Source organism: Paroedura picta, chromosome 16 (genome assembly GCF_049243985.1).
Source record: "Paroedura picta isolate Pp20150507F chromosome 16, Ppicta_v3.0, whole genome shotgun sequence".
Lineage (NCBI taxonomy): Eukaryota > Metazoa > Chordata > Lepidosauria > Squamata > Gekkonidae > Paroedura > Paroedura picta.
Genome location: NC_135384.1, coordinates 21,052,515 through 21,124,381, shown reverse-complemented (window position 1 = coordinate 21,124,381; position 71,867 = coordinate 21,052,515). Strand labels below are relative to the sequence as shown.

General features: G+C 46.7%; 1 protein-coding gene across 1 annotated transcript; it reads left to right on the top strand.

Moving 5' to 3' along the window:
• The first annotated feature begins 30,698 nt into the window (after positions 1-30,698).
• On the top strand, positions 30,699-60,193 carry DLX4 (distal-less homeobox 4). Its single transcript, XM_077314065.1, has 3 exons — positions 30,699-31,310; positions 47,510-47,703; positions 57,404-60,193. Exons 1-3 carry the CDS (start codon positions 30,935-30,937, stop codon positions 57,653-57,655), a joined length of 822 nt encoding a protein of 273 aa, XP_077170180.1. The 5' UTR covers positions 30,699-30,934; the 3' UTR covers positions 57,656-60,193.
• Positions 60,194-71,867: the final 11,674 nt, after the last annotated feature.

Below are 71,867 nucleotides of genomic sequence, written 5' to 3'. Positions count from 1 at the left end.
CTTTAGGGAGAAATGGCTGCCAATCTGCTTGGACTGCAGTGTTTGTGTGATTGTGGTTCCTCACAACTCACTTTCTAAGTTTTTGAGCTCTTGTGATTTTGTTTCCTTTTAGTATTTCATAATTATTTTAAACATTCCTTTCCCCCAATCCCTTCATGAGGGTCTTCTACACGAGAACGGTGAGGCAATGGGACTGGAATAATAAAACAGAAGTCCCATGGCACTATAAAGGATTTTTGAGAATTTTAATTTTGTTCCAGCATGAGTTGATGTGACTACCAGAGCTCGCCTCTTCAGAGGTAAACGGCAAGGAAGCCTTGTTGGAAAGTGGTAGCACACACAAAGAATAGCATAGCCATGACCGAGGAAGATGGAAGAATCCCTTTCCCCACGAGGCTCGAAATCTTGTTTCAGAATTCCAAGACTTCATCAGCGATTGCAGGTCTATCCCAGAGCTCTTCTCAGCAGCCATAAGGGCTAGAATCTGGAGTCTCAGAACAGGAGAAATGAAACTGGGCGCCTGCCCATTTGAGCTTCTGAACAGAAGGCAGAACCCTCCATCCACCAACCAGCACCTGCCCTGCCCACCAACCATCTGACTGGGCTTTGCAATATGCCATATTTTTGAGAAAAGGCACTGAGGGCATGAGGCAAGCCAGCTCTGGGTTGGAGAAAACCTAGAGACGGCAGGGTTTGGGAGGGTCTTCGATGGGGGTATAATGCCACGCAGCGCCTCCAAAGTGAACATTTTCTCAAGGGGAACTGAATTCAGAACGTATTCTCTCTTGTGGTTTAAGGCCAGCCGTAAAAAGCATTGCATTGCATACAAAATATAAAATGCAGCATAAAGTGTTACATAAATCAATAAAACAGTAAAATATATCACCTAGGTATGGGGAGTATAGCACTATTTTAACCATTGTTTTTGAGGCTTCATTGCCTGGTAACTAAACAGCCACTTTAAAGGTAGCCTCTGGGTTCTTATCCTCTAACATTCAAGCTAAATAAAACATTCTTTATTTCCTGGGTATTTCTAGGTGGATTGGATCTATGAAGGATTCACATATTTGTTTATATAGGTGACATTCAAAAATTATGTGTTACACAGACTCAACAGTTCCATATTGCATGCGTATAAGCTTCCCTCCCGGGGCATCCTTCCCATATTTACCCTCTAGTACAGGTGAGGGTAAGGCATCATGTCTTTGAATCATAGAATCATAGAATTGGAAGGGGCCATACAGGCCATCTAGTCCAACCCCCTGCTCTTATGATGGTGAAAACTTGTCAATAGTCTGGATTTTCTAGATTCTTTAAATAGGGCATTAGAACAACCCTGTTTAGGCTGATCCTACCACTTCCTACCCTGGGAGGTGCGCCTGGACTCAACCAGGTCCTGGGACTTTTTGGCCCTGACCCCCACCTGGTGGAATGAGCTCCCAGACGAGCTGGGGACCCTGGCGGAAGTTCTTCAGTTCTGCAGGGCCTGCAAGATGGAGCTCTTCCACCTGTTGCTTGGTTAAAGCTGGGCTGGAGACCGGGATATAAGATCAAGTCCCAGCCCCCTTCGTTCTTTCTATTTGTAATCTGTACCCTGCCCCCCCCAGGCCAACATCTATTGGGACATCTATTCAGACATTACAACTGTGAACAGAAGAGCTGCGGTGTTGCGGGGCTGAGTAGGGTATAAATTGTTGCCGCCATTAATTGGATTAGTTGTGTTAATGCATGCAGATATTGGGGTTTTAATGTTTTTTATGCTTTTTATGTAGACCGCCACGAGCCGGCTGGGCTGAGAGAGGCAGACTATAAGTTTAATAATGAATAAAATAGATAAATGCCTTCTGGCTCCATTCAGGTCATGTTGCCTTTCTACATCTAGGATTCTTTGACAAGGACCTTGCCTTGCTGATAATCCATAGGTGATAAAAATGGCTCAGACAAACCAAAGAAACCCAGTTTATTTCTCACCTGCCTCAGCCAAGGAGACACATATCTTTCAGAACTAATCTAACTAAACCCTTGGATGTGGTGGTCAGTTTAAGCCAGTCAATTATGGCTGCAATCCAAAGCCTTGCCTCCACGGTGACCATACCTGTCTCCAATTGGGTGACCATGTTAGAGATGCACACCAGCACTTACAAGACAGCTCTTAAAAATCTGGAAGGTGCCTTCCCCAAGAGCATTTTGCTTGACTTTTCTGCTGTAATGCCAATCCCTGTTGTGCCAGGGATTTTGCCATGTATATTCTTAGTGCTGCAGCCACATTACGACCCCCACTGGCCCAATAAAATTTTTCTATTGCTCCTGCACCATTATTAGCATTCCAGGGAAACCGATCTCTTTTGCCTGGAGATGAGCTGTATGTCGTGGACCATGGTAAATCTCCCCAAATTAGGCAAACTCAGAGCTTTGGTAAAAAAAACAAAATCAAAACAAAATCAGTAGTTTATTTCAGAACAAACAGCACCACAGGACTCCTGTGATGCTAAAGATAAAAGCAATAAGGATCAAAAGGCAATTAGAGAGGCAAATCCCGCCGCCACCACTACCTGTACATAATTCAGGTTCACACAGGACAGTTCCCTTGTCTTCAGAGGATAGTACTGTTTACAGCCAGCACCTCCAGGAGGGTGGGAAATAACCAAAACAGCAGGCATAATAGAAGGCCATATGATCCAGAATAGAAAACCCATGTGGTGGGGGAATTAATACACTTCTCCCGGAGAGTTCTGGGACTCTGGTCAAGCAATTCATGGCAGGAGTTGGTGGCTACTTTACATTGTCATTCTGTGGGATCCCCAGGTTCCACCTGGAGGCTGGCATCCCTACTTAGGAGGCTGAATTCTGCCTCAGCCACTGGTCTTCATCTGCAGCCAGATGGATGAGACATATTTAAAGGTAAAGGTATCCCCTGTGCAAGCACCGAGTCATGTCTGACCCTTGGGGTGACGCCCTCTAGCGTTTTCATGGCAGACTCAATACGGGGTGGTTTGCCAGTGCCTTCCCCAGTCATTACCGTTTACCCCCCAGCAAGCTGGGTACTCATTTTACCGACCTCGGAAGGATGGAAGGCTGAGTCAACCTTGAGCCGGCTGCTGGGATTGAACTCCCAACCTCATGGGCAAAGCTTTCAGGCGGCTGCCTTACCACTCTGCGCCACAAGAGGCTCTTGAGACATATTTACACCACCCAGATTTAATACTGGTTCTTTGATGGACTGCCAGGGATGCCAGCCGCCCAGTGGGACCTGGATTATAGAGATCAGTTCCCCTGGAGAAAATGGATGCTTGGGAGGGGGGACTCTATGGCACAGAACCCCTCCCCTCCAGGTCCCTTTGTCCCCAGGCTCCATTCCCAAATCTCTAGGAGATTCCCAAGCCGGATCTGGCACAACCACTGCTTGCTGGGGGAAACCACCCAATCCTTAGTGGCTCAGCTAACTAGGCAGGAATGGGGAAGGATTTAAGAAGATTTTCTGTTTGCAGAAGAGAGGGGCGAATGCGATGTCTCCACTTCCCCCCCCCCAGCCCCCCTACCCAGGGACTCGGCTCTGTCTGTTAAGAAAGCACTCTGCTATTTCTCTTGTCAATCACTCCCCCTCCGGCAGAACTGGAGCAACAAAGTAATTTTCTGTCATTAGCAAAGAAAAGCCATCACACGTGGAGACGGAGAACGCTGTCAGATGTCGGTTCACCTTTTCCTGTCAACTCTTTCAAAGCTCTTATTCCTCTTCTGCAAAAAAGAAAAAAAGGGTCTCCTTTGACATTCCCAGTGGGGGCCAGCAAGAGGTAATTTCCGCAAAAAGAGGCTCCTAGGAAGCTTTGCCCTTTAACCCGGAAGTCCTCAGTAAAATCAGAGTCCAGTAGCACCTTTAAGACCAACACAGATTTATTCAAGGCGTGAGCTTTCGAGTGCAAGCACCCTTCGTCAGACTAAGAACTGACCATCACGACAGTGGGAATATATAAGCAAAAGTTAATCCTGTTACATTAGTAAACTGTGTCACAGCATCCACACACAGACACATGATAACTCCGTGCCAAACCAGCCAATCAGACCCCTCAAACCCATTTGTAGTTCACAAAGACGTATCAGAAATAAAACTGTCAAAGCCAGTGACCCACGCTCACACATTTCTTTTAACTTTTGCTTTTATATTCCTACTGTTATGATGGTCAGTTCTTAGTGATGAAGTGCTTGCACTCGAAAGCTCACACCTTGAATAAATCTTTGTTGGTCTACTCTAAAAGGTGCTACTGGACTCTGATTTTGTTGTGCTACTTCAGACCAAGACGGCTACTCATTTGAATCTATTCATTCCTCAGTGTGCAAGAATGTGGCTGTGGTAACTCACCTTGAAAGAAGAGCCTCTCTTCACATTCACAGAAAGAGTCTGGGATTCTGTCCCATATAGCAGTGGTGGTCAACCTGTGGTCCTCCAGATGTCCATGGACTAAAATTCCCATGAGCAAATGCAGGCAGGGGCTTATGGGGATTGTAGTCCATGAACATCTGGAGGACCACAGGTTGACTACCCCTGCCATGTAGCATGGGCATTCAAGGCGTCTCCTGAAGCTCTACTCCAGCAAAGCTGAACTCCTGGAGGCCAGCCTAGGGGAAAATGCCAGAATATATGGAAGAGTCCAGATCGAGTTACAGTGGGTCCAAAGAAGATGCAGCAATTAAGGAAAGAACCGATATGTGGCCTTGTACACCCACAACACAGTTCTTTCCTTCCTTGCTGCAAACTCCAGACTGGCTCTTAGCAATTCGGTGAAAGTTGACCCAGTTGGAGCATGCAGAAAATCTAAAAGAACACCTGCCATGTTGATCTAGACATCAAAACGTTAAACTACAAGTTGATCTAGAGTCAGTGTGATATAGACTTACCTATCGCACAAGGTTGTTGTGAGAATAAGAAATGGGATAGGAAAGAATGATATCCTAAGTAACTTTAGTTTTCCCATGGTGGATAATGTGGGGTATGAATACTTAATTTTTCTATTTAATGTATCTAATTGTATTTATTTTATTCTATTTTATTTATATATTGCCCTCCCTTTATTGAAGTTTGTGACACAATACAAGGAAGACATCACAATTGTGAACATATATTATTATTATTATTATTATTATTATTATTATTATTATTATTATTATTATTATTATTATTATTATTATTATTAACTTTATTGCCCACCACTCCCAGAACAGCTCGTGGTGGGTTACAATTATGTCCAATAAAAACCCTACTAACGGTATAACTTGTAACTGTAGAATATTTAACATTCAAGCAATGTGACTTTATACTCAACAGTGTTATTTTTTACTATGGTTCAGCTCTCCATCGGCAGCGTGATGACCAAAAAAGACAATGAGAGCTTCCACAAATGAGAACCCAAATTTGCATATGCAAATCTAGGCTACGTGTGGCTCTGGCTCTTTATCAGGGACCCTTCTCTGTCTCTCCATTTATATTACTCCTCCTCTTCAGTGCACCCTGACCTACATGGCTTTCTTGAGCACTTCCAGCCACTGGTCACTTGAGGCACCCTCTGGCTTCTCAGGAATCCAACTTCCTCAGCTGGTTTTTCTGCACATAAGCAAAACCTGGACAGTTCCAGGGCCAGACCTCAGGCTCTCCTCTGCAGAAGACACCTGTTCACCCCTGAGCCACTTAACAGGATTCAGTCTTCATTTTGGCTGGGATTTACTATGCAGGGATGCCAGGCCACTGCCTGGCACCCCTGGGAACTTTGGGGTGGGGCTAGGAGCACATGTAGGGTTGCCAGCTCTGGGTTGGGAAATACCTGGAGATTTTGGAGGTGGTACCTGAGGAGGGTGGGGTTTAGGGAGGGGAGGCATTTCTCCAAGGGAACTACAGATCTCCAGTTAACACCCAGAGGTTAGCAAAAAACCCAACAAGGGGATTGCACAGTGTAGAATTAAGACAATAGAGCAGAGATCACAGTTCTGAAAATGGTTAACCTGAAATCAAAATCAGAATATTTTTTTGCACAGTTTATATTCAATTTCTCAGAAAGAGTAGATATAAAGTTTACAGAATTGCTATTCGTTTCTTATTTCAGATGTCACACTGCTGTCCACACAAAGATCCGATAAACCTGTTTCATCATATTCTTGCTTCTTTAGTAGACTTACAGAACCACATAGGACAATGTCTAATTATGTGTTCAAAAAACGGGATCCCACAATTTACCAATGTCCTAGAAGAATTCCCCACCGTTTAAAAAACTTCTCTTATCCTAGCAACTCAGGAATGGCCCAGAATATCCCATCTGGGTGAAAAGGCCGTTTCCAGAGTGTCGGATAAGACAGTGGTCCCCAACCTTTTTATCACTGGGGACCGGTCAACGCTTGACAATTTTACTGAGGCCCAGGGGGGGGTAGTCTGGCACCCCTGACTTCCCGTCGCCCGCTGGGGGGCACTGCCAGCAGCAGCTGCGCAGTGCCACGCCGAGGGGGAGCCCCAGCCATCATTGTACTTGTAGTTTAAACCCATTACTGTGTGTCCTCTCCTCTGCAGCCAACAGAAACAGCATCCTGCCCTCCTCCAAGTGACAACCTTTCAAATACTTAAAGATGGCTATCATGTCCCCTCTCAACCTCCTTTTCTCCAGGCTGAACATTCCCAAGTCCCTCAACCTATCTTCATAGGGCTTGGTCCCTTGGCCCCAGATCATCTTCGTCGCTCTCCTCTGTACCCTTTCAATTTTATCTACATCCTTCTTGAAGTGAGGCCTCCAGAACTGCACACAGTACTCCAGGTGTGGTCTGACCAGTGCCGTATACAATGGGACTATGACTATGACATTTTTATTTCTCCAATGTTTTTGTGAACTACAGAAGGACTGATTAGCTATGGAGTCCACCCTCCAAAACAGCCATGTTTTCCAGGGGAACTGGTCTCTGTGGTCTGTAGATGCTGCTTTGGTGCGCATTCATCTGAAGAAGTGTGCATGCACACAAATTACTCAGAATTAAAGTGTGTTTGTGTTAAAGGTGTCAGTGGGCTCAGACTTGTTCTGCTGCTTCAGACCCACCTGAATCTATGTAAAACTAAATTATTCAAGAGAGCTTTTCTGTGCGAACAACAGTGTTGTACTGTACCTAAATGATCCACAAAGTAAACTATTAGGGACTGCAGTCTATACTACTGTGGTATCTTTTCTGTAAACTGAATTCTTCTACTATGTAATTTTGCAAACAATTTCCTTTGCCTCGTTCTGCCTTGAAAATTTCTGGTTGGTTCTACAACCCTCATCCTATTTCATTGTTTCTTGACTGTCTCATCCTGTTGATTGTATTGACTGACTTTATGTAATCTGCCGAGAGTCCCAGTGAGAAAAACAGACTATAAATTACACAAATCTGTGAATAACCCTTTGTAGTAAATGCATGTCCAGTCCATGTCCAGTTAATTTTTCTTTATACGTTTATTGAGCAATATTCAGGTTACAGTGAAAAATATCCTTATTTAGAATTTCAATTTTTAGAACTGAAGAATATTAAACTCAAGAAATTCGAGAGAGATATGAAAGATTATGAAGATAATCACATAAAGCAGGTGGTATCAAAAGCTCTGCATCATTTCATACTACACTGGACTTTAGTTCGGGCTTGGAGGCAACCACCAAGTCTGAGGAAACACCTTCCACTTCTACAGGGAGACCAGTGCCAACAAATGATGTTTATACTTAAAGGCACAGGCCAATGAGGATTTTTTAAGTACAGGACAGAAATCCGAGAACAGGCAAATGTCCAAACAAGCAATTTGAAAGAGTCCCTCAGAACGACCAGATAATCTATCAAAGCTAACATTCATGCCAACAGAATTAGTAGGGCTGAGAAAAGGTTTTTCATTTGTTCCACCCCACCTATGGATGATTTTCAGTTGATGGCAAAGATCCAAAATATATTTAGAAAAAAACTGGCCGACCACTTTAAGGAGTATGACAATAATACATGGAACAATGAAAACTCCTTAAAACCAAAATCCACATTTAATCCTCCTCAACGTATTCCAAGGACTGGTCCTGGAAGACATAAATAGATTAAATCAGAATACAATAGCCGTGTGGCAAAATCTAAGTAATTTAGAAAGACAAACTCTTAGATCTCTTCAACAACGTACAGATGTGATTTTTAAACCAGCAGACAAGGGTGGTGCTTTAGTAATTTGGAGTAAAGAAGATTATATCAAAGAAACTGAGATACAATTGAGTAACAAATAACATTATACTAAAATGCAAGATAACTCTACAAAAACTATTTCCAAAGAAATATTGGAACTCTTACAAGAAGACTTATTTGAAAATTATACTGAAAAAAATCCCTATGAATATTTGTTAGAAACAGATGAAAGAACTCCACAATTCTGCTTGCTCCCCCAAATTCATTAAGGTACAATACCAGTACCTGGTAGGCCTATTGTGTCAAGGTGTGGATCAATCCCTAGCTCTCTCCATTAAACCATTTGCTCCCACCATAAGATCATATTTGAGGGACACAATGGACTTCCTTAACTATATTAATAATGTAAAACTACAGAGTGAGGATCTGCTGTTTGTCACAATCCCGCAAAATGAGACACTGGAGGTAATATGTGAAACTTTAGAAAGAAGAAAGAAATTGAACCCACCTACAACATTTCTGTGTCACATTGCAGTGCTATGTAAAAAAAAAAACTTTTTAAAATTTGGCAATGAATATTATTGGAAAACTTATGGGACAGCAATGGGATGCAAATTTTCTCCCAAACTCGCCAATTTATTTATGGAGAAATTAGAGACTAGCAAAAGTCTTGATAATGGTAATCCATATGAGAAACATATTACAATTTATAAGGGTTTTTTAGATGACATCTTTATCCCCTCTACAGGCTCAGTAAAAAACACTCAAAGAATCTGAGGAATATATCAATTCCATCCATAAAACTATTAAATATTGAGTGCAATTTGACAAATCCAAAATTAATTTTCTGGATGTTTTAGTAAGCAAGAATGAGAGCAGTAAAAAGATTTAAATGGGATTATACAGAAAACCCACAGATGCTAATCCCCATTTGTCAGCAGACGGCTTCCACCAAATCCACTTCAAGAAGTAGTTGCCTTTATCTTTATTATTGAGAATCAGGAGAAACTGCAGCCTTTAATCAGATTTTAGAAGAGAGGCCAATATAACATTACAACAGCTGGCAGAAAGAGGTTATTCCACAAAAATCTTAACAGGCCTTTAATACAGTAAAAAAAATACATCTAGTTCATTTCTTTTGACACCCAGAGAGAAAAAACACAACTCTGATAGAATGGTTGTAACATTTATTTATAATAGAATGTACAGGTACATCAAGGAAACCATTCACAAACGCTAGCATTATCCAACATTCCCAGATGCAGGGTCCCCCCTCTCTTTGCATATAAAAGATCCAGACCATTTCCACACAAGGAATTTGCTCCTACACAGCCTCTCATCACTCATGGCTTTTAGTGCTGCTTCCACGTGACATCGGCAGCAACACACAGCTGTTCAGGAGTTGGAGCGAGTTTTCATCCCATTTGGTCAATGATGAGGGAAATTGCAAAAAAACTGATTTTGCTTACTTGTCGTGCTGCAAATTGGAGTGCAAACAGGGGCAAGCATGTCTGATGGGAGAAATGCGCAACAGTCTTGGTGGCATTTTGCTCACCCTCCCCTCTCCATTTCTGGATCAAATTTTTTAAAAATGGCATGGTCCACATTACTGCAGGACCGCAAAGCTACATGCCCTCAGTACAAATAAAATGTTCTCTTGATTGTGCATGGTAATATTGGAATTGGGCAGCTAAAATACATTGGCCTTTGAATAGTAACCTACTGATGTGTCAATTGCCTTGCCTTCCTGCTTTTGTGTTGTAAATCTTGTTGGGATTCATTAATGCCTTGGACTGTAAGGGCTTTGAAATCTCCAGTTCTCACCTGGAGATTCCCAAGTCTGGACACTGTCACAAACCATTTGGAATGTTTGTTCTGTTTCATCAGAATGCCTATGCTGTTCAGTTCACTCTAGAAAACATATTGCTCTTTCCATTCCTCCTCCGTTCTCACCTCCCTCCCTCCCCATCCTTCTCTGTACTTGGGCTCCCCTGTTATCTCCCAGCTGCATGTTGTTTTCCCTTTGAAGATTTCTGGGTTGGGTTCTCACCGATGGGGATGGGAGTAGAAAGGGTTTTTAATTCCCTGAACCCCAGTTCCAACAAAGTATATGCCGAGTTCAATTTCTTGCTTTAGACTTTTCTTGCTTTTCTTGCTATCTTATGTGTCAAGGCAAAGACTGTATTTTCTGGGCAACTGAAGCAACCTGACACTGAAACACCTCTCCTCCCCAAATCCTACTCTCTCCTCCACAAATCCTACTCCCAAATCTCCAAGAATTTTTTCAACCCAGAGCTGGTAACCTTAGACACCCCCCCTCCATTTGTTGTTGTTGTCAGCCATTCATTTGTGTCTAGCTTGGTGATCCCATGGCACAGCTGTCCCCACGATCCCTGATCCCGCACCACCTCCCTCAGCCATGCAATATTCTGGCTGGCGTCCATCTTGATCATGTTTAACAAACAGCCCTTCTCTTGGAGGCAATGGCAGCTTCCAAGGGAGGTCTAAACAGCATCTCATACCCACTTCTTCTCCCTCTGCTTCCCAAACTCCACCCTTGAAAAGCACTTCTGCAAAATCCACAGGCATTGCCCAAGCTAGAGTTGGCAACCAGACCAAACAGTGCCATGGCTGAGAAGGCTGAACGTCCCCTGAGCCCAGGAAAAGCCACATTCTTTTTGATTCCTTCTCTCCCAACCTCTGCAATTATTGGTGACCATGGCAAAATAATCACTAAAGGAACCCTTGTGAGCCACTGTTGTGTCCTAACAAGCACCAAGGCTGGAGTTCATTACTGGAATAATTGATGAAATCTGTCACATTGCTTGTTGACACATTCACACCTCCTCAAAAGGGTTCCAGATGCAGACCATAATTACCCTCCCCCCAAAAAAAAAATCAGCTTAATACATCAGGCTAAGAGGGGGAGGCTCACTGGGGCTCACTGGGGGAGAGGCCCGAAACTCCATCTGGCAGAAAATTACTTTCCCCAATTACTGCCAGAGGAACTTTGGAAAGAAGAGCAAGGAAAGAAGGCTGGAAAAGACCTCTGAATGTGGGAAGCCTGTTCCTTCTTAGAGAGATGAGCCAAAGGACAGGCCCCTCATGAGGGAGGTGGGGCTGAGAGAGCTCTGAGAGTACCGTGACTGGCCCGAGGTCACCCAGCGGGCTCCATGAGAAGGAGAGGTAGGGAATCAAACCTGGTCCTCCAGGGATTACAACCAGTCTCCAAACAACAGAGATCAGTTCACCTGGAGAAAATGGCTGCTTGAGCCATTATTTACATAGGCCCTTCCTTTAGTGTCCATGGCATCGTACCCCATTAAAGTCACTCTCCTCTGCTCAGGCTCTGCCACCCCAATTTCAGGTTTTCCTGGCCCAGAGCTGGCAACCGTACAGCAGTGGGTGACCTTGGGCCAATCCAGTTCTCTTCCAGCCCAGCTTCCCTACAGGGTTACTGTGGAGGCACAAAGAAGGAAGGGATCTACACCAGCCTGAGCTCCTTAGAGAAAGGATGGCATAAAACTGCCCTAGTTAGACAGGCAGAGGTACCTGTAGCTGGGCTCAGACATACTGATACACAATTTAGTCCTCATGAGGGCTGGCTGACAGGACCTTCTTTCTGCATCCATTTCTGACCGCCCCCCCTCCCATATTGCTGCTTCTCCCACCCCAGGTTCTTGGGTTGGCTCTCACCAATTAGTTTAAGCTTAGCCCAGCTAGCCAAGTGGTTCCCCGTGCACACCTGTTGCCAAACAACTGATGTGATGTCGCACTTGAAGTGTTGGACTAAGACAAAGAAGACCCAGACTGAAATCCCCACCTTACCATGACAGTGACCCCAGCCCTGTTGCTCTCTCTTTGGCCCACCCTACTGCACAGGGTTGTTGTTAGGAATAAAACAGATGTGAGGAGGAGATCTGGGTAAGCTGCCCTGTCCACCTTGGAGGAAGGGTGAAATAAAAAATGCCCAAATAAACAAGGAAGGCAGCAGGAAAAGAGGAAGACCCAACATGAGAGGGAAGCCACGGCCCTCAGCTTGCAAGACCTGGGTGAGGCTATTAACAATAAGAAGAGTTGGTTCTTATATGCTGCTTTTCTCAACCAGAAGAAGTCTTAAAGCAGCTGACAATCTCCTTCCCTTTCCCTATGAGTTTTTTTGCACATGCAAATAAACTTCTGTAACTCACTCCATGAAGGCCGTCCCTTATCCCTGATCCAGATACTGCAATGGGTGCAAAATGCATCAGGCCGGGCTTCTTACTAGGACCCCTTGGAGGGGTCACATCCAACCTGTCCTCCAGCAGCTATTCCGGGTGAACTTTAAGGTGTCGTTTTTAACCTTTAAGGCTACGTGATTTTAATTTTACTGTTGAGAATGATGTTCATCACCCTGAGTCTGCTGCGGCGGAGAGGGCAGCCTGTAAAAAATATATATATATTTTAAATTAAATGAAATAAACAGGACAAAGTTTAAGTCTAGTGACACCGGAAACTCTGATCGTCTTCGCGATGCCACAGACTCAAACTTTGTTCTGCAGCTGCTGCAGACCAACATGGCGACCGACTGAAATCTGCACCGATAAGCAGGTAGGCCCCGGGTGAGGGCAACGGGCAGGGATGTGGGACAAGGCGGTGAGGGCAGGCCCATTTTGCAAGCGCCCGCTTCCTTTGTCTTTGACAAAAGGTTAAATCCACAGGCACACGGAAGAATCCCCTATTTGCAAACATATAAACACGCACACAGAGGTTTGCCTCCTTGCTGTATTTATTATTCATGGGCTGCTGCCGTTTGGTGAATGGGGCTGCACTGCAAGCGGTGTGTGGGAGGCCAGACGCCGGGCTGTCTGTAAAGCATCCTCTTGTCTTGTTATTAACTTCTCCTTGGGCTTCCATTAAAGCGGAGCTTCTGTACTTGGCTTCAGGCCTTTGCAGTTGTTATTGTGGCTTTCTGTTCTTTCTGTGCTTTTCTTCTTCTTCTTCTTCTTTTCTGGTTCCACCGCTAATGCATAATTACAGCTGTCTGGACTTTCATTACCGTCTCAAGGTCTGCACAGGTTTATTACCTGGAACCTGCTCTTCCTTCGTTGGTGCAGAACACAGGGGATTTTTCTGCAAGAGATTAAAGCTTGAGAAATGTAGAAAGAATCTGATTTAACTTCCCGGATTCCTTAATTCTTGGGTATAGTGTGGATTGCTTTAAAGAAAGAAGGTGAAGGGTTTTTTTTTAATGATCTATTTCAGGGGCCCCCACCTTTGGAATTTTGACGTTGTGTGTGTGTGGGGGGGGGGGGTACAGGCTCAGAATGTCTGCCACAAAAGGGCAGACACAGTTGATGAAGCCAGCTGCAAAATGCCTGGCACAATGAAGATCCATCAGCTGTGGTGGTGGCTGCTGCCAAAGCAATGCTTTTAAAATCTGCACTGCCAATCAAATCTTCATTGGCCAATCAGAACCCTTGCTGGACAAAAGCCCCACCTGGCCCCTCCCACTTAAAAAAATACTTGGTGGGCAGCAGAAAAGATGTTGCCGAATGCCATGGTGCTCATTTTGGGGACCCCTTTATCTATCTATCTATCTATCTATCTATCTATCTATCTATCTATCTATCTATCTATCTATCTATCTATCTATCTATCTATCTATCTACCTACCTACCTACCTACCTACCTACCTACATACATACATACATACCTACATACATACATACATACATACATACATACATATTATTGTTGTTGTTACTATTATTAATAATAATAATAATAATTAATAAGACAAGTAGAAGAAGAAGAAGAAGAAGAGTTGGTTCTTATATGCCGCTTTTCCCTACCCGACGGAGGCTCAATGCGGCTTACAGTTGCCTTCCCTTTCCTCTCCCCACAACAGACACCCTGTGGGGTGGGTGAGGCTGAGAGAGCGCTGATATCACTGCCCGGTCAGAACAGTTTTATCAGTGCCGTGGCGAGCCCAAGGTCACCCAGCTGGCTGCATGTGGGGGAGCGCAGAATCAAATCTGGCATGCCAGATTAGAAGTCCACACTCCTAACCACTACACCAAACTGTAAGACAAAGGTGTATCTTATCACCCTTTCTTTTTAACCTATATGCAGAGGTAATTATGCGGAAGCTTAATCTGGAAGAATCTACATTTGGAGTCAAAATTGGAGGTTGTAACATCAATAATCTCTGCTATGCAGATGATACAACACTCCTTGCTGAATCGGAGCATGATCTGAAGACCTTGATAAAGAGTCTAAAAGAAGAAAGTGAAAAGATGGGACTATACCTAAATATCAAAAAGACCAAGATCATGACAACTACTGGCAGTAGCACCAAAGTCATGATTGACAATGAGAACATTGAATGTATTGATGATTTCATCTTTCTTGGCTCTATGATCACTCAAAGTGGTGGATGCAGCCATGAAATCATCACTGGGCCGGAACGCAATGTTAGGCATGAACCGAATATGGAAAGATAAGGATATCAGCCTTAATACAAAGTGCCAGCTAGTCAACGCCGTTGTCTTCCCCATAACAACCTATGGATGCAAAAGCTGGACCCTGAAGAAGAAAGACAGGAGGAGAATAGATGCTTTCAAGTTATGGTGTTGGAGACAAATGCTGCAAATACCATGAACAGCCAAAGTTACCAACAAGACAGTTTTAGAGAGGAACAAACAAACTATGTCATTAGAAGGGAAGATATTACGGCTAAAGCTCACTTACTTTGGACACATCGTGTGATCAAACTCATTAGAAAAATCATTAATGCTCAGCATGGTCAGCAGCAAAAGGATCTGCTGGCTCGACATGATCGAAGCTGATACACGGACCATGAACCAACTAAAAGAAGCAGTCATTGACAGAAACTTATGGCAAAAACTTTCCTATAGAATTGCCAAGGGTTGGACACAACTGAACAGATAATATCATCATCATATTTATATATCACCCTCCCCTTGCAGCTCAGAGCAGCTTACATATATCTTCTGCTTAAATCTCCCATGTGTTTGTTCATCCATCCCTCTGTCCTTTCTACTACTTCCTCTGTCCTGTACTTTTGTCTTCTAGATGTCCCTTTAAGCTGGAGTCTAGTGGACCCTTAAAAACACATGAAATTTAGTTCTCCATAAACTTCCATGAGTCAGAGCTTGCTTCATCAAAGGCAATGGAGTGTACAACCACCAGGCTGATCCATAAACACAACAGAAATGAAGATGGAATATTACAAATACAGACCAATTCAGAACAAGATTCAATCAGAAGAGTTTTCAGTTCACCACTGGAATCAGGTGCCACATATATATTCTTCTCCCTTTCATCTATAATTTTCTCCCCTTCAAATTCAAACCAGGGCTGACCCTACTTAGTTCTGACATCTGAGGAATTCAGGCTTGCCTGGGCTATCCAGGCCAGGGCATAGATTTAATAAGTAGGACCTAACCGGGAAACCCTCTTGCAAGTGGAATTGTTAAGACAGACAGTGGGATGGGAAGGATGAAGCATAGCTGAAGCCTTTGGAAAGAAACAGATGAAGGCTAGCCCCGTCAAAGTGCACCAGGACCAGTTTGATGTCAACGCCAATGTGATGTAGTTTTGAAAAGGCTGAACGAAGACCAGGGAGACCCAGGTTCAAATTCCCTCTCTGCCACAAAACTCTCTGGGTGACCTTGAAGCAGGGCACTCTTTCCCTCTCAGTCTGACTTACTTTTAGGGTTTCCAAATCCCCACTAGCCATTGGTGGGCGATGGGGGGTAGGGTTGCCAGGTCCTGGTTGGGAAACTCCTGGAGCTTTGAAGGTGGAGCCTGGGAAGGCCAAGGACCTGAGTAAGGTACAGTGCCACAGAGTGGCAGGGGCTCATGGTAACTGTAGTCCACGGATATCTGGAAAGCCTCAATTTGGCCACCACTGCTCCAGAGCATGCATTCTGTCCAGGGGAACTGAGTTCTGTAATCTGGAGATGAGCTGGAATTCTAGGGGATTGCCTGGCCTTACCTACCCTTCAGGGTTGTTGTGAGGATAAACTGGAGAAGGAGGGGCGGGGATGAGCTCCTTGGAGGAAAACAACTGAGAAGCAGGTTGTCTTGCAATGCAGATACAACTTTATTTCCTGGGCCGTTCCTGACAAATTTAATAAATGCAAACTGTTACTGGGCAAAATTAGTTTCTAAAAAGACCATGGTGTACAGGATATGAACTCTGCAGAGAAAATTTCCCCCTTGAGTTTGATGCTCTTACTATTTGCCTGGCAGCCTGAAGCCAGGCTTTGCCATCACAAGCCCTGAAATTCCAGCTTGGTCCTGAAGGCCAGCCTAAAGCCTCTCCTCTTACATGTCTTTCCAAGTGACCTCAGTCTCATGTCCAGCAGCCCACGAAGCCTGTCTGTTCTCTGCCTCCTGGGCTAGTGTGACTTGAGGAAACAGGACGGCAAGTGTCAGCCTCGCGGAGTGAAATATCAGGTTTGCACAGAGTTGTGCTGTTTCTTTTGGGAAGCACCACGAATGAGAGAAAAGGGGGAAATTCTGCAACCAGAAATGTTGATCTACACGCTCCGGGCAGGCTGGAAATCTTTATTGTCCAGCAGGGCTGACATCAGCATGCCCTCCGGTGGGGCAGCTGCCATGTATAGTCTACTAAGACTCCTAGATCTTTTTTGCACATGCTACTGCCAAGACAAGTCTCCCCCATCTTATAGTGGTATATTTGGTTTTTCCTACCTAAATGCAGAACTTTACATTTGTCCCTATCGAATTTCATTTATTCAGTTTAGCCCACTTCTCGAGCCTATCAAGATCATCCTGTATCCTGATTCTGTCTTCTCTTGTGTTTGCTACCCCTCCCAGTTTAGTATCGTCTGCAAATTTAATAAGTATCCCCTCTAATCCCTCATCCAAATCATTTATAAATATGTTGAACAACACAGGCCCCAGGACAGATCCCTGGGCCCTTCCATTTTTCACTCCTGAATTCTTGAATGTATTAATTTTCTTCAAGTTTAGGAATGTCAGATATGCCACATATATATATGGGGCTGGGGCTGGTGCTGCCAGCACCCCCTGCCCACTCCGTATATAGTGCTGCCCCACCCGTGTTGCCAGCTGTACTCCCTGCCCAGTGGCACTAGGGAAACAACAGCAGGCAGCTGTGCCCATGGGCAGTGGGAGAGCAAGGGGAGTGGAGGGCACCCAAGCAGCCAGAAGGCCTATTGCATGGGGAGACCAGATGTTCTCTTTTAGAGCAGGGGTAGTCAACCTGTGGCCCTCCAGATGTTCATGGACTACAGTTCCCATGAGCTCCTGCCAGCGGTCGCTGGCAGGGGCTCATGGGAATTGTAGTCCATGAACATCTGGAGGGCCACAGGTTGACTACCCCTGCTTTAGAAGACACAGTCATCGTCTTTTGGGCTCTTTATAAAAAATGATGAACATTTTCTCCTTTTTTGTTGGGAGGCTCAGTTGATTTTGTCCCTACAGTTCCCCAGTAGGAGGGATGCCAGCCTCCAGGTGGGCCTTGGGGATCCCCTGGATTTACAACTTATTTTCAAATCACAAAGATTAGTTCCCTCGGGGAAATGGCAGCTTTGGAGGGTGGGTTCAATGACATTCTACTCCACTGAGGTCCCTGTCCTCCCCGGGCTCCATCCCCCCCAAAAGATTTAGAGCTGTCTTAATACTCCAAAGCTCAGTGAATTCTTTCAGTCAGAATTCATAAACAGAAGACCAAGTTGTAGCCGCTGGGCAAGAACATGGTCAACAGTGTGCTCGCTCCATGCTCTGTGGCTGTGAGAATTCAGGACTTAAATGAAAAATTCTGCTTTAGCTGTTTCCACAGGTGGCAGGAACCATGGGTCACAAAAATTATTCCCCGTTTTCATCAGGTTCAGGGTGATAAATCAAAACTCACCCGGCTGAATAGTGTCCTGCATAATGCAGGGGGTTGGACTAGATGACCCATGAGGTCCCTTCCAACTCTATTATTCCATGATTCTATGATCCCAAATGGGGGGATGCAGAAATCACAGAGGACTGTGTTAGACAAGCATTAAAAGAGCATCACCTCCTTGCCATGAAGTCCGCTGTGTTCACCGGTGACAACGCAAACACTCATTTGGGAAGAATCAATTACTCTCAAAGCAAAAATGTCTTCCATGCCTTGAAGCATCAATTAAAGAGAGAAATAGTTAGTGTTAGCCATCTGGGATAGAATCATAGAATCATAGAGTTGGAAGGGACCTCCTGGGTCATCTAGTCCAACCCCCTGCACTCTGCAGGACACTCCCAACTCTATCACTCATCCACTGTAACCTGCCACCCCCTTGAACCTTCACAGAATCAGCCTCTTCGTCAAATGGCTATCCGGCTTCTGCTTAAGAATTCCCAAAGATGGAGAATCCACTACCTCCCTAGAAAGCCTTTCCAACTGTATACAGCATGGAGCAGACGGCATGGAACAGACTCTTCATAATGAAGAGTTACAATTGTTCCTCCATATCTTTAGCCATAATAACGTTGGGTTGGTACGCAGGTGATATATACCCTACCCAATTGGCCCTCAGTGGGAATATACTTGCAATAGGGAGCTTCCCTAGCTTCGTCTTCTTCCACCTCCTCCTCCTCCTCTTCCTCCTTATTGCTCCTTCCAGACATTTGTGAGGAGGAAGAGATGGCAGAAGGTAATCTGTGGAGAAATGGGGGCCGACCACCCTAGCACTGGCTGCCACTCTCCGCTCCAGCTGTCCTGCCCACCAGGTGAGCATGGGGAGAGCAGCTGGCTGCCCCCAACAGCACCACACCAGCCTTGGTGGCCCAGCTTCCCTGGCCGGGATACTACACTCCACCCCTAGGAGACTGGGGGGGCAGCTAGTTGTGCCCAGGGGCAAGTATGGGCCACTGAGGCAGGAGCCCTCCTGCCTGCCATTCCTTCCAAAGCCCGTTTTTAAAATGGGCTTTGATACCAGTATACAATAAGAACAGACAGTCACAAGAACGAATGTGAATTCATTGATATAAATTACATGCCACGGTTGTCACCCAGCAGAACAAGAGAGCTGTCACTGAATGGGCACTGCATTTGTGAAATCCGTTTTCCCCATCTCCCACCTGGAGGCCGGCATCCTTAATTCAGAGCGGTGGTTGGTGTTGACCTGAGGCAAAATGGCTTTGGAATTCCTTACCTTTGCTGTGCTGTGTTTTCTTTGCTTTTGATATCAGGGGGCTGCTGGTGGTTTGTGGGTGGCACCATTATTTCCAGATGGCGTTGAATGGCCACCCAGTTGGAAGATCTGGAGGCACTGCATCCTCCCAGACGTCTCCTTCTTCTCTTTCTCGTATGCAAACAGGAACTGAGGGGCTGCAATGGTTTGTGTGTTGAGTGGGAGCTGGGTGAGAAGGAAGGAAGGAAGGAAGGAAGGAAGGAAGGAAGGAAGGAAGGAAGGAAGGAAAAGGAAAGGAAAGGAAAGGAAAGGAAAGGAAAGGAAAGGAAAGGAAGGAAGGAAGGAAGGAAGGAAGGAAGGAAGGAAGGAAGGAAGGAAGGAAGGAAGGAAGGAAGGAAAGGAAAGGAAAGGGAAGGGAAGGGAAGGGAAGGGAAGGGAAGGGAAGGGAAGGGAAGGGAAGGGAAGGAAGGAAGGAAGGAAGGAAGGAAGGAAGGAAGGAAAGGAAAGGAAAGGAAAGGAAAGGAAAGGAAAGGAAGGAAGGAAGGAAGGAAGGAAGGAAGGAAGGAAGGAAGGAAGGAAGGAAGGAAGGAAGGAAGGAAGGAAGGAAGGAAGACATTTCCCTTCTTACAGCTGAGCTATATGAAATTCTGGCTGCTGGTAAACCTATCTTCTACCTTTGCCTGCAAGCTGAATTTGATTGGGTTGTATATGCCCCTCCATCATCTAGGAAAATGTTAGTAACTTTATACTGTGCACATAAATGAATGGAAAGTTGAGTTTAAGTAAATAATTGAAATTACAGCTAGTTTGGCCCTTGTACATTCTTGTGCATATATTGGAAGAAGCATGCATGCGCATGAAAGTTTATACCCAGAATTAAACTTTGTTGGTCTTAAAGGACTCAAACTTTGTTCTGTGGTTAATTATGGTATGTCAAACCAGGATCTGAAACACTTCAGTCTATTAACCACAGTTAGACTTAATGATGGTTTTTTTTGTCCCATATGAATGCTGGAATACCAGCTGATCTCTGTGGAATAAAGGATGGAAACTGATATTTCTGGAAACAAACCCAAATAGAAATTATTGTCCACAAACCAAATCCTGGTTTCACAAGCTGACCATAATTTAAACAAAACTGGGCTAGCAGTGCGTGTGAACGTGATCTTGGGGTACTTGTGGACTGTAAGCTAAATATAAACAGACAGTGTGATGCAGTGGTAAAGATGGCAAACACAATCTTGGACTGTATCAACAGAGGCATCACATCAAGATCACAAGATGTCCTAGTCCCTTTGTATACTGCATTGGCCAGACCCCTCCTGGAGTGCTGTGTGCAGTTCTGGAGGCCTCACTTCAAAAAGGATGTAGACAAAATTGAGAAGGTTCTAAAGAGAGTGACAAGTGACGTGTAGTGGTTAGGAGTGCAGACTTCTAATCTGGCGAGCCGGGTTTGATTCTGCACTCCCCCACATGCAGCCAGCTGGGTGACCTTGGGCTTGCCATGGCACTGAGAAAACTGTCCTGACCGAGCAGTGATATCAGGGCTCTCTCAGCCTCACCTCCCTCACAGGGTGTCTGTTGTGGGGAGAGGAAAGGGAAGGTGACTGTAAGCTGCTTTGAGACTCCTTTGGGTAGAGAAAAGTGGCATATAAGAACCAACTCTTCTGCTTCAGTAATCTCAGAGCTCTCTCAGCCTCATCTCCCTCATAGGGTGTCTGCTGTGGGGAGAGGAAGGGAAGATGGTTGTAAGCTGCTTTGAGACTCTTTCGGGTAGAGAAAAGCAGCATATAAGAACTAACTCTTCTTCAGTAATCTCCAGGCTCTCTCAGCCTCACCTGCCTCACAGGGTGTCTGCTGCGGGGAGAGGAAAGAGAAGGCGACTGTAAGACGCTTTGAGACTCCTTTGGGTTAGAAAAAAGTGGCTTATAAGAACCAACTCTTCTTCTTCTTCTTCTTCTTCTTCTTCTTCTTCTTCTTCTTCTTCTTCTTCTTCTTCTTCTTCTTCTTCTTCTTCTTCTTCTTCTTCAGAACCCTAAAACAATAATAAAATCATATAAAAATCCACCCTGCAGACAGCAAAAGATCCCCCACCCCATCCTGATATAACAGGCCCTATGATGGCCTTGGGAGTAATTCCATGGTGCTGATAACCTGGCTAGCCAGTGAGGGGCCCAGATCTAGCCCTCCCTGGCCTCAACCAAAGACCTGGCAGAATAACTCCGCCTTGCAGGCCGTCCGGAAATAGGAGAGCTGAATCTGGTGTCCCTGCGACATTCACTTGGAGACTGTCACATGCAGTCACTTTTCAGAGTCTCCCCCTCCCCAACAGCTGTATTTGTACATGCACTGGAAAGCCAGACAATAAGAGGCACAAATCCCCGCCCCGCTTTTCATGTTGCCCAGGTATGAACTGCTGCTAAGTCAGGCGGCAGAGAAGAGAAAGGTCTGGCCGCCCAAGTCTCCATGTCCACAGGTTCTTAGAAGGCAGGTGTTGCCTGGTTCTTCTCCCAGACAAGGAGGCCGGAGTTGGGATTCCCATTTCCAGACTGCTTTTCTGGGTAATTATCACATCAAATCTTGGAGCCGCCGCCCTGCCTTCTCTTGTTGAAAGCGCTGCCTGCAGTCCCCAAAGAAACTCAACACCCGTACAAGATTTAATTGCTCTGGCAACAGCAAGCTCAGCCAAACCTTGGCTCTTCTTCCCTTTTCATGGAAAGCAGAACTGATTTGCATAACTGCACACTTTGAACTCAGAGTTGCTTCTCAAAGGCTGGCTGGAGCTCCAGCTCCCCAGCTCACACCTACGTGCTGCTCCGGCATTGCTGAGGCACTCTGACCCAGCTGCGTGGGCACCTTGAACTGGAGAGCCTGCGGGAGCCAAAGGACCTGGATACCATCTATGGGAAACGAACCTTTCCATTTCCCCAGCAGCTCGAGCCGGTTGTCACAAAAGGCACAGGACACAATATGTGGATGGATAAAAACATGCCATTGGCCTCTTATTTGAAAGACTTTGGAGGACATATTAAAATGTCAGCCCTTTTCGGCTTTTGTGTCCTCGTGTACCAGGAGCTTGTCAATCATGCTTTTTGGGAGTGTGCTCTTGATATGCGCAATCGCCATGTTGTCTAAACAGCACACTTTTCTGCATGGATGTACAGCTTTAGGATATGGGAGAAGGAAGGTGGGGAAACCTAACTGATGTGAAGCTGTAACCCCCTGAAAATGCCTGTGTTCCCCTTGGTGTAGCAGTTAAGAGTGGTGACCTGGAGAACCAAATTCCATAGTTTTCTCTTTTTTCTTAAGGCCCACTTACAGGCATGGTTACTCTGAAGTAAAGTCCACCAAGTTCAATGGGAAACTTAGACTACATGGCACTGCAGCCTTAAATTTAAAAACATACCCAAGGAAAACATACCTATGCTACAACTATTGGTGGGCATTAAGACTACAAAACCAATGATGCAATGTAAGTATGAGAAAACTGTGGAGGAGAGTAGAAGCATTACATTACCCCTGTCCTAGATTAAACTGAGTGCGTAATCACTTATTGTTAACAGACAACAAGATCCCTGTTTACTTTGAATACTGAAATCTGTGGACTATGGGAGATTACACAGAATCTGATGAATTTGGAATAAACAGCCAATAGAATGTTTATGTTAGTTCAGGTTAGTTCAGCAGTGGAATAGGCTGCCTAAGGAGGTGGTGAGCTCCCCCACTCTGGCAGTCTTCAAGCAAAGGTTGGATGCACACTTCTCTTTGATGCTTTAGGATGCTTTGGGCTGATCCTGTGTTGAGCAGGGGGTTGGACTAGATGGCCTGTGTGGCCCCTTCCAACTCTATGATTCTATAACGTATGCATGCAATGCAATGATTTGACCTGGTCCCAGAAAATAGGGCTAGTATAATAATGCACATGAGAGATAGGGATTGTAAAAAAGTGTACATCAACAGATCTACAGTGCTTTAACATATTACCTGTACAGGTGGGAAAGTGCCAAGGATTGAGGTTACCCAACTTTTGATAGGGCCTGGAGGTCTCCCAGAAATACACCTCCAAACTACAGAGATCAGTTTCCCTAGAGAAAATGGCTGCTTTGGAGGGTGGACTCCATAGCATTATATCCACTGAGGTCCCTCCCTGCCCCAAATCTCACCCACTCCCGGCTCTAGCTCCTTAGTCTCCAGGTATAACCCATTCCAGAGCTGGCAGCCTTAATTTTCCTCTTCTGAGGTCCCCGTCCTCCCCAGGCTTCATCCCCATCATTTCCCGGTATAGAGGTGGCAAAGCTATCAAGGATGCAAATATGAGAAGGGAGAAACAGGCTTAGACCCAAGGTACCTAAAGTGTTATATCCGTGGGTTCATGGAAGAAATGCCAGGACTCCTGGGCAGACGAACAGCTCTTTATTGTGATCTCAGCATGAGTACAAGGTACAGCAGGCGACAAGAAGACTGAGAACCCCCAGAAAACCCCAACATATGTACACATAGCAGGCAATCGATTTTCCCACCAGTGTGATCTAGCCTTGCTAGATTGTATTTGAGTGATTTGAGCCGATTGGATTCCAGCAGATGGGATCCTTGCTGCACATTGGTCAATTCTGCATCTGCTTGGATCCTGCCTCCGACCTCAACTTTGGTCCTCAGCAGATCCATATATACCATACCTAAAGGAACACTTATTTCCAGATGCTCCTGTCCAGCAACTAAAATGATCTCCAAGGACCTGCTCCATCTTTCTCCCTTTTCTGCAATGAAATGACTGGTTGTGGGATGTGGGGCCTTTCCAGTTAAGGCACCCCAGTTTTGAAAGTTAGATCCACTGCTATTAGATGGATTCCAGATACTTAAACCCACCAGTAGGTATTTTAAAATATATATTTAATAAGATTATGAGATTGGGTTGCCTGCTGTTTGAAAATTGCACTGCATATCATTTAAAAGAGGCAGTGGTACGCCCGTTACTCAAGAAACCATCTCTGGCCACACAGGAGCCTGACAACTATCACCCTGTTTCGCACTTAGCGTTTCTGGGGAAGTTGGCTGAAAGGGCTGCTGTGGACCAAATATCAGCATTCCTGGAGGAAACTTCAGCACTTGACCCATTTCAGTTGGGCTTCCGGTCTGGACATGGGGTGGAGACAGCGCTAGTCGTCCTGATGGATGACCTCCAACGCCAGCTAGACCAGGGCGGGTCAGCGCTGCTCATACTATTAGACCTATCGGCAGCGTTTGACACAGTAGACCATGAGCTCCTAGCTCACTGCCTCGCTGACACCGGAATACGGGGAACGGCCCTCAAATGGCTGAATTCTTTCCTCCGGGGCCATGGGCAGAGGGTAGTGATAGGAGAGAGAGTATCTAACCAACACCAGCTCACATGTGGAGTCCCACAAGGAGCAGTCCTCTCTCCTATCTTATTTAACATCTTTATGTGCCCTCTGGCTCAGCTGGTGTGGAGGTTTGGGCTGGGTTGCCACCAATATGCGGATGACATCCAGCTCTTCCTCCTGATGGATGATCGCCCTGACTCCCCCCCCAGAATCCTTAGCCAGATGTCTGGAAGCAGTGACAAAATGGATCAAGCAGAGTCGCCTGAAACTCAACCCTACAAAAGGGTGGTTGGGTAGGAAGGGACCATGGGAGGAAGCGCGCCTGCCCACCCTGGATGGTGTGCAGCTTTCACCAACGGACTCCGCCAGGAACCTGGGCATGACCCTGGATGCTACCTTTCCAATGGAGGCACAAGTCACAAAGGTAGCGCGGCTGGCCTTCTACCACCTCCACCAAGCCAAGCTACTAGCGCCCTACCTGGACCCAGAGCACCTACAGTGATCCATGCAATAGTCACCTCTAGGTTGGAGTTCTGCAACTTGCTCTACGCAGGCCTACCCTCATCCTTGATCCGGAAACTACAATTGGTGCAGAATGTTGTGGCCAGGATTCTCACTAAAACATCATGAAGATCCCTCATCCGGCCGGCACTCCAACAAATTGGCTGGCTCCCAGTTGAATTCCAGATTAAGCTTAAGGTTTTGGTAATCACCTTTAAGGCCCTATGTGGTTTGGGCCCAGTGTATCTGAGAGACCGCCTCCCTGCCTATACCCCCAAAAGAGTCCTACGTTCCGCCACCTCCAACTGGCTGCGGATCCCTGGTCCCAGAGAAGCACGTCACTCCTCAACAAGGGCCAGAGCCTTCTCGGTCCTGGCCCCCACCTGGTGGGACGAGCTCCCTGAGGAGATCAGAGCCCTGCCCAAACTTCCACAGTTCCGCAGTGCCTGCAAGAGGGAGCTCCTCCACCAGGCATTCGCTCGAGGCCGACCAACTTAGAACACCTGCTGAGCCCCCGGACTGAGAGAACCAACCCCCCAATGTTACTGTTAATTGTTATTTATATATTATAAATGTGGTTTTGTAATCTTTTGATGCCTTATTTGAAAGCTGTCGATGTTACAGTCTATATATCGTTTCATGTAAGTTATATAATGTTCAATGTAAACCGCCCAGAGCTGCAAAGAAATGGGCGGTATAGAAATCTAAATAAATAAAATAAAATAAAAATAAATTTGACATCCCCCCCACATACTTTCTACCTCTCATCCAGCTGTAATTTTGAATGTTGCTAATCATGCTATTTAAATAGCTTTTATTCCTTTTTACATAAGGTTTTGGCAGCTTTTAGACATTTTTTCCTAATCCTGTTCTTTTAAAGTCTGGAATATATTTATTGCAGCATTGCTTTAATATGTTTTGATTCTTTTCCTGTAGGCATTTTGTCTGATATCACTCCATGGCCTGTTATTTTGAGCCGCCCCAAGACCCAAATTAGTTGAAGGGTGGGAATGTTTAAAATAAGTGGAAAGTTGGGACCAGGAAAGGAGCGTTCTACAGAAGGTATGTCCTAAGGAAGAGTTTGGAAGTGAGCAGGGATGGGTGAGATTATTCTGTCTGGGAGGCATTACAGGCTTCCATGGACTTAGATGGGCGATGAAGCAAATGACTTATGAACCAATTTTTGAAAATATAAAATATAAAATGCAGCCATAGTAGAACCAATTGGAAGGTAGAGGTCCTGCAAGGAAGAAATAAGTCCAAAATATGAGAGAGAGAAATATTATCAAAACTGATGCATTGGTGATTGACAGGGCTTGCCAACTGCCTGGAGAACAAAGCATGCCCTGCCTGGCCTTGTCTAGAAGCAACCCTAATTAGCAAAGAGAAAAAGAAGAAAAAGAGCCAGAGTCTCATGCCTTACAGTCACCTACCCCTCATCTCCCTATAGCAGATACTCTGTGAGGCAGGTGAGGCTGAGAGAGCTCTGAGAGAACTGTGACTGGCACAAGGTCACCCAGCTGGCTGCATATGGAAGAGTGGAGAATCAAACTCGGTTCTCCAGATTCCAGGCTGCTGCTCTGATCTACTCCACCAGGCTGGCTCTTAGAGCCAATCAGGTGAGTAGCAGAACAAAGCTCAAGTCTTTCAAGACCAACAAAGTTTTATTCAAATTGTACGTTTTCATGTGCAGTGCACACTTTGTCCAATACCATGAAATATAGGCACACGACAAATCGGTGCATAACACAGAGATGTTTAACTGATTCCTGGACCATACAGGAATGGTGAGCTACGTTTATAAGGCTATCGCTTGTTTGTGTTCCACTCTGAAGGGAAACACAGTGCAAAGGAAATAAATATGTCAAGGGCCCAGTGGACAGAAACACCCCCAAGAACTGAGACCCTGCCTCTATGCTCCATCCATCTCCCTCCCAGCATGGAGGCATCCTCACAGCATCCTCTTCCTCCCTGAAGTGTGCAGAGTTAAGCTTACACCATGAATGAAACTTCATTGGTAGCAAAGAGGCAGAGACCAAAAGCCAAGTGCAAAATTTTATGTCCATGTAAAACAAGCCCTGCAGGAAGGAATGGAAAGGGTCTGAGAACATGAAGAGCCATGGGGCAAAGCAGGGCAGGAACAGGGAAGTATGAGAGGTGGGACTGAGCCTTGTCTGGCCCAGGAATCTGGGACGTGTATTAATAACCAAATGGAAAGTGCCCTTTAGCAAGGGCAGAGCGCATCCCCCACAGCTGAGAACGACAACCAATTCATAAGTATCCGGGTTTCAGAGAAACAGCTTCTAGTCCACCCTGAACCCTCTTATATAACTTAACCATTTGGAGAGAGAGCATCATAAGGACTAGAAACCTAGCTAATGCAAAGACTTAAGGAGTAATGCAAAGACAAAGAGAAGGAATTGAAGTGTATTAAGGCTAAACAAATAGTGTTGATCACTTAAACAGCCACTTAAACAGCCAAAGTGGGGTTTTGTCTCTTCCTATCCTGTTGTTGATTTTGGCCTTTTGTCAGTGGCCTGAGTGATAACAGGCATGCTTTCTGAAGCTGTCTTCCTGTGATCTCCTGTCTTTTCAGTCCCTGGATACATTTGGCATTCTGTGTCCCAGACTGACAGCTTCTAACAATGTAGATCAGCTGCCTTTTTCAACCGGGAACATCTAAAGCCTCATTCGGGACTGGGGACTGAAAGCCAAGCTTGCAGAGCGGCAAGGAAACCAAACCTGCGTTACCAGCTGCTTCCTGCAGCCTGAGAAGGATGGGGGGGGGGGGGGTTGGCAGGGGCTCATGGGAATTGTAGTCCATGGACATCTGGAGCACCGTAGTTTGACTTCCCCTGTATGTATTTGATGTAGTGGAAAATGTTGGGCAGTCAAATAATCTGGATGTCCAGTTTCCAACTCTCCCAGGATGGTTATTCTTTGGATAAAATGGAAGAGGAGAGATTAACGTTGCAAGCTCATATGTAGGGCTGACAGTCTCCTGCACCTCCTGCTGCCAGAGGCTACTGTCTCCTTTTTATTTTTAATTCTTGCTTAAGGGCGAGCCAATCAGAACTCTCGAAAGCAGAGGTCCCTCCCCTACTTTTGTAAGCTTTCAGGAACCTGTGGCATTTTGACTCTGGATGAGTGTCAACCACAAGATGGCTGCCACAGAAGGTGGAGCCAACTACTAAATGTCAGGGTGTGCGGCTCCGTAGAACTCTTCGCTATTCCAGGCAGAGGCTGTGTTTATCAAGATGCCTTTTAATCTGCAAAGCCAGTCAGCAGTCCTGCTGAGCAAGACCTCCACTCTCTCTGAGCAAGACCCCCACTCTCTCATGAGCACCATGCTGGGGACCCCTTTTCAAAAGGGAACACAGTGTTCATCCATTCCACTGTTCCCTGTATTACGTACTTTCCAGTTTTATCATTCTACTTTTCTCTCTCTCTTTCCATTGCAGGATGGTTACCTGCCCTGAGCCTGCTGTTGTGGTTGGTGATGGTGATGGTGAAGATGAGTCACATCTGACAATTTTTATATGCTTCTGTTTTTTGTGATCTTTGTCCCGCTTCTATCACATTGTTGGATATTCTATTTGACTGCATTGTCTTATGCTGCATAATTTGTCTTGGATCTCATGGAGAAAAGTGGGCTTTAAAGGAAGAAAATGAATAGAAGGGGTACTTATTAAATTTGCAGATGATACTAAACTGGGGGGGGGGGTCGCAAGCACCACAGAAAACAGAAGCAGGATACAGGATGATAGGCTGCCATGAGGATGGAGCAGAGTTGTCCTCTCTTACCCTGGAGGGACAGATCAGATCCAATGGGATGAAGTTAATTCAAAAGAAATTCCATCTCAACATCCAGAAGAAGTGGTTTTTCAGTGGAACAGGCTTCCTCGGGAGGTGGTGGGTTCTCCATCTTTGGAGATTTTTAAACAGAGGCTGAATAGCCATCTGACGGAGAGGCTGATTCTATGAAGGTTCAGGAGGTGGCAGGTTACAGTGGATGAGCGATAGGGATGTGAGTGTCCTGCATAGTGCAGGGGGTTGGACTAGATGACCCATGACCCTATGATTCTATGAAATATTGTTGAATTTACTTTGCCTATGTGTTGCTGGTTTAATTTTCTTGGCCATTGCTAACCTCTCTAATGAACACTAAAATGATTTTAAAAAATGGATCACCTTGATTGAAAGGTTTTGATCTCTCATCTTTTGTGTCTGTGTGTGTCTGTGTGCAGGCTATTTCCTTGGTCCTTTCTCTGTTGCCACCACATTTCTGTCCCACTAAAGACAAAGATTACCATTATCATTCCTTTAATGTCCAGATCAGGGGTAGTCAAACTGCAGCCCTCCAGATGTCCATGGACTACAATTCCCATGAGCCCCTGACAGCCCCAGACACTGGAAGAAGTGTTCTGAGTCAACCACAATATTTCATAGACAGGTGGGAGTCTCTTGTATTGGGTGGATAAAAGCTTATGGTGTACAAGAACAAAAGGCAATGACCAGCAATGCAGATGTGGGGGGGGGGGGAAGAAATGTATTTAATTTATTTATTTCCCTCCTTTTCCCACCCAAAGCTGCTCACATCATTTCCCTCCCCTGTTTAATCCTTACTGAGAGAATGTGATGGGCACCATGTCCTCCAGCAAGTGTCCATGGCAGAGGGGAATTCAAACCAGGCCGGGGCTCTAACCACTGCACCACACTGTCTCTTGCCCAAGTAACTTTTCCGGCCAGCCGGAGACCCTGTGCGTCTGTGTCCAGTGGCATTTTAAAGAGGGACAAAATGTATCCCAGCATAAGTTTTCAGGAGTCAGTGTTCCCCTCATCAAAGTCTTAAGATTTTGTTAAAAGCTTTTTATTTTTAATCGCCAAGTGAAATGGCTTTTCACTCTGCCCTTCTGCGATCCTTTCCCCCCCCCCTGCCTCTTTTCTCTGTAAGTCTTCGAGGAAGGCTTTTCTAACCCCTCTTCTGTGTTGACAAACATGCCTCTCTGGCCTCCTTCCGCATCCCTCCTGAGGACCCGGTGGGGGTGGAGGGGGGAAGGAAGAGACTTGTTCCAACCTGTTGATGAGAAGCCATATTGGGGAGGGGGGGCTCCTCCCACCCCCATCGGTATTAATTAGCAACTGTATCGTTTTCCTCTGGATTTTAGGGACTCCCCGGCCAGCCCTCCCCCCAGCCCCCGCCCCGTCCCAAAGCCCGCCCATCCTTTCAACCTGGACTTCCTTTCGCCTCCAGCCCAGGTGAGAAAAATAGACAAGCCCGGACCTGCTGCTTCTCCCCCCGGGAGGGCGGCCAGACTCGGCCAGCTGCCTTTCCCCAAGTCGCGAGCCGAGAAGCGCCGCTTAACGAGGGATGTCCCCGGGGGCTCCGGGCACGTCACCGGGCGCGCGGGCCAATCGGGGAGCGGAGGGGGCGTGGCCGGGGAAGATGAAAGGAGGCGCGGGGGGAGGGTCGGGCCACGCCCCCTCGGGCCGGCTGGCCCTCCTGCGAGCGCCCGGGCGGCTGGGGGGAGGGAGAAAGGAGGGCGCGGGCCGGGTGGCGACCCAGGCGCGGAGCGGCTCGGCCAGTCTGGAGGCCCGCGGGCGGCGGCGGCGGAGGAGGAGCGGAAGCGCTTGGCTGGCGCTGCGGCGGCATGAGGCTGCTCCCCGGCCGCTGCCCCCGGCGCCCCTCGCCCGGCGCCCGCGGCTAGCGCGGCCGCCTCTCTGGATGCCGCTGCGCCCGGGCGCCGACTGCGCGCCTGTGCCGCCCGGCGGACGATGACGATGAACTCTCTGGCCGAGAGCCTGCTCGGGGGGCCGCCGGACCCCGCCAAGCCGCCTTTCCTGGACTTCGCGCTCGGGCCGCCGCCGTCGCCCCAACAGGCGCCGCCGCAGCCGCAGCCCCCGGCCAGCCTGGCGCCCTACCCGCTGCAAGCCCTGCAGCCGCCGCAGCCCGACGGCGGCGCCTTCCCGGCCCCCGCCTACGGCAGAGCCCTCGCCTACCCCGCCTACCCCGGGCCCGGCGGCAGCCCGCACGCCTTCTACCACCACCACCACCCGCAGCAGCAGCACCAGCACCACCACGGCGCCTCCTACTCGCCTTACCCGCAGCCCTCCAGCGCCCTGGGCCACGGCACGAGGCTGGAGGAGACCGGTAAGGCGAGGCGAGGCGGGCCGGGCGGGGGGTGCGGGGCAGCCCAAAGACCCCCACCCCATCCCCTTGCACTCCCGAGCCCCGCGGCGGCTTTCGGGAACGGCGCCTCGGTTCGCACGACCGTCACAGCCCGACACGCGTCCGACTGAGTCCCGCTCGGAATCCCTGCGAGGAAGGCGGGAGCCGGCCCGTGCTTCGGAGGCAGGGGGCTCAACCAGACGCAATTGAGAATGGGGCGGGGAGAGCTCTTTGAAAAGGGCGCTGTTGTTAACGTGGAGACGGTCGACGCGCGTTCAGTCTGCGGGGAAACCGGGGATTCCTTGGCGGTTGCCGAGGGAGAGAGATAGAGATGCACACAGAGTTTGGCCCGGGCAGTGCTATGATGGAGACGCAGAGAGAAACATGTAGACCAAATTGTATCTTCTGGACTTTCTGAAAGTCTTGAGGCCTCCCCGAAAGTTCCCCTCTGAAGCGCCCCTAGAGGAGTAGCCGGCCAGAGGTTTGGTCACTACACACACACACACACACACACACACACAATTTGAGCCCCAGCAAACCAATATTGTATAGCCAGTGGGGGAGGGGGGCTCTCCTTGCCCCCTCTTGCACATTTTCAGCCCAGAATCCCTCACTCAACATTCACACATGCTGCAGGCCAAGCTAGCAAGCAGGCACAGATGCTTGAGTGGGGGGAGTGGCAGAAAAGCAGGTGCTCTGAAAGGTGTAGAAATCTGTATGAGGGGGAAACTCGGGATGCATTCCTCGGATTCACCCCCCCCCCATTGCAGTCTGGCTCCCCAACCTCCATCTCCCAGGTGGTCACCAGACCATTCCTTGGACCCCTTCCCTTTCTGATTTGGCCATATTTGTGGCAGGGCAGGGATGTCCCAGCTTGTGTGGGCCAGTGGATCTCCAGAGCTGAGATGCCATTGGGGTTCGAATAGTTGGGGGGTGGGGGAGCCCCGGCCTGCCTGCCTCCATTTCCCTGTCTGTGCAAGTGGTCACCAAAGAGAAGTTGGCAAAGCAGCCGTGGCAAAGGCCCGATAGCGTCTTAGTCTTCCTCTCCCAGCCAAATGAAACCCTTGAGATTGCGCCTGCTCTCGCCCACAGCCTCCTCCGCCCGCCCTGTTCTGCCATTGCCCCCAGACAAGGCCTTATCTGTTTCCCCCCCTTGTACAACTCTGTAATTGATGGCAGGACGATATAAATAACCGCTTGCCACAAGAGGATGAGTGTGGTTTAGCCACCGAGTGGGCTGAATGGCTCTTCCTGCTGGGGCCGAATGCTTCCCCCGCTGGGGCTCCGGTCTGGCCTGGTCAAAGATGACTCTATAGCAGAGGGACCCGGCATTTAGAAACAACAACAGGAGCATCGTGGGCCTTATCTCGTTGTAATCTCTACAGTGACCCTGGAAGGTAGACCAGGACAACCGTATTCCATAGTAAATAAATAAACAAATCTTTATTTTTCTGGCCTCCCCTTCCAGAGCACCTCAGGGTGGGTGACAGCATTATTAAAAGCAATAAATGATGTTAAAAACATGGGGGTTGCAGTTTTAGGATTTGTGGAGCAGAGCTTCCTTGTCTCCGGAGGTGAGGCCAGCGCTTCTGGGTGGTTATTTCAGGCTCTGACCATCAGCTTGATGAAAGCCCCAGAGGACCCTGATCTCCCCAGGCAGAGAGCATCCCACCAGGCTGGGGCCTGGACCGAAAAAGCCCAGACCCTCCCCTAGGCCAATTTCACTTCCTTTGGGCCAGGGATCCTGCAGACATGCAACTGAGAAAGAAGGGCTGCTGCATGAGTGGCCATCAGCTGCCTGACCTGAACCTGTGTCACTTAACTCATGTTCAAAGTCATGTGCAGAGCACTGTCTCCTGCGCCCCACTTAGCTGTCACTTCTCTGAGAAGAGGGGACGCTGCCAAGCTAGGCCCAGCTCTTGGACCCCATTCTGGAAATTAAGCCTGACTCCGGGACCATTTCTACCTGGGCCTTACCTATTCAGAGCCAATTTCCACCATTTATATGTGCTTTCCTGCTCAATTCCAATGTGCATTCTAAGGCTCTACCCTGAGAGAAATGTTTTACCCACTTCAGGATAGTCAGAAACATTTTTGTTGATAAAACTTTTTTTTAATTTTGGTTTGGAGGGAGATTCCTCCACCCCATCCCACCCCCAGTTCCTTCTAGACATATGTAAAGGGCCATTCTCCCTGCTCCTTCTCTCCCCCACACCCTATAATCAGGGGATATCATTGCAAATGCATGCTTTACAAAGTTATTCTACAGATTTCAGGTTCCATGTTGCCAAATGCTTAAACCCCACACCCCTCAAAAAGAGTATCATTTAGAATAATTTTGACAAAATCCAGATGTTTTCTCAAACATCAGGGGAAAGTCTGTGGAATCCTTTAATTGAAAACTGCTTTGTTTATTATTTTAAACGTTCATGCAGAAATATTAATATTTTTCCTTCATCTATTTGCAATGCAAAACGAGTAGTCTGAGGTCTCTGCTGAATGTCATTCCTGACCAAATTAGCTTCAGGATCCTAGTAAAAAGGGATTCCCCCCCACCCCCCCAGACAATAACAGTGAAATCCTGAGCAGGGTTATACCCTTCTAATCCCATTCACTTCAATGAATTTAGAATGATGAAACTTTGTCTAAGATTACACTGTAAATAGCAAATGATGATTTGTGTTTGTTTGTTTAAAAGCCTGCTGAGTATTTTTTTTAGGGGGGGGTATTGGATTTAAAAGAAGCAATTGATCTTTTTCAAAAATGTTAAAATCTATTCCGCAGTTCATAAATGGGAAACATCTGAACCTTGTAGCTTGAGACATTGCCTTTTGTTTTGATACTTGGTTCTAAATCTTTCATGGAAACCTTTTTTTGAAAATAAAAATACCAACTTTGATTAAGAAAAGGGGTTGAGACTCCTGCAAAGTACAGCTCATGATTGCTAACGTTCCAACTAACGTTCACTTTGGGTTTTCAGTGGACCATTGGGGAAAGGATCATCCCTGGGCTCCATTAAAACTGCCATCCCTTTCCTAAATATTCAAGGCATTGGTTTTCAAGGATCCTTTAGCAATTTAGATGTCCGATTAGCCCACAGATCCTTTTAAGACCAGTGGATCTGGAATGCCCCTATGTGAGCTGAACCAAAATCTCTTCCAGAATGCCGCAACACCAGTTGTGCCCAAATTTCAGGGGAAACCCAAGTTAGTTTGGCTGAACTGGTTTCTTGATGAGCAGGCTGTAAACTTGGAAGAAGAATGGCCCATTTTATGATGCTTCAGGTTCCCAGACAGAGAGATTCATAAAATTGTGTCAGGATTTTAATAAGATTGCTTGTGTGCAGAATGCAGACGGATTCTGAATTAAGGTGGGGCTCATCAGAGATAAGCTATGCAGAGGTTTTCTGTACTCAGGCAACACAGTGGTACATCCGACCATATAAAAGCATCAAAGATTTATTCAAGGCGCGAGCTTTTGTGTGCAAGTGCTCACACCTTGAATACATCTCTGTTGGTCTTAAAGGTGCTACTGGACTCTGATTTTATTGTGCTACTTCAGACCAACACAGCTACCCATTTGAATCTGAGCATGTAAAGAGTGACTCAATTTAAAAGAAAGCAAAGCTTTCCCCATCACATGTCCCTCTTGAACTGGGAGGACGAGGAACTGCTTCTGGATCGCCCTAAACCCTTGTTCTTTGTATTTCTGAATCCCAGCCTTCCTTTCTTTGTTTTTGATTGGCACCTGTCAAGATTGTAGCGAGTGGCAGGCATGCTGTTTGAGGGCAAGAGTTGTCACCAGGAATCCATCAAAGGGATTGTTCTCTCGCTGGTCCCCTGTCTGTGTAAACCCTGTCTGAGTAAACATTTATTACGAGAGCGTGGCTCACCCCAGCACCTTGTTAGCCTGGGAAGGTGCTGCGGTGCTCTTATTCACACAGGTGATAATTGTTAGGAGCAACAGGAGCGATTCCTTGCCAAAACTCTTGAGTCCAGTCAGGCAGATCCTAGAACCAGGAAGACACCCCAGCTTTGATCAAGATGTATCAGTTGAGGGGGGGCACCTTCAAGTAATGGTTAAGAGTGGTGGCAGCTTGATTCCCCACCACCACCACATGTAGCCAGCTGAAGTTCCTTGGGTTGGTTGGTCAAGCCCTGTTAGAACTGTTCTCGCATATCAGTTCTGTCAGAGCTCTCTCAGTCCCACCTACCTCATAGAGTTTTGTGGTGGGGAGAGGAAAGGAAGATGATAGGAAGCTGTTTTGAGACTCCTTCAGGTAGTGAAAAGAGGGGTATAAAACAAACTCTAATAATAATAAAGATTTATTCCAGCCAAAACTTTTTTTCAAGTCAGAGCTTGCTTCTTCAGATATGTAAGATTTCACCAAACCTCAGCCCAGGATCAACATTATGTTCTTTCTTCATTTTCAAAGTGTGCTGGTGTGTGTGTGTGTGCTGGTATTCAGTCACCCTTCCAGTTCTACTAGACTGAAAGCATATTCCTTCCTCACTATCAAGAGTGCCTTTACTTGGAAGTAAGCATCCCTGGCTTCAGTGGGCAAGTGGACACACAGGATCAGGCCCATGCACAAGAGAGTTTTAAAGGGGGGGCAGAACCTTGGGGAAAGTCTTAGTTCTTTCCCACTTGTTCTTGGATTTTTAAATTCTTCTTCTATTGTTTTTCTGTCTTGTGCAATTGTCAATAGGTTTTCATTGATTCAATTGGCAATTTTTTTGTATTATTTCTTTTATTTGATTTGATTTTGGGGGGTTAATCCCCCCCCAAAAAAACCTTTGTGCACAGGCGTGAGTGGGGTTTGGGTGGACCTAACATTCTGTGCTGCCTGGAAAGAGTTGTAACCATGCATAACAGGAAGTGAGCAGCTTGAAATGAACAGGGTTTACTTTTGTGAAAATGCCCATAGGATTGGACCACTTGTCTGTTGTTTAGAGGGGTGGGGGAAAGGAACTGATAGTTTTGATTGTATTTTGGTGGTGGTAAAGGTTTGGAGTGGCTGTACAACTCTCCTTCACGGGGAAGAAAACCAATTTATTTTCTGCTATAAGCAGTTCTCTATTAGCCACCCAAAGCTTGCAAAATCAGTGAAGCAGCTTTAAAAATATAGATATCGATCAAGCTTGCTTGGGGAGAGCTAAAGTCGATGGGATTACTCTAGCGAAGTTCTTCTCCCGGTTTTCCAAGGGGGTCTTTCGGCTCCCGATTTCCTTTCCCACGACAGGAGGGGAAAATGTATAGCTACGGCTGCGATCCTGTAGGCGTTTTACCCCGGTGGAAGCTCCATTGAGCATAGAGGGGTTTGGTGTTGGTGAGAAGGCAAACGGCAGCCGTGGAATGAATCCATCCAGGTTTCAACGGGCTCCTAAAAATTGCTCCTGCACAGAAGGGACAACTTCTTCGGGGAGGGGGGGGGGGAGATTTAAGCGACCCGGCTGAGAAACGACCGATTCGCTCCTCGGCGGTTCCCTCCGGCGTCCCCAGGTAGCCAGGCAGGCTGAAAGGTTTTTTGTGTGCGCGTTTTGAAGAGCTCCAGGTGAAAGCAAAGGGCGTTAAACCCCCTAATCCGTCGATGTAATGAGGCTTTTGGAATGCAAAACATTTCCATTTCAAACCGCCGTATGAATATAAAAACAAAGGGCACCGCGGAGGCGGTACAACCTTGACTGTTTACACCTATTGAATTTGGAATCTGGTTAGGAAATCTCCTCCGGAGCCGAAGCCGGTGGAAATCCTGCGTGGGAGTCCGAATTCACAACCTATAACCCCAGTATAAGAAGATACGCCCGCCCCCCCCCCCCCAAGCCCCCGGGCATTTGGGTGGTTCTAAGCAAACAGCGCGTCTTTCTGTAAAATTAGGAGTCACGAATTCAGAAGCATCTCCCGCTCTTCTTTACTTTTTCTGAGCCTCGCGTCTTGCCCCCCCTCCCCCATATAAAATACAGATCAGGTAAACTCCGAACAAGTAGCAATTAAATCGTATGATCTCGTTCTCCGTATTAATCGTCCATCTGTAATTTCGAATTACGATTTAGTTGATTGGTTCCTTCCCCCTCCCCCCCCCGCTTTGCTTCCCCCGAAGGCCTGTATTTTATTTATGCGATGTTAAATGTCAAGAGGATTTCTCCTCCCTAATTTGTATTTCTCCCGCTGCCTGGTGATTTCTTCTCGCTACGGTTTAACTCGGCAAGCGCAGGGCTCTTGGCTAGTTAATTTCACTGGTCAATTTCAGCTTTGATGCGAAGAGCCGCCGGTAAGGCCTCCTAGCTTTTGATCACGTATATTCTGGCGCACATTTTTAAATTCCCTCCGCGTCTTAGGCAGACTTTTGAAACCATTTGGGCTGTTTCGGCCGGATTGCGAGAGGCTTTATTTCGAAAACAAGCGAATCGACTGGTCCATTTTGAGAACTCGTCCTTGGGAAGCTGTTTGAATCCCCGTGGGTTTCATGTTTTTATACTTCGAAAAACATCTGCCGAAAAACTTTCGCATCCGGCATTTTTTAAAATTGTGAACGTTGGTTTATAATAACCATCCTACCTCGGTTCCTAATAACCACTTGGTTTGCGTGCGTTTCAAGATCCTACTTGGGCGTTTCAAAATCCGGCGCATTTAGATCTTTTAAAAATCAATCGGGAGGTTAGGAAATATATAAAGCCGAGAGGGCGGCGGGGGGGGGGGGATTATATGTTTTGTTAGTCCCGGCCGACGGAAAACTGGGGGTAGAAGAATTATTCGATTCCTGTCCCTGTCGCGCCTTGGAAACTAACCCTATCCCCAGGGTCAGACACCTGTAGAAATGAGGATCCACTTTCCGAACCTCCTTTGATCCAGCCGGAAGATCTCCCGCGCAACCGCGTGGGCTGGTCTGGAGCAAAGTTAGCGTGAGCTCCTGGCCCTTTCAAGCAGGGGTAGTCAACCTGTGGTCCTCCAGATGTCCATGGACTACAATTCCCATGAGCCCCTGCCAGCATCCGCTGGCAGGGGCTCATGGGAATTGTAGTCCATGGACATCTGGAGGACCACAGGTTGACTACCCCTGCAAGAACGCCTACCCAGAAGAATCCGCCCCAGGTAGCTGCGCCGGCCTCTGACTCGGCTAAGCCGGGACACGGCGTGGTTGCTGCGGGTGACTCCTTCGGTTCCACCCGGCGCAGGTGTGTGGCAGGGCCAGAGTGTGACTAGATGACGCCACTTATGAAGGGGGTGGGGGGAGTTTGGAAAACCTGGAATTCCGAGCGGATCTCCCACCTTCCCTCACACAAACACGCACCCCGGTTCCATTTTGGCTATTTCCCTCCTGGCTTCGACCTTCACGTTACAAATCTTTTGGCCTAATACGGACAACCAAGAAATCGTTTTCTAGGTTCAGCAGAAACCTTTACGTCTTCCTCCTCCCCTCCGCACCCCAGGCTGAGGTTTTGGATCCCGGTGTGGCTTGAGGTTTTGCTTTTAACGTATCAAATCGGCTTGGTCTGGCGCGAGTCGACGGTGACCCGGGTTGCTTTGTGCAATCCTAAACAGAGTTACGCCCTTTCTAGACCCGTGGGCTCCAATGGATTTAGAAAGGTGTAACTCTGCTTAGGATGCTCTCTGAGCAATGTAGATGTCTCCTTAAGGGCTTTTCCATTTACCCCTCCCCCCCCCCAAAAAAGCCATCCCCTTCTAATCTTTTCGACTGGCTGACGACTCCTATGCCCCGATAGGATGTAAGCTACTACTATTTAAGACGCAACAGGCCCCTCCAGGGACTTTCAAGCCACAATAATTGGGGAGGGGGCGAAGCGTCTTCAGTGGGGCTGTGCCCCTTAGAACTCGCAGCTCGATCCTGCGCGCGTTTACACGGAAGCGTGAGCCACGAAGAGGGAAATCGCTAACAGGTTTTCTAAGAAACTGCCGTGGCTTACTCCCGGGAAAGCGTCTTATAAGATTGCACCGTCTATAAACGCGTGGGAAATTGCCGTTTAGATCCCGCCATTTCATTTCAGGAGGGGAAAGGAGCGACGGGGGAAACAGCCAATGAAACGACATGGCTTTATCAGGGGGGTTGTTAGCCCTGTTGTCATTTTGCTCTCGACAGGCACGGAGCCGAAATTAGCCAGTGAAATTGACAAAGGATAATTAATAACCACGGCGTATTCTGAGCAAACAAGGCGAGAAAATCGTAGGCGAGCCCCCTGGAGAAGAAAAGAACAAATTAACCAGGTTTAAACAGGCTTCCGAAAGAGGAATTACAATCGCTTCCATATGAATCTTCCCCCACTTCCCCTCCTCCAAACACAGGCCGTTGTAAATAGGCCTCCTCGCCAAGATGGATCAATTGCCTTTGACAAAATAGTGTCAGGCTGGCGTCTGGATGAGTTTTAAAGAGCACAGTACACAAACAACAGGGAGAGAAATGCCTCCTATCAATGCCTTGTTTTGACTGGAGCCCCTGCTTGCTGTTGGACCGGCTTGCCGAAAACATTTGCTAGGAATTTCCATTGTGCTGGAATCGGAACCTTGGAGCCTATGAATGGTGACCTGGGGGTGGGGGTGGGGGTGGGGGTGGAGTTTAAACAGGTAGCAAGCTGTAGGTCTACTCAAAAGTAAACCCCATGCAGGGCTTACTCATGGGATTAGGAGTCTCTGGGACGGCAGCCTTCACCAGGCTGAACAGAATAAAATGAATGGAGCAAATATTTTCTACTGCAGCAGAACTGGCCCTCTTCGAAGGGGGCCTCCTCCCAGGTCTGGCAGTTTGCTCTTCTGCAGGCTCCTTCAGACTCCGGGCCACTAAGAATCCGGGCCACTAAGAATCCCAGGACCTCAAGCAAGCCTGACTCTTCCTCTAGGTAGCTTCTGTGCAAGTGGGGGGGGGGAAGAGGAGCCTGTTTCACCTGGCCCCTTTGCGGAGGCTTGAGGGGACCTGGTTCAGTCCAGATCCTTCTGGCATCAACAAGTGGGTTGTGGGTTTACAAAAGGGAGCTAAATAGTTTTGCGTCCCTCCCCCCTTCAAAAGAAATCCCGTCCAAGACCCCACAGTAGAAGAATGCGGAGTTGTCCCATTCTGCTTGTCAAAGTGGAACTATAAGATTTCTCTTTGTTATTGGGGCCATTTTTTTTGTTGCTCTAAAGTTCCTGTGTCTTTAAGAGCTGCCCAGCAGTCCAATTCAGTGTCACTCTCAGACCCAGGTTCAAATCCCCACTCACCCCGCCTCTCAGGATTGTTGTGAGGATAAAATTGGGGGAGGCTATTGAGCTTGGGTCATAGACTCATAGAGTTGGAAGGGGACCTCCAGGGTCATCTAGTCCAACCCCCCGCACAAGACAGGAACCCACAACTACCTGCCCACCTACAGTGACCCCAATTTCATGCCTGATCTAGAGGAAATTCACCTACCATCCTACAGTGGTGATCAGCAATTTTTATTTATTTAGATGTTTATACCACCCTTTCATATGGCTCTGGGCAGTTTAAATGTCATAGGGTAATTACAAAGAACATCATAATAAATCTAACAATCATAACATAACACAGCACCTAGAACAATATTTCAACAGGAATGGTGACAGAACCCTTAGGTACGTCAGATTATTGCAGCCATAGAAGAGGGTCTGTGAGGGGAGACCAACAAATGTTGTTGGGTCCGTTGACCTCAAGCAATTGCCTGGTGGAGGAGCTCCCTTTGGCAGGCCCTGTGGAATTGTGGGAGTTCAGGTAGGGCCGTGAGCTCTTCAGGGAGCTCATTCCTCAGGTGGGAGCCAGGACAGAGAGATCCAACATGCATTCCCTGAGTATGGAAGGAAGGGCCACAAGAGAGAAACATTGGCACATCCCTTCCTGCCCACCCACTCACAATCTGCCTAAGTTCATAAAATCAGCATTTCTGTCAGATGACTAGCCTCTGCTTAAAAACTTCCAAGGAAGGAGACCCCACCACCTCCCGAGGAAGCCTGTTCCACTGAGGAACCACTCTAACTGTCAACTTCTGGATTTTTAGCTGAAATTTCTTTTGAATTAATTTCAACCCATTGATTCTGGTCCAACCCTCTGGGGCAACAGAAAACAACTCTGCTCCATCTTCTCTATGACAGCCCTTCAAGTATTTTGAGATGGTTATCATATCACCTCTTAGTTGTCTTCTCTCCAGGCTAAACAGACTAAGGTCCTTTCCTCATACGAAGTACTGGTTCCGCAGTTCTCAAATAAACAAACAAACAGATAAATAGCTGAAGATCGTCTGGCATGTAGATATTCTGCCCAGGGTAGCCTCAATGGTTCTGAAGGCACAGAATGTAGCACTCCGTGCATCTGATGAAGTGGGCTTTGGCCCCTGAAAGCTTATTCCACACTAAAACTGGTTAAGGACCCTAAAGTGATGAAGAGGCCATGTGGCTTAGTGATTACAGCCCTGCTCAGCCATTTGTGAGGATCCCCCGATGGGGGAGAAGGGGTGTGCCAAATGCATTAAAGGCAATTTCTTTAAAAAAAAAGTATAAATGCAAACAAAAAACACAACTTGCAAAGAGCCCATCACCAAGAGTTTCAATCCTCTAGTTTTGTCATGAATTATGATTAGTTTGCCAATCTCCAGGCAGTGACTGGAGATCTAAGTAACAGAGAACAGAATAACAGAGAAAACAGCCGGTTTGGAAGGGGGCCTCTGGCATTCTGCCCCTCTGAAGTCCCGTCCCTCCCCTAATCCTGCCCTCCTCAGGCTCCAGCCCCCGAAATCTCCAGGTATTTTCCAACCCAGCAAGCCCAATCATGATGTGTCAAACCTGTGATTAGGAGTAGGAAGAGTTGCTGATATCTTTAAGGTCCTGCACCCCCACATCCCTTGCAGTATTGCAGAAGACGCAAATAAAACAGGCTTGTGTTTCTCTGGGGTCAGTTATTCTCCAATGCAAGGGTGAGAGCCAGCTTGGTGTAATGGTTAGAGGTGTGGAGTTCTACGTGCAGCCAGCTGGGTGACCTTGGGCTCGCCAAACAGTGACTTGGTTTGAAACAAACTTTGAATTAAATGTCCCTTCTTATATCCTGACATCCTAAAGTGACCTGCCTGCTTTGCCTCTGTGGTCAGATGGCCCTGAGAAGGGGGAAGCAGTTCTTTCGGCCAGGCCATTTTCTGATGCACCTGCAAACTTTTTAAAAACTGCTCTTCAGTCCATTTGGCTTTTAAAAAAGACCTGGTTTCTCTAAAGCAGAGGTAGTCAGCCTGTGGTCCTCCAGATGTTCATGGACTACAATTCCCATGAGCCCCTGCCAGCAAATGCTGGCAGGGGCTCATGGGAATTGTAATCCATGAACATCTGGAGGACCACAGGTTGACTACCCCTGCTCTAAAGCATCAATCTCATGATCTTTCCCCATTAAAAAAAAAACTTGTCAAAACTTTTTACTCTACTAACTTACTGTGGCTTCTTCAGCAGCACATGGATGTGGTTTCTTGAGGCGTCTAGGGAGTGTTCTTTGTTGTGCTGAGCACCTCGTCTCTGCGCTGCACATCAATTGAGATTCTTAATTAAAATTTGCCCCAGAGAGAATTAAAACAAGCTCTGCAGAGAGACCTCTTCTTCCTTCCCCTGACATGCTTCCAGTCCAAGAGGAGGGAAAACACGGCCTCTGATTGGACCACAGCTCTGTTCTGATACTGTTTGCATTTTGCAGCCTGGTCCTCTCTCAATTATCCTCTCCTTAGGGGATGAGCAGCTTTTTCTTTAAAAACAGGATATAATGAGGAATTCTTAACATCATGCCATAACTGGAATTTTCAGAGAGTTTATAGGATTTGAAAGGGCTGGATGTGCAGCCTCAGTTCCCTGTTTCCTCTTCTTAAAAAGAGAAAAGGACAACCCATGATGAAAGAATAGAGTTTACAGTGCCAAAAGATAAAGTTAGAACAAAAAAACTTGGCAAAGAGGAATCACTGAAAATCTGAACCCTTTAGAGGAAGAGTTATTTTTATACTCGGCTTTTCACTACCAGAAGGAGTCTTGAAGCAGATTAAAACTGCTTTCTCTTCCTCTCTTCACAACAGACACCCGGTGAGATAGGTGAGGCTGAGAGAGCTCTGTCAGAACTTCTCTAACAGAACTGTGAGTAGCCCAAGGTCACCCAGCATGAGGAGGAGGGGAGAATCAAACCCAGCTCTCCAGATTAGACACTGCTGCTCTTAACCACTACACCAGTGGTTCTCAGCCTGGGTTGAACGACCCTTTCACAGGGGTTGCAGCAGGGCAAGCAGCTTGGATGGGGGGGGGGGTGCCATCCACACAACAGCCTTGCGGGGTAGATCGAGATAGAGCATTCGTCTGTTTGGAGCAGTGGAAAAGAGCGAGATCGGCATGGTGGGACAAAAGGAAGAACTGAACTGAGAAACCCCAGGGGGAAAAGCAATTTATATACAATCATGACAAATTTACTGTGGCTTTGCTTCTTGTTTTTGCTCTTATCTGAGGAACCACCAAGAAAAAAAGGTGTCTTTTCCACTGTTTGTGAGAGCTTTTCATTAAAAAGTGTCCCTGTTTTAGCTTGTCCCTAGAATGTCAGCCAAGTAAGAGCTTTTGAAAGCTCAAAGGACAATAATGGCTTTATTCCTGGTGGCTGACTATTTCCAGGAAGTTTGCTTTGAACATTTTCCCAGGAATAAAGAGATTTTCATCTGGGGACATGATGATTGTAGAACTGGCTCCATGACCTCCGACCCTTCTCCCTCCCCAGAAATATAGGGCAGGCTGTGCCTTGACCTAAATTCTTGGCCAGTGTTTAAATGCTCCAGACTTATTACACTGCTTCAAACTACTCTTCAAGAAGCACTATGGATCCCACTTTGCACCCCCAAGGATCTTGGTGACTGTGCTTTCGTGTGGGGCCTGAGAACCTACTTTGGGCTGCTCCGTGTGGCATGCTCTGCCCCTCTTCTCCTCATGACTGGGTTCTTGGTTGTGTGAAGCGGATGGTTCAGTGGATAGTTTTCACAGTCTTGGCTCTGCTGTTTTCAGAAGCCAGCTTGGGATGGTGGTTAAGATGGGCAGCCTCTAATCTGGCAAACTAAGTTTGAGTCCTCACTCTTCTACATTCACTCAGCTGGGTGACCTTGGACTAGTCACAGTCTTGTTATAGCTGTTCTCGCAGAGCAGTTCTGCCAGAGCTCTCTTGTTCCCATCTACCTCACAAGATGTCTCTTGTGGGGAGAGGCAGGGAAGGCGATTGTAAGCCACTTTGACATGTCTTTGGGTTGTGAAAAGCAGGGTATAAACTCTTCTCCTCATTACAGTGTTTCTCTCCTTAATATGTTATTCTCCTTGGACTGTCCAATTCCTTCTAGCATTTGTTCACTTGGTTGTGTGCATGCATGATACTAGCACATGGACAAAGCAAGAGGGGCTTCTGTGTGTGAAGAAACCTTACAAGAATTCTCACCATGAAACTTCAGTTCCTCCAATTCCTCAGGAGGGGGGCAAGCTGTCCTGGTTGAGGGTTTGGGTGTTGGAATGGCTTGTGAGTGTCTTGCATGTATTCTCTTTCATTCAAACCTGTGCATCCCTCCAAAAACTCACCTGGAACCTCAGCTGTGCTCCCATGTGCATGCTCATTATCTAAGAATGGAGCTATCAAAATGAGGACTTAGTTTCACATTGCCCCAAATGTGACAATTTGTGAAAGAAAGTCTTCACACATTCATTTGTGAGTTATGTGTAGCAACATCTGAATGCACCTTAAGATTTTAGTATTTGGTTGGAACAGTTGGTCCATCGGTTTGCTTTTGGGCTTTTAAATGCCAGGGCCTCTTTCCTTTCCTAGCCCAACTACATGTGCATGTACTGAGGTCGGGGTTCCCAGCCTTCTGACACATGGGGGCCACAATAAAGGGCCCAGTTCTTAAAGAGGGACACATCTTAAATCAAAATGTAACAACATAATTAACCGACCTATTTAGATCAAAAGTAAATATTCAGAGGTCAATGAGAAAATGTTGACCTGAATGAAATCCATTTTAGATTAATGTTTCCCCCATGTAATCCTTTTATCAACCTACACATACTTACCTAGTTAGTGTGATTTTTGTGGCTGTTTTCTGTTAACTGAGGCATTAATGTCCAAGTCAAGGTTTGTAACTGACACCCTTAAAATATCGTGTAAATGGTCATCTATAAGTCTGGACCAACACCTGGATTTTACTTGGATGCTTTAAGATGCTCTGGGCTGATCCTGCGTTGAACAGGGGGTTGGACTAGATGGCCTGTATGGCCCCTTCCAACTGTATGATTCTATGATTCTACAATTTTCATCTTGGAAAAGGTTTGTTCACAGATGCACATGGTGCTAAAGACTGTGAACATGCCTAGAGCAAAGTTCTTTAGGTTGATAAATATATCAGACTAGAAATCTAATCTAATAGACTATAAATGTCTCTGAGGAGATCACTGGCTTGTAAATCAATTAGTTCCATCTGAAAAAGCTACTTGCATTTTCTGGTGCTCATTCAAATGGCTGCTGAAACTATCTTATTTCTTTTCCATGCTTATGGCAATCAGTGAATCTGTTCTGAAATTCCACCTGCAAATGTTTCAGAGATTTGATGTATCTTTCAACATTGAATTGTAAATTCCCATCCTTCTCAAATTTTAGTCCATTGCAGCATGAGAAGTTTAAAAAGTTACCTTCATTAACTTGCTTCACAAAAATGTTTAGTTTAGCTTCAAAAGCTTTCAATTCAGAATACATGTCACATCCAAGCTTTCCTTTCCCCTGCGGTCTTAGATTCGATATGTTCAGATGCTATATACTATCAGATAAGAAAGCCAAATCAAAAATCTATCCATGATCAGAAAGTACTTCTTGACATTTTTCTTTCCCTGCCTTTTCTTCTTGGCTAAAAAGAGCGCACACAGGCAGCCTTTCCATCACTGCAAGCCAGTGTAGCTGAGATTATATCAAACGACATGATTCCTTCATTGCCTCTCCATTTAGGAATTAAACATTGATTAAGTTGAACTTTTTTTATGCCCCCACAGATGGACAGGTGAGCATGCCTGAAGTGCTATCTCTGTCATGCCTTTGTTGCAAGGGCTCAGAGTTTTGTGGCAGGCTTGGGCTCCAGCAGGTCTCTTCATAGGAACTTAACCCCATGTTTTTGTTGAACTGGAGCTAGAACCTTTTGCCTGATATACTAGCTCTCTGTTTGCAGGGAGGCTTTCTGATATGGAGGAGGAGTTGAAAGTTGCCTCCCCTGCAACCTGCAGTGAGATAGATTCATTCTATCTCTCTAAACACTACCTGGTTGCCTCATCTCAAAAGCTGGGGTTGGTATTTTGCATTTGTGTTATGCTTTGAACTTTTCAACCGCAAGCATACTCAACAGTGCCAATAATTTCAAACTAGAACCTTCCAGTGGTTGTGTGGATTGGCCCAAAGTCAGTAGACGTTGATGGTGTTTTAATTGCAGATGGTGCAGAAGGCAGCTGCTAGGGTCCTCCAAGATGATCTTGTGAGGCCCATATCCAGCCAGTGCTGAGGCAGCTGCATTGGTTGCTAATTCTGTTCCGGATCAGGTTCAAGGTTTTGGTACTCACCTTTAAGGCCTCCGCGGTCCGGGCCCTGTGTATCTGCGGGACTGTCTCCTTATGCCCCCCGCAGGGCCCTTCGCTCCGCAGGTTTGAATCTGCTGGTGGTTCCCAGTTGACGGGAGGTGTGCCTGGCCTCGACCAGCGCCAGGGCCTTTTCGGTCCTGGCCCCAACCTGGTGGAATGAGCTCCTGGAAGAGCTGAAGGCCCTGATGGGCCCTCACAGTTTCACAGGGCCCACAAAATGGATCTCTTCTGTCAGGTATTTGGTTGAGGCCAGGCTATGGAAGACTTGGTCCCTCCTCCAATGGCCTTTGATGGCACTAAATATTCATCCATCTTAGGCAACCTCCCGAGGTTGGTGGGTGGTGCATGCTGGGACTGGTTGGGAAATTGGGGAGAGTATTGACTGCTTTTAGGCTGCTGGGTGTATGTATTTTATCCTTGTTTTATTGTCTTATTGTCAAACCCAGTGAGCTGGCATGGTCCAGGAGTGAGGGTCATTAAATTGAAATAGAGAAACAAACAAACAAACAGTGATAGAAGCTGGGTTAAGTTGCAGATGATCTAATTTTTTCTGTCTCCCCTTTGAAACCTGCTTCTTTTGGAAGAGCTGGAAAAAACCACCATCATTGAGAATGGGGAAATCCGCATAAATGGCAAAGGGAAGAAGATCCGCAAGCCACGCACTATCTACTCCAGCCTCCAACTCCAAGCCCTCAACCAACGTTTCCAGCAGACCCAGTACCTGGCATTACCTGAGCGGGCAGAACTAGCAGCACAGCTGGGTTTAACCCAGACGCAGGTGAGAGAGAGTCAGAAATCAGCCAGGTTGCTATTTATGCACAGTTCTGAGAAATGGGTGGATCAAGATGGGCTAGCCTGTAGTAGGAGAAAAGTGTCCGGTGCACCTTAAAGACTAACGCAATTATGGGAGGTGCTTTCATGAGTCACGGCTCACTTTTTCAGATCTGTGCTGTTTTTTGAATGATCCTGGTGGCTGTGTAGTCTTACCGCCTTAAACCTATCCAGTTTTTGTATTTTCATTTGCAATCAAGTTTGCAATGACATAGTAAGCTGCTCTGGGCCCTCACAGAAAAGGAAAGCAAGATATAAATATATAAATAATAAATTTGAAAGCAGCACACCTCACATTGAGAAATGGTGTAGTCCATTGTACAGCTATAGGCCCCACCAGGTTGCCTCATCTCAAAGACCTTGGAGGGGTTATTTTACATTTACGTTGTGCTTCAGCTCAATCATTTTCATAAGTAGCTCAAAATGGACCCAATGTTTTTAAACTGAGGCTACCCATGTCACAAGGGACCAGGTTTTAATGTTTTCACATATTAGTTCCCCTTCTTCCTCCGATTTCTCCGGGATGAATTTGTTTGCACATATGCTATCTACAGGTGTGTAACTATGTTGGTCTGAAGTAGCAGAACAAAGTTTGTGCCCAGTGGCACTTTTAAGACCAACAGGATTTGATTCAAGGTATTTCGTGCTCATGCAATGTGACAAAGTGTGAATGCGCATGAAAGCTCACACCTTGAATAAAACTTTGTTGGTCTTAAAGGTACCAATGGACTCAAACTGTGTTCTTCTCAGTCCTGGCACCTGTCCTTTGGGACAGTATTCCATAAGAGTTCAGGAGGATCTCCACTTTAGCACAGTCACAGAAAACCTATAGCATTTAATTGTTTCCAGAGTTTTTGAGGACGGTTGACTCCTTGAAGCCAAGTACCATGTAGTTGAATTTGTGTCCTAGAAATGAAGTCAGGATGGCTTCTTTCTGTTGTTCTAATTTTGTATTTATAATGTTTTGATATGCATTTACAGTCATACATTTTGGTGTGGGATGGTTCTCTCTTCCACCTTTTGATGTGGGTGGGGGAAATATGAGGTATAAAGAAAGACAGAAACAAATAAGGGAGGACTAGGCAAAATCATATGGCCCATCTTCTCCTGTCAGTGAAAGTTCCCTTGGAGCACCATTGAGGTTGTCTTGGTTTCCCTTTCTCACTGTAACCCTGCAAATCATCTAGCTTTTTATCTGTGCAGCCAATATCTGTTTCTTGGAGGCCTCAAAGGGGGCTGCTGGGGAAAGGGAAGGGGAAGAATCATAGAATCATAGAATTGGAAGGGACCTCCAGGGTCATTAGTCCAACCCCCTGCACAATGCAGGAACTCACAACTATCTGCCCACTCATGGTGACCCCAATTTCATGTCCAGGTGATCCCTCCACCAAAAACCTCCAGAATCCAGCTTGGCTTGGAGGAAATTCACCTACCATCCCACAGTGGCAATTAGCACATCCCTTCCTGCCCACCCACACACAACCTGCCTAAGTTCATAAAATCTGCATTTCTGTCAGATGACTATCTAACCTCTGCTTAAAAACTTCCAAAGAAGGAATCACCTCCTAAGGAAGCCTGTTCCACTGAGGAACCACTCTGTCAGGAACTTCTTCCAGATGTTTAGCCAAAAATTATTTTGAATTAATTTCAACCCATTGGTTCTGCTCCGAACCTCTGGAGCAACAGAAAACAACTCGGCTCCATCCTCTATATGGCAGCCCTTCAGGTATTTGAAGATGGTTGTCATATCACCTTGTAGTCGTCTTCTCTCCAGGCTAAACAGACCAAACTCCCTCAACCTTTCCTCATACGACTTGGTCTCCAAACTCCTCACCATCTTCGTAGCCTTCCTCTGGACACACTCCAGTTTCTCTACATCTTTTTTCAGTTGTGGTGCCCAAAACGGAACACAGTACTCCTAGTGAGGTCTAACCAGAGCAGAGTAAAGTGGTAATATCACCTTGCATGATCTGGACACTATACTTCTTTTAATACAGCCCCAAATTCCATTTGCCTTTTTAGCTACTGAGTCACACTGCTGACTCATATTCAGTGTCTGGTCTACTAAGACCCGTAGATCTTTTTCACACATACTACTACAAAGACATGTCTTACCCATCCTATAGTGATGCATCTGATTTTTCTTACCTAAATTCAGAATTTTACATTTTTTACTATCAAAATTCATTTTATTAATTTTAGCCCAGTTTTCCAGCCTGTCAGGATCATCCTGTATCCTGATTCTGTCTTAGGGTGTGTTTGCTACCCCCCCCCCAGTTTAGTATCATCTTCAAATTTAATAAGCACCCCCTCTATTCCTTCATCCAAATCATTTATAAATATGTTGAACAACACAAGGCCCAGGAGAGATCCCTGAGGCACTCCACTAGTCACTCTTCTCCAAGAAGATTACGAACAATTTACAAGCACCCTTTGGGTGTGTTCGGTCAACCAGTTCTCGATCCACCTAACAGTAATAGGATCCATACCGCATTTTACCAACTTGCCAATAAGAATATCATGGGGAACCTTATCAAAAGCCTTACTGAAATCAAGATAAACAATGTCCACAGCACTCCCATGATCTAGCAAGGTAGTAACTTTCTCAAAAAAGAGATAAGGTTACTCTTACATGAATTGTTATTGAGAAAGCCATGCTGACTGTAACTGCTCAAGGACCGACTGTTTGATTATGTGTTCTAAAATTTTGGCAGCTATAGGCATCAAGCTGACTGGTTGGTAGTTACCTGGACCCTCTTTTTTTCCCTTTTGAAGATGCGGAGAACATTTGTACACCTTCAATCTTCTGGCACTTCACCTGTTCTCCAAGAAAAAATTATCAAAAATTATAGAAAGAGGCTCAGAAATGACATCTGCAAGTTATTTTAGTACCCTTGGATGCAATTCATCTGGCCCAGAAGATTTCATTTAAAGAAACTAGATGTTTATGGATTCCCCCTACAGTGATCCTAGGCCAACTCCCATCCCTCATTGCATGAAGCGATTTTGCCATGCTGAGCACAATTCCCCCTGCAAGAGAAGACTGAGGAGAAGTAGGAATTGAGCAATTCAGCCCTCTCTTCATCACTTGTTACGATGTCACTTTCTTGTCCCCGCAATGGTCCTACCATGTCCCTATTCTTTTTCTAACTTTTAATGTAACCCTTTCTTGTTGTTTTTAGCATTTCTTGCTAGCCTAGGCTCATATTGAGCTTTAGCTTTTCTAACACTCTCCCTACAATAATTAGTTATTTGTTTACATTCCTCCTTGGTCATAAGGTCTTCCTTCCACTTCCTAAATGAGTCTTTTTTATGATTCAATTCTTTTGAAAGCTGCTTATGGAGCCATCCTGGTTTCCTTAGGTTCCTCCCAGTTTTCCTTCTCAAAGGAATTGTCTCTGAAAGGAAAGAGCCTCTTTAGGTGCATGTTCTGGAGGATCTAAGCAGCCGTCATTCCTAGATCAGCTGAAAAGCAGTGGTTTGTTTCTACTAAGAGAACTGCTGATGAAAGTCATTTCTCACGGTCATATCAGTCAAAGAAGTCTAAGCAACTGATCATTATAATAAGCGCAAGTCCCTATTGGAGTCCCATTGAAGCACTGCAGCAGCATATCATGCCTGGTGCTACACCAAACACAGCAGTGATCGGACCTCTGCCCAGAACACATTACAGCCCACCTTAGACAAGAAAGGAACAGCGATAGATCAGAAGTTTTGAAAGAAGGGGAATGGGAGTAAGTGTGGTTGGCAATAAATACGCAGACAGAAGAAGAGCTGGTTTTATATGCTGCTTTTCCCTACCTGAAGGAGGCTCAAAGTGGTTTACATTCGCCTTCCCATTCCTCTCCCCACAAGAGCCACCCTGTGGAGTAGGGGAGGCTTGGAGAGCCCTGATATCACTGCTTGGTCAGAACAGCTTCTAGCAGGGCTATGATAAGCCCAAGGCCCCCCAGCTGGCTGCATGTGGAGGAGCAGGGGCAATCAAACCCACCTTGCCAGATGAGAAGCCACCGCTCTTGACCACCACCCCAAGCTGGCAGAATGAGGTGCCATGCAAAGTTCTTCCATGTAGGAGAGTCACCTCTTAAAATTGTTCTGCCTGCCCCCAAACCAAAAGTGGCAGCCACTTCAGAAAGTGATTTTTACTAAGCAGGGTTCAAACTTACCCCCTGTTCCACAATCACATGCCATGCTCTCGAGCAGCTTTCATTGGTTCCAGCTAGGCTTCTGCCAGAGATCTGTCCATTGGGTTTTGTTCAAGGTGGAGCTTTTGTGTTCTTTTTTTGGGGAGGGGGGTGATGTTGCAAGTGCCTTCTCACCTGGCAGCCTTCCTTACAGGTGGCTGAACAGCTAACAGAGATCGCTAGAGACAGACAGATGTCAGGGGTGAGCCTCAGCCAGAGGCATAAATAAGATTTATTTTGGGGAGAGAGAAGAAAGTCAAGTGAAAACCTGCCAAAATCTCTGTGCTGGGGATTCAGGAAAGGGGGGCAATGAAGTAGAAAATGCAGTGAAGGATTATAAAACGGGGCTCTTTCTTCAGAGAGCGCAATTAGAAGATATAAAGTAGACCTTGCTTGCTTGATCTCTTGCGTGTAAGCTGGAGCATCACAAACACCCACGTATAATATTCCAAGATGAGCGGCCTGAGGGGTTTCTTAACCAGAACATCGGTGGAATGCTTGGCTTATGGTGTCTCTCTGTACGACAGCACAATGATTCCAGATAATTTGTGGAACTCACTACCACAAGACGTTGTGCTGGCCACCATCTTGGGTCTGGTTTTTGCACATGGTGGAATCGAGCAATAAAATGCTGAGGTGGTAGAACAGACCATACCACTTCAAACGACAGAGGAAGGGGTTCATTTTCAGATTTCTGATCACCAGAATAATAAGATCGGGTCCTCCCCCACCCTTGTGACATCTGGATCCCCCTGGGCCTACGATCGCCCAGCTCTATGACAGACTGACACTGCCAGGAACGGAGAAGTTGAGGAATATGGGTCGAGTTAGGGATTGTTGTGCCTGCCATCTTGTTATTTAAATTGGGATAACTGGATTGTATTTGTATTTTTATCGGCGAGAGAACGTCTTGTTGTCTTATGTCTTATGCTTTAGGATGCTTAGGGCTGATCCTGCGTTGAGCAGGGGGTTGGACTAGATGGCCTGTATGGCCCCTTCCAACTCTAGGATTCTATGTTTTTATCTTGTTGTGAATCGCCACGAGCCGGCTGGTCCAGGAGCTGGCGGTATACAAATTTAATAAATAAATAAATATTCCTAATCCCCTCTAAGCGAGGAAGCCAAGGTAGCAAGTGAAAAGCAATAGAACAGAGCTTTTCCCCATGAATTGCCAAGTTTTTTATATGTAGGCCATTTTTACATGAGAGGGCATTTATTCATTAATTTATTTCTGCAGAATATTTCCATGTTGTCTCCCTGAAGCAGCTTACAAAGAAAAATAATGCTCCCCCCCCCAAAACACACACACACACACACACACACACACACACACACACATGGGCACACCATAAGGTAGCAATTAAAACCTAGCTGGAACACATAAACATAAAACACTGTGCAGTTGAAAACAGGTTCCATAAAGTTCTCGGGCTAAAAGCAAACTCTAAAAATGAGGTTAACACTAAAAGATGAATCCCTGAGTCCATACCTGGGAAACAAAGAAACATCGTGACCTGATTCCCAAAAGAGAGTACTGCAGATTTCAGGGGAGCCTCAAAGAGAAGGGCATTTCCAGTTCAGGTGCCACCACAGAGAAGGCCCTGTCTCTGGCTGCCTCTCCTTTCACAAATGGAGGAAGGGACACAGGCATCAGAGCTTGGGAGGAGGATCTGCAAAGTATGGCTACTAGCCATGGGGCCTGAAGGGAACCTTCACACTCAGAGGCACCATCCTCTGAATCCAGAACCAGTTTCTAGGCCCTGCTGTTGGCTCCAGTAAGAAACTAGGACGCTGGGCTCGATGGCCCACTGATCAGATCCAGTAGGGCTCTTGTGTTTCTACATCTCTCCCCAGGTGTGGAGATGTATGTAACTGTGGCACAGGGTCTACCGAAGGTTACTATGTGTGGAAGGGGAAAACAAAAGCATCTTTAGGAACAACCCTATAACTCCCCATCTTACACTGCTGCAATCTCCTGGTGGGATCAGTTTCCATACAAAATGCCCCATGTTAGGGTTAGCAGCCTGTGTGTGGGACCTGGAGACCATCCCTACAATTAGACGGCCGAGATCAGTTTCCCTGGAGAAAATGGCTGCTTTGGAGGGGGGACTCCAGCATTAGACCCTGCCAAGCTCCCTCCCCTCCTAAGCCCTGCCCCCCCCCCCCGAGATGGCAACCCTATCAGGTACAGGCAGCATGATGACAGTTTTCTGTCCCTCCTCGAGTTTGGGGCCCCATCATTATAAAGGATGTTTATGTTGGACCTTTCAGGGGGCACGATATTTGTGGGATTGAGGTCAACCTCCCATTCAGCTTCAAGGCATCCACTTGGGGTTGCCAATCCCCAATTATAGCAGATCTCACACTTCTACCAATGTCACTTTCCTGGGAGTAAATAACTACTTTGGAGGTTGGACTGTATGGGATTATACCTGATTTGGTCTCCCTCTGTCCCTAACCCTGTCAAAGAAACATAGAATCATAGAACCATAGAGTTGGAAGGGGCCACACAGGCCATCTAGTCCAACCCCCTGTTCAACGCAGGATCAGCCCAAAGCACCCTAAAGCTGCAGTCTCTCTGCAGTCTCTGTCCCCAGATCTCCAGGAGTCTTCCACATCAGAGTTGGTAACCCTACACCTTCCCCTGAAAGGCCATTGATTTTAAAATCTGCTTCTTGTCTCCTAAATATATTTCCTCCTAGCAAGTCCTGGGAGGAAGCAAGCAAAGATCAATCTAGAGACAGGTGTTTTGGGTTTTTTTTTTTAAGTCTTCAGGGTAGCTGGAGAGAAGCTTCACTTCCTATGGTATACCCAAGTGTTCCTCTAGTCTCGTCAAACAGGTTCCACAGGCTTTTGAAACGTCACAGGTGCCTGCCGAGCCTGTTTAGTGAAGGGAAGCAGGGACAATTCTCCCCACGAAGCTGAATCACCTTCAGCTTCTTCGGGGGAAAGAGTCATCTCTCTCAGCATCCGCAGGTCTGCAAAAGGCCACAGAAGGGATGGGGCAGATTTTTTGGCTTGGGCAGACCCAGATTCGAATCCCTACTCGCCATGAACCTTCCTGGGCCACTGTGGGCCTGCCGTTCTCTCTCAGCCCGCTTCATGGGATGGCTGGGAAGGCAAAATAAAGATGGGAAGAGCCATTCTGCACTCCTGTGTGTGGGGAGGAGAGGTGACCAGTCTCTGTTTTGTTATTGCCGTCTGGGGAAGGTTTGCTGGCCTTAGAGATTATAGGTCAATTCAGCTGGAGGAAGTGACACTTTTGGAGGACATCCTCAAAGGTATTTGAAATGCAGGACCTTGGGGCAACTGGATCCTCAATAGCTGGGAAATTACACAATTCATTGGCATTACTGGAATATGCAGTGTAGAAAGAATGTACAAGACATGCTGAGCCACTGAAGAAAAACTGTTATTTTGAAAAGGAGAAGTTATCCGGAATTCCTTCTGGCTCTGGTTCATTAAAGAAGACTTTCATTTAAAATGGCAGGCTTTTCGCCAACCTCCAGGTGGTGGCTGGAGATTACAATTGGTCTCCAGATCATCTGGAGACAATGGCTATTTGGGATTATGGGATTTCACTGAAATCCTGGCCAAGAGCCCACCCTCCTCAGTCTTTGCCTCTACCCGAGCATCTCCAGGCGGAGCTGGCAGTCCGCCCTTTTGCCCTTTTCTCCATGGGTGGGGGAAAGCAGAGGAGGCGGAAGTGGCTTGGATTTTGAATGGACCATTGGGAGGACTTATTTGTCCCACCCCTTCTGCTCTTGATTCCGGCTAGGCTTGTGTGCTTCAGCCGCCGAAGCAGCCGTTCAAGCCCAAAGCAGCTTCGGCAGCTGAAACACACAAGCCTAATTACGGCTTTTGGTGGAAAAAGCCACAGAAAACTTTCAAGAGCAAACAGCACTCCGTGCTGTGTTTGTGTGGTTTGCACGTGGCAGTTCTTGTGCTTCCACACGTTCCCCATGCGGAGCTACAGACCAGCCCACTCACACACGCTGCTGCGGCAATGTGGGAGCTGCTTCCGGTTGGCACCTTCCTGTCTCTCTGCCTCTGTGGTTGAGCTGCACTCTTGGGGCAGTCCGCATTAGTCCTGCACGGCTTCAGGCCGGCCTTTGCCGAGGGCTGCACCTTTGCACACAAACTAGAGAGGAAATGAACCTCCCATCCCATCTAGTCAAAATCCACATCCTGTGCCTCAGTCCCAACCTGTCCGGCATGACCCAGGCTAGCTTGCTCTCATCTGATCTCAGAAGCGAAGCAAGGTGAGAACTTGGATGGGAGAGCCACCAGGAAGGCCCAGGCCACAAGATGGAGGGAGGCAATGGCAAACACCTCTGGAAAACCCAGTAGGGTTTCCATAAATTGGCCGGGATTTGATGGCACTTCCCACCACCACCGCCTTAATCCCAGTGGGCATGCTCAGTGCCCTTTTCAGGCTAGAATTCCTGGATTCAATGCAGCTGACGAATATAGAGAATATATATACATGTACTGCTAAGAAAACCCATTGTGGGGTGCAATGAGCTGTAGTAAAGGGGGGAGCTTCGACTCGAGCAGGTGACAGTAGGTGTGGGAGGGAGGGAGTGAAGGGGAGGGCGTCTGTGAAAAAGGTGGGGGGAGCAGGTGCAGGCCACAGCATCTCTAGGAAAGGTGGGGGAGCCTATGGGGGTAGCAGGCACGAGGCACGGCATCCCATGTGCTCATGTCACACAGAAAAGATGTCAGCATGCTGGAGGATGCTGCATCTCATGCCTGCTCCTGACAGCCGCTTTAAGAGGCAAGTCATTACCAGCAACGGCTTGCCTTTTATATAGCAGAGGATATTCGCAAGCAAATTCAAGGTAGAAGCTGAGGCTTGGTGGGTCTGCTCCTCAAGCACATTTTGTTGCAACTCAAAGGTCCCTTTCAGGCCCTCTTTCTGGGAGTCCCCTGAAAGGATGTCCGGGGTGATTTTATACTCCCACAGGAGGGAAAAGTCAGGAAAATCAAGCTGTAGAAGTGGAAGAACTTGTGCCTGTAGAAACAGCAGTCAGGACCCAGCCCTTTCTCTCGGCCAGAGTTTGGAATTTGTGTTTTTGACTTTTGAAGTGTTATCAAATAAATCCACTTTTAGTGCTCAGTGCAAAAAACTTTTTAGTCCCTGTTTGCGAATTCAATATCTTTCCAATCACTCTCTTTGTGTAGTGCCATCAAGTCATTTAGGACTTATGATGACCTTATGAATTAATGAAGTGTGCATGCACACAGAAGATTCTACCCAAAATTAAACTTAGTCTTAATAGTGCCACTGGACTCAAACTTTGATTTTTAAAAAAAACATCTATATATGTATATATTTGGCCAACAAATCCAGGATAAGAGTATTGTTTTGGTTTCCTCCCCTCCCAAACCAATTGCATTTCAATTGCATGCAACAACGTGTGTGTCCCTTCTGACCTGCTTCTACCTCCTTGGCTGTTGCAGGTAAAGATCTGGTTCCAGAACAAGCGTTCCAAGTTCAAAAAGATCATGAAGCAGGGCTCCAGCATCCAAGAGGACCATCTCCACAGCTCCGCCTCTTTATCCCCGTGTTCTCCCAACATACCTCCGCTCTGGGACATCCCCATGGCGTGCAAAGGAACCCCTCTCCCTCCCAGTGGCTACATCAACAGTTTTGGACCTTGGTACCACCAGTCACAACACCAAGATGGCATGGGGAGGCCACCGGTGATGTGAGCTGGACTGTACTTTGCAGCTTGCACCCATCTGGCTCCAAAGCAAGGATCAAGGACCCTGGAGCATGGAAGCAAGAGTAAGTATGGAAGAGATTGTTTTCTTGAAGGACTCACCAGCACATCTCTCCCAACAGCAGCTGTCTGCTGGAGATGCAAAGGATTTCTTCTGAACTGTTCACAGATGAAATTCCAACTGTGGCAGGGAATGTGAGGTGAAGGCCAGGAGAGACCCTCCCACACAAGTAAAACTTGACCCAGAAGTCTGGCTCCCATTTCAAGCAGCATTTCTGAATCAGGGATTTTCAAAGACTGGTGTTCATGTTTTGTTCCAAAGATAGGTTCTTCCTACGTGACAATGCCTCCTATTTCATCTAGCTGTCTTAGCAGAGTTAGAATGGCCACTTTCCCCCTGTTCTGGTTGACTCCTCTGCCTTTAAAAAGAGGCTGTTCCACCCTCATTGAGAGGAGAGAGGAAAGCTTCATTAGTGGATTTTCTGTGGTGAATGCGACAGAGGTGCACAGCTGGGCATGGGCATGGTGGAAATGTGGCATTCCTAAATGCATAACTGGACTTGGAGCTGGCCAGAGTTGTTCTTCCGACAGTTGTTGGAAAAGGAAGGAAAACTGTTTAGAAATCCATGGCTTTATGCTGGGGGAGGGGCAGGATATCAGTTAGCTTGGAGACCACAATCCAGTGGGACAGATCTAGCCAGCTTTTCCACTGAATCTTGCCCAATTCCCTCCTTGTTACTATCACACGTGGCTTCTGTCTGTGCAGGCCAAAAGGTGGAAAAGGAGCGAATTCAGCCTCATCTCTCTAGACTAAAAGGAGCCAAACCTTTACCCACCCACTCCCCTCAAAAAGTTGAAATCCACTTACACCTCCTTCCCCAAGACAAATAAGGGAGGGTTCCAGGTAGCTGATTTCTGTACAGTTTAATATTCAGATTTGTTCCTACCAAGTCAAATTTGACTCCAAGTGTATCTGTCACTAAAATATTTTTTTAAAAACTGTATTCAAGCCAGGATTATGTTTACAGTTCACGGGAAGCTCGTGGGAAGCCCCATATTTCCTTCCTACCCCAGTTTCTTTTAATAGAAGATTTGTGCTTCTTTCAGCTCTTATGTGATGACTGAAAGTTGGAATTAAACTCTGATGGGGGGGGCACAGTCTGTTTTTGTCTGTTTTTGTGCTTTTTCACGCTCCTTGCTCCTTCCACCTCCCTCTTTCGCTAGAGCCTAAAAGCTGCTGCAACTATGTTTTATTGATGAGTGGCCATGCGGACACCTTAGTGAACTGGACTTGTGTATTCCCCACAAGCTGGTTACTTAAGGGAGTGTGCCTGAACAGGTCTACTCAGAAGTAAGCCCTATATCATTCAGTGGGGCTTACTCTCAGAAAAGTGTCTTTAGAATTGCTACCTCTGCTTAATCCTCATTTCAAATTCTGCGTTGAGTGGGTTAAAATAATTGCAATTCTTTGAAGCATTTGAATTTGTACGTCACTGTAAATGTGAGCTGAATCCATTAAAGACGCCCTGACCTGGAAAGCCCAGCCTAGCCCAGGATCTCAGAAGCTAAGAGGAATCAGCTCTGGTCATTATTTAGATGAGAGACCATCAAGGTTGCTAGAGACAGGCAATGGAAGAGTTGCTAGACCGACCCCCCCCCCCCGAGATGGGCATCCTCCACACACAGGCATCCGAGATGGGCATCCTCCACCCTCTACCTACTGATTTGCTGGCTGGTGGTGGGGGACTTAACTGGAGAAGAGCAAGGCCCAAGGTTCTGGTCAGTGTTGCACAGGAAGTGTTGCGATGCCATCCTACCAATTAGGCAATCAGCTGGTATTTGGGCAAAAACTCTATGGTAGAAGCCAGTTTTATCAGAGTTTTTGCCCAAAGAGCATTGCCTGGGCACTGCTGGTGTGATGACATCACTTCCTATATGACACCAGCCAAACACCTGGACCTTTGTCTTTCTGCAGATGAGTCCCTCCCAATCCCCTGCTGATTGCCAGGACAACCCTGGGCCATGGCAAACCACCACTAAATGACTCTTGCCTTGAAAACCCTATAAGGCCAAACTGTGGTTCTTCAGATGTTGGCAGGGGCTCATGGTCATTGTAGTCCATGGACATCTGGAGAGCCACAGTTTGACCACCCCTGCTATAGGACCTTGACTAGTCAGGTGCAACTTGGTGGCACTTCACACACACCTCTGAGGAAGTTGTCCAAGCCTAAAGGGAGATGGGAGGAGCAAGGGACCTAGGAAAAGGTAACAAACTGTCCGTGTCCAGTCAGAACTGTTTCTTGCAACATTCAAAACACAGCTCAAATCCCGCCCCATCCCCACTCCAGAATAACTTGAGTCTATTTAATGAAGCAATGTCTTAATTAATTTAACTTTTCTCTTCCAAACTTTTGCCAAGTATAACAACAAAAATGTTATTTATTGAAATAAAACTTTTGGTATATTGTATTTTTTTTCTTCATAAACAGAATGTAAAACTATAAATACTTTTTTTTGTACAAAAGAAGGTTGTGGAGTCCATTCTTTATTTTATAACAAATAGGTAAGAGACCATCATAAGCTATGGTCTGATTCTTCTTTTTTTTAAGTTATGTACTTAATTTGTAGCCTTCCTTTTAGGCCCGAGGTAGACTACAAAAATTATGAAACAATGAAAGAAAATCCATATAGCATCATGCAATTAAAAATATAATAAGAGCTGTCTAAAATTTTCACTGATCGCTTCGAGAGAAAAAAGAAGTCACTGGCACATGAATGAATTATTCCAGTTTGGCCATGTCCAGTCGAGTGGTCTGTGGGGCTTTGCCCCAGAGTGACCTCTCCAGTCATTCATTACCAACACGCCTTTTCATTCACACCACCCAAAGTAAACTTTGCATTTCCTAAGGAAGGTTGCCAACTTTTGAAAAAATTGATTCTAGTACCTGGGAATGCCTCCTGGTATGCTAGGGGGGGGGGAGTGTCTGGTACAGCAGGGGTAGTCAACCTGTGGTCCTCCAGATGTCCATGGACTACAATTCCCATGAGCCCCTGCCAGCATTCGCTGGCAGGGGCTCATGGGAATTGTAGTCCATGGACATCTGGAGGACCACAGGTTGACTACCCCTGTGGTACAGTACTCAGAAAACAGTTCAGGGGCTTGCCTCCTGCATGTTTTCACAAGCTTCTTGCCACCTGGCAATGCCATCCTCACATAACAGGGTCTCCAAAGATCGCAATATTAGCCATACTGCAGCTGCCATAGTCAAATAACAGGAGATAGTCTGTGTACAGAAGAGTTAACTCAAGAGTCAAGCTACCAATGTCAAACATATGGTCAAACATACGGTCAAGAGAATAAGCCTTGCATAGGAAACACGAACTTTTCAAGTAATTATGCATGTTGGAAATGCAATACGATTGCCAGCTCGGGGCTGGGAGATACCTGGAGATTTTGGGGGTGGAGTCTGAGGAGGGCGAGGCTTGGAGAGGGGAGGGACCCATATAGTCCACCTTACAAAGCAGCCACTTTCTCCAGTGGAACTGATCTCTGTGGCAACCCTAAAATGCACACATACATTTGCATAAGAACGGGAGGTGCTGGTCCTGACTGACAGGAGCTTCTGCTGGTTGTAGACTGCCTATAAGTGAACAGTACTTGTCACTATGACTTCTTTCATCTTCACAGTTCTCTCTGAACTCTCTCAGCCCATGCCCCCCTCACAAGGGGAGTTGTAAGGTGGTAGTAAGCTGCTTTGAGACACCTTAAGGTAGAGAAAAATGAGGTATACAAACATACTCTTTTTTCTTAGGCAGGCAATACATGGCAGAAAGTAGCAGGGATGGGCAGAAACCAGGAAAATGGGGTTTGATTTGTGGTCCGTGGCCTGCCTGGTCTGTGAACCACAAACCATCACAAACTTTAAAGTGCCACCACCACCCCTCCAGCATACAACAGACACCAAACTTGCCTGGCATCTTCACCTAACTCTCCTCTACCTGCCCTCCAAGTGTGATGGTGATTGACTATATGGGGCCCAAGTTAAGCCCCTCCCCCCAGAAACTGACCCCATCCTCCATTGTTTTCAATGGATGAGGGGGAGTAAAAAGCAAGCCAATTGAAGTCTAGTAGAACAGAAGCAAAGTCCCAGGGAATATCTGCAGTAGAAACTGATGCAGGGGGTCAGTTTTGCAAGCCCAGCAGAACTAGTACCACCATGGCTGTCCAAACCCAACAGGACTAAGGTCAAGGCAGAAAATCTCTGCAGTAGAAACTAAAAGCAAAACTAGTGCAATGTGCCCAGCAAAAACTAGTGCCACTGTGACAGTGTAAACACAATACTATTAAGATCAGGAGTACCAGAAGTACCAGTGCAATTGAAGAGTGCCCAGCAGAATCCAGTGCCATAGTGGCAATGCCAGCTCAATAGGACTGATGCTTGGAGTATGATTCTGTGCTGAGGGGGAGGGGTTGCATGCCCAGGGGAACCAGTGCAATGTACTAGCACCCAGCAGAACCCAGTGCCATGGTGGCACCAGAGGCTTAAAAGGGGTGCTCTCAAATGGCATCATCAATACAAATTCAAGAGGGGAGCAATGGGAAAGGAATACAAAGAAACCCCAGCAAAGGGGGAACCCCAGCAAGGGACCCCCTTGAAACTGACAAGAGTGTTTCTAAGGCTGGAGAATTATGTCCCCCTGTCGCTTTGAATTTTGGTAAACGTTTTGTTGGAGCGGAGGCATTTTGTCTGTAAATGAACTGTCATGAATTTCCACACACTGCTTGAAAGTTTGTGGATAGATTTTTTACCAGTAGACCTGCCAGAACCATCAGTTTGTGAATCACAAATTGACCAAAATTTATTGTGAAGTTCATGAGCTGGTTTGTGCCCATCCCTAGACATTGGTTTAGTTGCTGGGGTTTGTTTCATGCTGGGTGGATTTTGCCGGTTTTTCACTTGATATAGCCCAGTTTTTCTTCTCAATAAAGTCCCTGTGGTCACACAGTCCTTTGCTTAGCCTTTGGGGTAGTCAAAAGGGGCACCACTTTTCTATTTCACCATTGGAAAAAGCCAGGAGGATTGGACCCAATGGACTGGCTTGGGCTGAGGGAAGGCCTAGTTAACAGTTCAAAGAGAAAGGTAGGAAGCAATTACAACAAATAACAACAACATATTTTTATCCTATCTGTTTCATGAAGCTCAGGACAGCATACATGGTCTTTCCTCCTGCACTTTCTTCTCACAAGAACCTTTTGAGGCAAGTGAGGTTGGCTGAGAATGACTGATCCAAAAACATTCAGCAAGTTATGGCTAAAGTGGTCAGCTCCGGGTTGGGAAACACCTGGAGATTTTTTTGGATAAGCCTGTGGAAGGTGGGGATTGGGGAGGGGGGAACCTAAACATGGTACAAGGCCACAGAGTACACCCTTCAAAGCAGCCATTTTACCCAGTGGAATTGATCTCCTCTCTGGAGATTGGTTGTAATCCCATGAGATATCCAGCCACCACCTGGAGCTTGGGAAACAGATCATGGTTGAGCAGAGACTTTTGTGTCATAATTAGCACGTTATACTATGATCTCAAGGGCCCAGGTACAAACCCCTCCTCTACCCATGAAGCTTGCTGGGATATCTTGACCCAGTCGTTCTCCCTCTCAGTCTAAAATACCGCACAATGTTGTCATTGTGAGGATAAAATGGAGGAGAGAATAATATTGTAAGTTGCTTTGGGTTCCCATTAGAGATGAGCACAAGCCTGGAAAATGAAAATTCTTTGGATTTATGGGTGATTGAGGGTTGGGAGGATGTCACAGACCATGAACCCCAAACTTGCACAGACCTCCCCCCCCCCCAGTGTTCATGAAGTTTTGGATTTGCTTGAGTTTGTTCACTGTTTAGCTGTTTTCTGGGATTCTATACATGTAAAATTCACAACGGAGCCCCCTGACTATATCGCCTCATTGTGGACATGGCTTCTGGGTCTTGTCCAGTGTCCACCATTCTCCAATTGTCCTGGGAAGTGGTCATCCACCCACCTACCCTCCCACATCATAGTTTTATTTGGTTAGTTTAATGTTTTCCCCCTAAAGTTCATCCCATTAGCATTATTTTTCGCCGAAATTCTGCATCCAGCATGTCACAGTTTTAGAGAGGAGCAAGGTTTCCTTGGATGATGACTGATATGGGCATTCTGAGCCCCCAAGGGTGCCAAGTGGTGCCCACACATGAGACCACAAGCTTGGAGGGGCCTGGATGGGGTATAGCTCCTAACATGCTCCCTGGGTCCTGGGTCAGGTGCTCTGTCTTCCCACCTATCTATCTACCTACCAAACAAACCAAATTTCTACCTGCCTACCTAACCAACTATCTACCTGCCCACCCACACCACCATCTAGCCAACTGTCTAACACCTGCTGAGCACAACTACGTACGAGCACCGGGCCCAGAGCCCAGGGAGTACAGTGACAGCTTCAGCACATCCTGGACCCTCCAAGCTTGTGGACCCTCCTGGTCACCCCCCTCTGTGCAGGCAGGGCCTCCAGATCCATCATGTGGAGGACACAGCGGCCCCTCTTTCCCCAGGATTCATTGTGATGAACTTCAAGGCATGACTGGCAGCCAGGTAGCCAAGCAAAGGCAGGGTTGCGTGGAGGCATAGCCAGGAATGTTTTCGGCCTCTCACTCCTGTGGGAGGGGGCAGCCATGGCTCAACCATGTTAGCACCACACCGCCACTTCCACTGTCCCTCCATGCAGCATCTCCAGAAGTTTAATCCCCAGAAACAGAGATTGCAAACCACCATGGACGTTTGTGGCCAAACTCCCCATTGCGGCATACAGCTCCAGTTCAGAATTGCAAAAAGCAATGCTTCCTTTTATGCGTAGGTCATAGATACACGCAAGCCTAAATTCCGTCTTCCCATACATAGGATGCAGGTGGATCTTGACACCACTTTGCAACCTACGCACCAAGGACCACACCCATGGCAGGAGATCTGTTGAAGGACTCAGCTTAGTGGCCAATGCCCAATCCAGACACGAATGAGGGGAAATCACCTGTCCCAAATTAGCTGTATGAGTACTGAGGACCTCGGTGGTGTCCTGGAAAGGCTTAAGGATGTGGACCACCTGGGTGAGAGTCAGCCACTCAGAGGACCTTATGCTCTGCTCCCCTTCACCATGCATTAAATAGATAAAATTGAAAGGGTACAGAGGAGAGCGACGAAGATGATCTAGGGCCAAGGGACCAAGCCCTGTGAAGATAGGTTGAGGGACTTGGGAATGTTCAGCCTGGAGAAAAGGAGGTTGAGAGGGGACATGATAGCCCTCTTTAAGTATTTGAAAGGTTGTCACTTGGAGGAGGGCAGGATGCTGTTTTCGTTGGCTGCAGAGGAGAGGAGACGCAGTAATGGGTTTAAACTACAAGTACAACGATATAGGCTAGATATCAGGAAAAAAAATTCACAGTCAGAGTAGTTCAGCAGCAGAATAGGCTGCCTAAGGAGGTGGTGAGCTCCCCCTCACTGGCAGTCTTCAAGCAAAGGTTGGATACACACTTTTCTTGGATGCTTTAGGATGCTTAGGGCTGATCCTGCATTGAGCAGGGGGTTGGACTAGATGGCCTGTATGGCCCCTTCCAACTCTATGATTCTATGATTCTATGATTTTGGGATCCGAGAATATTACATCCTGCACAATAGCTTTCTGTTCTACCAGATGCCATATCATCAAATATGTGGAATTCCATCGGGTGGGCATGTGCTCTGGAGCGCCCATCTCTGCCTGCCTGACACGCAGATGTGGGAGAAGTGTGCTTTGAGCCCACGACAAGTCTCCAAAAGTGATTGCATCTCCAAAGTGGCATCGTCCTGCATGGACTTCACCACACTCCCCTGAGCAAAAGCCTCCTTGACCACAAGATGCAAAGTGTGAGCCATGCGCACAATGCTTCCCATCCTGACATTCCAAACAGCAGACGACAAGTTTGTGCCCACATCTGTGATGACACAGCCCCAGTACACCTGCCCACTGCCCAGCCACTCGTTCAAGCTGTCCTCAATAACCGCAGTGATGTTTCTCACGGTGTGTGCCTCGTCCATCCCCTGAGCATGCAAAAGGAACAACTTGTATCCCGGAGGAAGGACATCGCCCCCATCACAGGGACCTTGCTGGGAATCACTTGCAGCGTGAGCCAAGAACTCCTTGGGCTGCCACCAGTGGGTGGTGAGAGAAAGGTAGCCATGTTGCTGCAGCTCCACTACGCACCTGTGATGGGGAGCACTCCTCTGCATCCTCACCTGCCACACCAGCCAAAGTAGAAATCATGGGACTGACAGGGAGGAACAGGAAAAGGGGGGCTCCTCCTTTTTTGGCACTGGGCAAGCCTCCACAGGGAAGGAGGCTCTCTGCGTTGTGAGAGAAGGGGTAGGCCTTCCCACTCCATGATGCGCACCCCTCGTCTGCACCCTACCCCTCACTCAAGGCCGGCCACGCATTTGCACTCTACCACTCATCTTGTTGGGGGAAATGGAAAAGGAGTTTCAAATCAACTTCCAAGAAAAACACCACCTAAATATGAGATTATCATTGGCTGTATCTGGTTGTGACACAGATGTAACGGAACTGATTTTTACTATATATTCCCTGTCATGTAAGAAGATCATAGTCTGATGAAGGGTGCTTGACGAAGGGTGCTTGCACTTGAAATCTCATGCCCTGAATAAATCTTTGTTGGTCTTAAAGGTGCTACTGGACTCTGATTTTATTGTGCTACTTCAGACCGACATGGCTACCCATTTGAATCTAAATATGAGATGTGTCCCAGAAATGGAACCCTGATTGTGTTTGAGTTTATTCTATCTCCTTAAATGCTGAAAGCCAATAAGCAGATTTGGCTGTGCAGCACCCAGACTAGATGCAATGCAATGAGCAAAACCACAGCCTGGGAGGGACACCACACACACACAAACACACACACCAAATGAAGGGAAAACTGGAAATAAAGTGTTTCCCCAAAGTAAAGTAGAAATCTGGATTTGTGGGAGATCCTTCACCCCACTTTAAGAGAGACAATTAGGAGAGTTAAGCCAGGTTTAAAAAGAAAACCCTTAAACAACACCACATTGGGAAAAAATTGTTTTCCTCTACTCCCAGACACAATAGTTCTAAGACAGAAAACAAAAGACGTCTGCCTGCAGCCAGTGGAAAAGTCTAGCCAGTGCTACAGGCCCAAGAAGGCTCCAATTAGAAGCCCATCAGGCACCAAATGGGGGAGGGGGCTCTGAATGCCAGCCAGAAATGAGCAGCCAAAGACCCACAAGTAAGGCTGGAGGTCTCCTTCTCTCTAGAACCACTCTATCCAGCCGGCAAAATTACCTCCCTCCAAATTTCTCTCTCTGCCACCCAGTCCAACTGGGAACAAAAGGACGCCATGATCTCTCACGTGGCCTCGCGGATTATATGTACCATGGCATTCCCATTGAAACCAAGGGGAGCATTACCCTTGGTTAACGAGGATGCCAATCAAGCTAAACGGGTAATCATTGGAGTAGCCATGGAAACCAAAAGACAACCCTCCCAAGCCCTGTCCATACTGGAAGAGAGATTTTTGCGCGCTTCACATGCTCAACGCCAAGGGAGGAAATTCTGTCCCCGAAAAAGCCGGCAAATGCACACAGAGGGGTAAGACCCGTACGTGGTCATATGAGCCTCGTTCGCAAACTACTGCCCATCTATAGTTCCCATTGGAGGCAAAAGTGGAGAGCAAATAGATTAATAAATAAAGTTGTGCGTGTGTGTGTGTTAGGGAGGGGCAGTTTTCCTGCTTTCTTGACTGGCAAAATGTCTTGAACCCAAAAAACTGTTCTCTTCGGTGTCTGAAAAAAAGCTATAAAACTTACGTTTATTTGAGTATGTATGTATGTATGTATGTATGTATGTATGTATGTATGTATGTATGTATGTATGTATGTATGTATGTAACTGAGCAAGGAGCCCTTTCCAACATTTGTCTTCATTTGGGAGTATTCTCAGCTTTAACTAGACAGCGTGTGAGAAGAATGCCCAGAGTCATTCTGCATCTTGAAAGCATCATTTGGAAGGGTCCCTGCCCTTTACTCACAGTTTCTTGGGTCTGTTTTGACAGTGATTATTCCCTGACTGCTTTCTGGAAGTGTAGTGGATACCGTACACTGGACACTCATCGGTTTTGCAGTCATGGTCAGCATCTGACATTTCTGGACATTTAATACATTTTGTTTTAATTTCATGCCTTCCTCTGACTACATGATCTACTCCTCCCCTTCCTCATTAATCAGGGAATCTACTGGCACAGTCTCTGAACATCCCTTGCCTTGAAAATGTTGGAATAGGGAAGATCCAATGAACATGAATGCAGTCAGGTGACTCGGAAAGCCTGCAGGGGCAGTAAATGGGACAGCTGGCTGGAATAACAAGGTTAGGGACCTCCCTCTATTTCAGATTGTTCCCTTCTTCTCTCTGACTGGCTTAATGAGGTTTTCATGGTTCTTTTGAGAAGAACGTCTAGTGCAGGGGTAGTCAACCTGTGGTCCTCCAGATGTCCATGGACTAGAAATCCCATGAGCCCCTGCCAGCAAACACTGGCAGGGGCTCATGGGATTTCTGTGGCACTGGCTGGACTTTTCCACTGGTTTTCTTTTTAAACCTCTTCTGGCTTAACTCTCCTAATTTTCTCTCAAGGTGGGGTGAAGGATCTCCCACAAATCCAGATTTCTACTTTACTTTGGGGAAACAGTTTATTTCCAGTTTTCCCTTCATTTGGTGTGTGTGTTTGTGTGTGTGTGGTGTCCCTCCCTGGCTGTGGTTTTGCTCATTGCATTGCATCTAGTCTGGGTGCTGCACAGCCAAATCTGCTTATTGGCTTTCAGCATTTAAGGAGATAGAATAAATTCAAGCACAATCAGGGTTCCATTTCTGGGACACATCTCATATTTAGGTGGTGTTTTTCCTGGAAGTTGATTTGAAACTCCTTTTCCATTTCCCCCAACAAGATGAGTGGTAGAGTGCAAATGCGTGGCCGGCCTTGAGTGAGGGGTAGGGTGCAGACGAGGGGTGCGCATCATGGAGTGGGAAGGCCTACCGCTTCTCTTAAAACACAGGGACCCTTCCCTGTGGAGGCTTGCCCAGTGCCAAAAAAGGAGGAGCCCCCCATAGTTGACTATTCACTGGCAGTCTTCAAGCAAAGGTTGGATACACACTTTTCTTGGAGGCTTTAGGATGCTTTGGGCTGATCCTACGTTGAGCAGGGGGTTGGACTAGATGGCCTGTATGGCCCCTTCCAACTCTATGATTCTAGGATTCTATGATTCTATGATTCTATGACTATTCCTGGTCTAGTGTTCTTCTCTCTCAACTAGTGTTGACAGACAGGATTCCATTTCTTTCTTTCCTACAATAAATCTATTCTGTTCTTAAGCAGCATGTGCTCAGATTTTCTGCACATTTAGACTCTGCCGACAGAAAACTCTACAAGGGCTCAATATGTTGACTGTGATTTGATGGCACTTTATGTGCACAGACGTACTACCTGGAATTTGGCGTCTCCTGGCCAAGCCTATACCTCTGCATCTCTACACCACAACTGCCAATGCAATAACAAAATGCCTCAGAACATGGACGAAGCATTATTGCTGCATTATTAAGAGTGGTGTGATCCCTGTGAGGCTAATGTGCAGAAAGAGTGAGTCACAAGGTCTCTTGCCGCTGTTCTGGAGTGGCAGGATGAGCATGTGACTCTACTTTGTAGCAACTAATTGGTTCATTGAGTTCAGTGTTGTTTTCTCTAGTAGCCAGGCTCCGGGGTCTCTGATGGAGAAGCTCTTTCCTGATACTTGCTGAGATTTTTTTTTAAACTGAAGTAGCCTGCAATTGAAGCAGACCCCATACTTATTTAAACAACAGCTCTTACTTCAAGCTTTCATGGAAGGTATCCTGTCCTTGCCTCCTGGCAGATTTCACTGAAATTTCCATTAATTACATTTTTCTTCCCAATGGGGACCTGAAGAGTTAATGTCCTTTCCTGCATTTTATTTTAACAACAACTGTGAGGTAAATTAGACAGAGGGAGAGGCTCCAGATCACCAAGGGAGCTTCCGTGGCAGAGTGAAGGATTGGAACAAGGGCTCCCTCTCTCCCCAGATCCTAATCCAACACGTAAATCTCCTCTTAGGGATCCCAGCCTCCAGGTGTGACCTGGAGCTCTTCTACAGACTACAGAGATCAGTTCCCCCAGAGAAAAAGGACTCTATGGCACTGTACCCCACTGAGCTTCCAGTTCTTCCCCAGACTTCATCCCCAAATGCGCCGGCACCTCCCCCACAGCGCAGTGCTTGCCAACGGCGCAAACACGCTGGTGCGGAGCTGCCGCACCGGCGCACCGGTGCCGGTGCCTTCTCCCCCCCCCCCACTGCGGCCTGGTACTGAGGGCTCTACGGCCCAGTACTGGGCCACAGCCCAGGGGTTGGGGAACACTGTTCTAGGGCATCCTGGACTTAATGAGAGCCAGTATGGTGTACATCTTCAAAAGCTGCGGACTCTAATCTGGGGAGCCAGTTTGATTTCCCACTCCTCCACATGCAGCCAGCTGGGTGACTTTGGGCCAGTCACAGTTCTCAGAGAGCTGTTGTCACAGAGCCCAACCTTTTTATCACCGGGGACCACTCAACGCCTTTTACTGAGGCCCAGTGGGGGGGGGTAGTTTACTCCTCTACTCTCAACCACTGCCCTAACGCTCTCTGATCGCTATGGTAATGTCTAAACATCCCTTCAAAATAAGATACAGACACGCCACAACAATGAACATAAGGAAAATTTTATTTTCATGGAAATTTTAACTCATGACAATGACAAATCAATGGGAACCCCGAGCTTGTTTCTCTGCAACGAGATAGTCCCATCTGGGAGTGATGGGAGACAATGACACCCAAAGTGTGTTGTAAAGGGCCGGGGGGGGGGGAGGCCTCCTTCGTGGCCCACCTCCAATTAGTCAAAGGACCACATGTGGTCCGCAGCCCACAGGTTGGGGATCGCTACCTTAGAGCTCTCTCAGCCTCACGTACCTCACAGACTGTTTATGCACTGGAGGTTTCATGCCGGGATACAGGATGGAGTTTTAGTCGTGGCAGGTTGCCCGGTGTGCCTCATCTGCTCCCGATTTTTGCTCCTGCACGGGAACTGGGGCATTGAAGTTCCCAGTGCATAAACGGTCACAGGGTGTCTGTTGTGGGGAGAAGGAGGGAAAGGTGTTTGTAAGCTGCTTTGGGGAGCGAAAAAAACAACAACATAGTTCTTCTTACTTTACAGTGCAATCTTGAACAAAATTACACCTTAGAAATAAGTGGATTTAGGAAGGTGTAACGCTGCTTAGGAAACGTTAGAAATCAAGTCTTGGTGATTGGTAGAAAGAAAAAGAAAGATCTAGAAGCTTAGTGAAAAGAAATGGGCTTTGGTAACTGGCTGTCCTTGAAAAAAGCCTGTGGGTTAGCTCTTTCATAGGCCAGGGTAGACACCTCCAAATTGTTGCTGCTGTGTAATTAACCCCCATTGAACTTCACCAAGTCATTAGGACTATTTTTTTGGTATCTGGAATGAGAAGGACCTTTATATTCTCAGCCCAGGGCTCCATTCTTTCCTTCCCCTTCTCCCGTGGCCTCTACAATTACCAGAGGCATGTCACCGATGGAAGCCGGGCTGTAGATATTTTAGCAGAGCTTTTTTTGACAAGGGTGGGGACACCACCTCTTTTGAATTTAGCTTTAAGAAAAATGGTGTGGGCTCCCCTGCTGTTTAATACATAACCAGTCAGATGATAATTATTTCAAGATTTGAGTTAAAAGCAAGCAGACGTGGGGCAGAAGATGAAAAAAACAAAGGGGGAGGGGGATGAAGATTCATCCCTACTTCAAAGCCCTGCAAAAAGGTATTCCCTTTAAAATCCAGCTGTTACAACTCCTATATGGAAAGAGATGGTCCAAGGGCACCAGTAACCTGCTTAGGTCAAGGTAAGGAGTGGAGAAACTTCATCCAGATTCTCTGATCAGCCATGCCGGGACACTGAGAAACTTCATCCAGATTCTCTGATCAGCCATGCCGGGACACTGAGACAGGGTGGAAGAGAAATCCAACCAAACAAATAAACATGGGAATCCGTCATTGGATCCCCC

Excerpts from the sequence above, each read along its gene's own strand:
- DLX4 (XM_077314065.1), top strand. The coding sequence starts at position 30,935 with ATGACGATGAACTCTCTGGCCGAGAGCCTGCTCGGGGGGCCGCCGGAC. Across the intron at positions 31,311-47,509 it reads CACGAGGCTGGAGGAGACCG|AGCTGGAAAAAACCACCATC; the intron begins GTAAGGCGAGGC and ends TTCTTTTGGAAG. Across the intron at positions 47,704-57,403 it reads TGGGTTTAACCCAGACGCAG|GTAAAGATCTGGTTCCAGAA; the intron begins GTGAGAGAGAGT and ends TGGCTGTTGCAG.